Genomic DNA, 69,087 nt, shown 5'->3' with positions numbered 1-69,087 from the left:
TCCTATGTATGTACAGAGTGTGGAAAGGCCTTTATTTAATATCTCATGCTTTATTAAACAGAGAAGTCAAACCAGAGAGAGATCCTATGGATGTGGAAAATCCTTCAACTGCAATGGTCACCTCATTGTGCATTAAAAAAAAAATCACTCTGGGGCACCTGGCTGGCTCAGTTGTGAGAGCATGCAACTCTTGATCTTGGGTTGTAAGTTTGAGCCCCATGTTGGGTGTAGAGATTACTTAAAATCTTAAATCATTCTGGAGAGAAACACTATGAGTGTAAAGAGTGTGGGAAAACTTGCATTGAGAGCTCTTAGCCTCATTTGGTACCAGAGAATTCATTTTAGTGAGAAACCCTATGGCTGTAACCAGTGTCAAGAACTTCAGGAATATCACTGGTCTCATTCGGAATGAGAGGACTCATACTGGTGAGAAACCTTATGAGAATAATCAGTGTGGCAAAGCCTCTGGGACAGCTGATGTCTGTCCAAGCACTAGAAGATACATTCTCAGGAGACCTTGTACCAGTGGGTTTCAAGTGTGGGAAAAGTTTCCAGAATAGCTCTGCTTTTTTTTTTTTTTTTAATTTTATTTATTTATTTGGTAGAGAGAGACAGCGAGAGAGGGAACACAAGCAGAGGGAGTGGCAGAGGGAGAAGCAGGCTTCCTGCAGAGCAGGGAGCCCGATGCGGGGCTCGATCCCAGGACCCTGGGATCATGACCTGAGCCGAAGTCAGACGCTTAACAACTGAGCCACCCGGGTGCCCCTAGCTCTGCTTTTATTAGACTCCAGAGGTAGCATACTAGAGAGACACCTATGGGGATTCAGTGAATGTGACAGTGGCTCTGTCAGACTCTCTTTGCTTAGTGTCAGAGACTTCATATTGAAGAGTTCTTTGAAAATAATGGATTTTATCCTTTGCTCCTTGTAACAGAAAGTTTTTAGAGATTGTGTCTGTATAAGAAATTGGGAGAATTTTTTATTTTTAATTAACATATAATGTATTATTTGTTTCAGGGGTATAGGCCTGTGATTCATCAGTCTTACACAACACCCAGCACTCACCACAACACATACCCTCCCCAGTGTCCATCACCCAGCCACCCCATCCTCCCCCCTCCCTTCCAGCAACCCTCAGTTGTTTCCTAAGATTAAGAGTCTCTTATGGTTTGTCTCCCTCTCAGCTTTCATCTTGTTTCATTTTTTCCTCTCTTCCAAACTGGGAGAATTCTTTTGCTATGTTTCCTTTTAAGTTGGAATTCTTGCCTTTCCTTGTATCAGAAGATTGGGCTAATGTAACAAGTTTGAGGTTTTGGTAAGAACTCTTGCAAAAAACTCTTGAGTAAAAAGAATGAGTTTTTGGACTAGCCAATATACAGTGATGATATTGAAAAGTACTTTAAATTGATGCTAACCTTTATGTTATCAGCTCATACCTGAGACAGACAGCAAACATACTTTAGGTGGGAAAGCTTCCAGTTGGAGATCTGATCTTCCAGAGTAGCACTGTCTGATAGAAATACAATGTGAACCACATATATACGTTCACTTTTTTTTAGTGGCTACATTTTTGTAAAGATTTTTATTTATTGAGAGAGAGCATGAGTGGGAGGAGGGGCAGAGGGAGAGGGAGAAGCATACTCCCCACTGAGCAGGGAGCCCGATTCAGGACTTGATCCCAGGACCCCAGGACCATGACCTGAGCCGAAGGCAGATGCCCAACTGGTTGACTGAGCCACCCAGGCGCCCCCCATTGGCCACATTTTTATTTTATTTTATTTTTTTTAAGATTTTATTCATCCACTTGACATTTTTAAAAAGTAAAAATTACAGGTGAAATTAATGTCAATAGCATATTATTCTACCCACCTATATCTCAAATACTATCATTTAAACATATGGTGCTGCTACATTTTAGATTCTCTATAACTGCACATCTGGTGATTACTTCATTTGGGCAGCACAACTAGTGTGTCAGAGAATGAGTTCTGGAGAAACCCCCCCTTATAGGACATTTGTCCCATTACAAATCCACAATCAAGTTTTTTTTTTTTAAGATTTTATTTATTTATTTGACAGAGAGAAAGAGACAGTGAGAGAGGGAACATAAGCGGGGGTGGAGGGGGTGGGAGAGGGAGAGGCAGGCTTCCCGCGGAGCAGTTGAGCCCGATGCGGGGCTTGATCCCAGGACCCTGGGATCATGACCTGAGCCGAAGGCCGACGCTTAACGACTGAGCCACCCGGGCACCCCTCACAATCCAAGTTTTTAACACAACTGTAGAAAAAGTATGTGCCTGGAAGTTAGTCCTGACACCGAATCTGAAAGAGTCACTATATTTAATTTATTTTAATATACATGTTCTTTTCACATTTTGACATCTCAGATATCAGGGTAATCGATGGCATGCTATATTTTAATTGGCAGCCTTTTTTTTCTTAGTAGCATATAAGATGTTCGTCTTACCATTAATTGGTTCTCTGATTTGATAACAGTAATATCAGAAAGAAGAAGAACTGACTAGTGACATTTATCCATTTGAAGAAAGACTAGAACTTTTTTCAAGGAAATGGCTGTTACTGCAATAACATATTTGTGGGAGCAAAAGACAGCAACAAGGTCCCCCTTCCACACTACTGGATATTAAATGTCATCTGAATTCTTTCTTGTAGCCTGTAGGAGCTGTAATTCTATTTTATTGTAAGATTGAAAATTCCTATAATGTGGAGGGAACCAATATGCAAAAGTATGCATAGGCTCTTAATAGCTGGTTAAATGGAGAAATTTCTGCCTTCATAGGGCTTCCATTCTAGCTTACATATTGAAATACCCTTAATGTGCAGTATTGTGTGTATGCATGTGTGCACTTTGGGCATTTTATTTATAAAAGAAAACACTGCCTGACAGTAAATAGGTATTCATTTAAGTAGTAAATCCTTGGCTGCTCAGAAGGCCTGTACACGAAACCCAGTTATTAAAGAAAAATTGCATGAAATTGCATGAAACCATTGCACCAGGCCCATGTGAGTATTAGTGTCATGGGTAAGAGTGCATCTTTTTAGCAGGAGGGGGAGACTGAAGGGGGGAAATCGGAGGGCGAGGCGAACCATGAGAGACAATGGACTCTGAGAAACAAACTGAGGGTTCTAGAGGGGAGAGGGGGTGGGGGGATGGGTTAGCCCAGTAGTTGGTGTTAAGGAGGGCACGTTCTGCACGGAGCACTAGGTGTTATGCACAATGAATCATGGAACACTACATCAGAAACTAATGATGTAATGTATGGTGATTAACATAACAATAAAAAATTTAAAGGGAAAAAAAGAGTGCATCTTTTGACTTCAGTCAGACTTGGGTTTCTCATGGGTTTACATCTCAATAGCTGTGTGATCTTAGGTGAATTATTGAACTTCTCTGTTCCTTCCTTGTTTTTAAAATGTGGACAAGCCCTACCTCATTAGGATTAAGAGAAGTGAGGTGTGGAGAGTGCCTGTGTTCAGTGTGTAATTACTGGTGTAATTACAGCAGTAATGGTGTTCAGCGTGTCTCAGTTGCTCCCGGCCCTGTTGTTGCTATTAGCACTGCTGCTCTTGTTGTTGATGATGTTTTGTTGTTGTTGTTGCTTTTGCTGTTGTTGCTGTGAATGGTGATGACATTGATGTTACTCTCCTCTGACTCAGGAGACTGAAAGACAAGGGACACCAGCAGGCTCCAAAACTACTCTATCACAAGTAGTTCACAGATGGCATTGCTTCCTCACGCTAGTGTAAATGATTGGCTGAAGGCCTCCTAAAGCGGGCAGAGTTGAAGAAGCCGGCTGGGGGAGCGCAGGAGGACAAGAGGGTTAGAATCTCCAGGATGTCGGTGATGGTAGCTGGGGTGTGTATGAATACCTGACCCAAGTGGAGGCGGGCTCTAGGCACCAAGAAGACGAGGTCTTGGTAGGTTGGCCATTGAGTATGTGTGCCCCAGAGTAATGGCATATATTGGGATGAGAAGGAAGATGTTGCCCAGTGTTCGCTCCATTGTGGTACATCTCCATCCCACAGAGCCTGGAAAAGAACCTAGTCCTGTTTGGATAATTCCATGCTCATAAATTCAACAAGTTAGGTAAAGTGGCCCAATTTCTTGACAGTGAACTCACTCTACAAGTAAATAGGCCTATATCTATTGAAGTACTTGGGTTTTTTAAAAAGATTTTATTTATTTTGAGAGAGAGCAGGTGAGCATGAGCAAGGAGAAGGGGCAGAGAGAGAGGGAGAAGCAGACTCCCCTGCTGAGCAAGAAACCCAATGCAGGGCTCGATCCCAGGACCCCAGGATCATGTCCTGAGCCAAAGGCAGATGCTTAACTGACTGAGCCACTCAGGCACCCTGAAGTAGGTGATTTATTTTTATTTTTTTCAAAACATACTCAAGGCCCTGATAGTTTTGTTGAATTCTATCCAACACTCCAGGAAGAAATGATGCCACTTCCACACTTTGAGAAAATAATGGGAGGAAACACCTCCTGATTGATTTTATAAGGTCAGCATTACCTGGATACTAAAACCAGACAATGACAAGAGAACTGCAGAATGATAGCCTTCATGAATATAAACACAAATATTCTCAATAAAATGTCAGCAACTTGAATTCTGTAATATATAAGAGCAACAACGCAACATGACCAGGGGGTTTATCCTGGAAATGCAAGGCTGTTTCAATATCTGAAAACCAGTCATGGGGCACCTGGGTGGCTCAGTCAGTTAGGCATCTGCCTTTGGCTTAGGTCATGATCTCAGGGTCCTGGGATGGAGCCCTGTGTTGGGCTCCCTGCTCAGCAGGGAGCCTGCTTCTCCCTCTGTTCCTCCCCCCCAACACTGCTCATGTGCTCTCTCTCAAATAAATAAAATCTTGGGGCGCCTGGGTGGCTCAGTTGGTTAAGCGACTGCCTTCGGCTCAGGTCATGATCCTGGAGTCCCGGGATCGAGTCCCGCATCGGGCTCCCTGCTCAGCAGGGGGTCTGCTTCTCCCTCTGACCCTCTTCCCTCTCGTGCTCTCTGTCTCTCATTCTCTCTCTCTCAAATAAATAAATAAAATCTTAAAAAAAAATCAAATAAATAAAATCTTAAAAAAAAAAAGTCAATGTAACCCATCATATTAACAGCCTAAAGAAAAACTACATGCTCTTACAAATAGATGTAGACAGAGCATTTGACAAAATTCATTATCCTTTCATAATAACAATAGCAAACTAGGAATAAAGAGGAACTTTAATCTGAAAAGGGCTTATGTCAGTAATGTATAGCAAACATCATAATGGTGAACCACAGATGAGGATGACAGCGCTCCCTACTGGTGTTGGAATCATATTGGAAGTCCTAGCCAATGCAAGTAGGCAAGAAAAAAGTACAAAAAGTGTACAAAATGCAATTTTCATCAAACTCCCAGGAAGACATAGATAAGAGACATAAAATAAGAAATAAACTTGTAGACATAGACAAGCTTAGTCTAAAATTTATATGGGAAAGCACTTGACATAGAATAGAAAAAATTGTCCCAAAAATAATTTTTGAAAAAGAAGAAAGGTGACAGGAATAACTGATATTAAGACTTACTATTTAGCTGTAGTAACCAAGAGTTTGTGGTTTTAGCTGACACATAGGTCAATGGAACAGAATAGAAAACCCCCCCAAAAAAACCCCACAGAAACATGCTCATCTGATTTTTGACAAATGTGCAAAGCTATTCAGTGGGGGAAGGATAGCCTTTTTAATGAATGGTGTTGGAGCAGTTGGATCTCTGTCGTATAACAAAACAATATTTGGTCGTTGTCCCTCATTCCTGCAAGAAACCCCTAGAATTTTCTGAGTGATAGGAATGTCTTATTATTCATAAAACAGCCCCTTTTGAGTTTATGCTAATAAGATGACTTAGTTTGGGTCCCCTAGATAGCTTCAGGATGGGTCATGGTCACTAGAAGGAAGGTGGGAACTTTCAGCCCCACACCCTGACCTCAGGGAGGGAAGGGGGGCTGAAGATTTTTTTATAAGAACTTGTGGACAAGGAGAGTCAGAGAGCTTCTGGGCTGGTGAACACACTGATGTGCTGAGAGGGAGGCATTCCTAGAGAATGCAAAGGAGATTTGTTCATACCACCCCCTCCCAAATCTTGTCCTATATATCTCTTCCATTTGGCTGTTCCTTTTTTTTTAATTTTTTAAAAAATATTTTATTTGACAGAGAGAGACACAGCGAGAGAGGGAACACAAGCAGGAGGGGGAGTGGGAGAGGGAGAAGCAGGCTTCCCGCCAAGCAGGGAGCCCGATGCGGGGCTCGATCCCAGGACCCTGGGACCATGACCTGAGCTGAAGGCAGACACTTAACGACTGAGCCACCCAGGTGCCCCCCCATTTGGCTGTTCCTAAGTTATATCCTTTATTACTAAATTGGTAAACATAATAAAGTGTTTTCTTAAGTTCTGTGAGTCATTCTAGTGAATTCTCAAACCTGAGGTGGCGTCTGGGGCACCACTGAATTTGTAGTCAGCTGAGCAGAAGTGTGTGTAGTCTATGGCCGGCATCTGGAGTGGGAACAGTCTTGTGTGACTAAGCCCTTGAACTGTGGAGTTTGCCCTAATTTTGGATAGTCTCAGAACTGAATTGTTGGATATCCAGCTGGGTTGGAGAACTGGGTGGTGTTGAAAAAAACCTACATATTTAGTGTTAGAATTAGGGTCAGAAAAAAGATGCCCAACATACATCATACATACGGGGGGAAAAATGAACTTCAACATAAACTTCACCTCTTATATAAAAATTAAGTCAAAATTGATGATTGACTTAAATGTAAAAAGTAAAAGTATAAAACTTTTAGAAAAAATATAAGAGGAAATCCTTGGGGCTAAGCAGTATTCTTAAACTTGACACAAAAAACATGATCCATTAAAGGAAAAAGTGACAAATTGGACATCATCTCAGTTAAAATCCTTTGCTCTGCTAATGGCTTTGTTAAGGGAATAAAAAGACAAACTACAGACTGGGAGAAAACATTTGCAAACCATATATCTGACAAAGAGCATATCTAGTAGAATATATAAATATCTCTAAAAACTCAGGAACAGACGTTTCACTGCAGAGGATATACAGTTGGAGAATATGGATGTTCAACATTATTAATCATTAGGGAAATGCAAATTAAAAGGACAATGAGATGTCACTACACGTCTATCAGGATGGCTAAAATAAAAAAACACTGGGGCACCTGGCTGACTTGGTAGGTGGAGCATTCAGCTCTTGATCTTAGGGTTGTAAGTTGGAGCCCCATGTTGGACGCAGAGATTACTTTAAAAAATAAAAATAAACAAAAACAGGAACACCAAATGATAGTAAGAATGTGGTGAAACTGGGCGCCTGGGTGGCTCAGTTGGTTAAGCGACTGCCTTCGGCTCAGGTCATGATCCTGGAGTCCCGGGATCAAGTCCCACATCGGGCTTCCTGCTCAGCGGGGAGTCTGCTTCTCCCTCTGACCCTCTTCCCTCTCGTGCTTTCTATCTCTCGTTCTCTCTCTCTCTCAAATAAATAAATAAAATCTTTAAAAAAAAAAGAATGTGGTGAAACTTGTTCACAGATATATTGCTCCTGAGAATATAAAATGGTACTACTACTCTGGAAAAGAGCATGGCAGTATCTTACAACACTAAACATCTACTTGCCATATAACCAAGCAGTTGCATTCTTGGTCATTTATCCCAGAGAAATGAAGATTTAAGAAGGTTCACACACAAACATTTATACTAATGTTCATCACAGCTTTATTTGTAATAGCAAAATACTGGAAACAACCAAAACGTCCTTTAGTGGGTTTGAGCAAACTGTGGTATATCGAAACCATCGAAGGGTACTTGGCAATAAAAAGGAACAAACTATTTTTTTTTTTTAAGATTTTATTTGAGTGAGAAACAGCATGAGAGGGGAGAGGGTCAGAGGGATAAACACGCTTCCCGCTGAGCCGGGAACCCGATGTGGGACTTATCCCAAGACTCCCGGGTTCATGACCTGAGCTGAAGGCAGTTGCTTAACCAGCTGAGCCACCCAGGTGCCCCCAAAAGGAACAAATTATTGATACAACTCAAAGGGATTATGTTCAGTGAAAAAAAAGCAAATCTCAAAGGGCCGCCTGTTTTGAGATTCTGTTTATGTGGCATTCTGGAAAGTGCAGAACTGTAGCCATGGAAAATGGATCAGTGGTCCAACCCTCCAGGGTTGAGGGTGAGAGAGAGGAGCATCAGGAAGGAGTCTGTTGTACAGTGGATCTATTCTTTGTTTTGTTTTGGTAGTTATACAAGTTAAGATTCATAGAACTGAATGTCAAAAAATGTGAGTGTTGTATTTAAATAAAATACATAAAATGACCTGTTCACATAAACGTCTTAAAAAATCAGTTTTCACAGGAGTGCCTGGGTGGCTTCGCGGGTTAAGCTTGAACTCTTTGATTTCAGCTCAGGTCATGATCTCAAAATCCTGAGATGGAGGTCCTCAAGGGGTCCCCTCTGGGCCTGCTTATGATTCTCTCTTTCCCTCTTTGTCTGCCCCTCCCCCTCAAAAAAATCAGTTTGCCCCAAATATCGGTCTTACAAACTGTTATCTAGAAAGTTCTGGAATGGGAAGCCGCGCGCCCTAGCGCCCGCCCTGTTGGTCCAGTCTAGTGAAGTGATGGCTCCCGCCTTGCGCTTCTGAGCTCACCGCTCACCGCAGTGGCCTCTGCTCCGTGTCCCTCGGCTTCAGTGGCTCCTGAGCCCCCAGCAAGGCCAGTCTTCCAATCCTACCCGTTCCTGGATATGCAGAACCAACCTCCCCTCTTGGCGAATCGGCGCCCCTGGGCCTCCGTGCGTCTGCGTCTGCGTGTCCCCGCGGCTGTCGCTCAGGCTCTGGGTCTCTCCGTCGGTTCCCACGTGTCCACTTCTCACCGTTTCTGTCTCCCCCTCTGCTGCTGCTTGTGTCACGGCCTCCCGCCTTTGGGTCTCTCTCTCTGCTGCCCCCGCTGCGGGACTACCCACTTCTGCGTGTCCCTGGCCTTGTAGCCGCCTCCGGCTCTCTCCAGGTCTGAGCTGCGCCGTCCCGGGCCCTCCCCTTCTCGATCTTCCTTCCTTTCGCGGCGCTTCTGTGTGTCGGCCTCCCCTGGTCTCCTGCGCTCCTCTGTGAACCCCGCCATCCCCGACACCCTGAGACTTTGGTCTCCTTGCCCCTCGCTCTCTCCGTCTTAGGGCATGCAGGGCTCTGGGTTCTCCGCCGTCTCAGCGTCTTCTTGCCTGTCTCTGTCTCTCAGTGCCTCAGTCTCTCCGCGTCTCGGCCTCTCAGGGCGGTATTTTAGTTCCCCTCCACTAGTTTTACTGCGTTGCCATGGATCGAAAATGACGCAGGCACGCGGGAGGCTAGCTCTGCCTCTGATTGGCTGTCCATTCAGCCGTTGCATTTTTTTTTTCGCCCCGCCCTCGCCCTGGGGAGCGGCCCGCTGCATTCTGGGAGTCGTAGTCCGCGGCGCAGGTCCAGCGCGCACGCGCAGTTTGACCTGACGCCATCGCGCCGAGCTCCTGGCGGCTGGAACCGGCCTGGGACCACGACGCAAGAGGTAGGTCTGGCCGGCCGCCGGGGGCCGCTACGATGTGCCCTTCCCGAGCGGGTCGTGGCGGTCCCGCGAGTGTGCGCCGCGCAGCTGCATTCGGAGGGGACCTGTGGGGGCAGCGAGCGACCCCGAGTGGGGGAGGGGAGGAGGGGATTCTGCGGTGTGGGGCCGGGAGGGGGAGGGGAGGAGGCTGGGAGGCCCTGGGGTGGGAGTGAGGGGGGTGCGTGGGGCGGGCAGGACGGGGCTGGGAGACCGCAGCTCGCGGGGGGCCTGGCTTACCGCTCTTGGGCGTGGGAACGCGGAGCGCTTGAGGCCCCCCTCTTGCGGCCTGGGGGAGGGAGGGGACTGGACGGCCGAGGGTGTCCCTGGGGGGAGGAGCGGCAGTCTGTGGCGTCCTGCGGGAGCGGGGAGGGAGCGGAGCTGCGCCGAGCGGGCGTTCCGCTGAGCCGGGGCGGTGCGGAGGCGCTCGGGGGTGGGGCCGAGGTGGGGCCTGGATGAGGGCTAGTCTCTGCCGCCCTCGGACCGCCTGCCTCTGCCCAGGCGCCCGGGGGCGCATCGTCTGTTGCGGTGCGAGCAACAGCTGCATTGGGCCGGGAAGCCCAAGAGAAGGGCGGGAGGGGGTCTCCCTTTCCTGCTGCTGGAGGGGCCGGCAAGGGGGAGTGGGGACGACTGAGGGTACTGTTCAGACCTTTTGTTAAAAAAAATGTTCAGAGGGAAAGGTCTTAGAATTGCACGTCTTTTGGTCAGATTCACCTCTTAATATTTTGTACATTTGTACATTTCCCCCTCCTCCTCCCCCTCCTCCCCCTCCTCCCCTCCTCCTCCCCTCCCCCCTCCTCCTCCTCCCCCTCCTCTCCCTCCCCTCCCCCTCCTCCCCTTCCCCCTCCTCCCCCTCCCCTCCTCCCCACCCTCCTCCCCCATCCTCCCCCTCCTCCTCCCTCTCCTCCCCCTCCTCCTCCCCCCTCCTCCCCTCCTCCTCCCCCTCCCCCCCCTCCTCCCCCTCCTCCCCCTCCTCCTCCCTCTCCTCCCCGCTCCTCCTCCCCCCTCCCCCTCCTCCCCCACTCCTTTCTCCCGTCTTTTGTGTATCTTCGTTGACCCCGGGGAGGCTAAGCTGGACAGCCCCACCATCCTCTCTCCGTACCAGGGTTTGGTCGGTCCCCCATTGCCCCCAGCACCCCAACAATGTGCCGTACCTTTTCTGGTCCAGGGCCGTGTATGTGTTGTTCGTTGGGTCTGTGAATTCTTGACTTTGGAGTTCTGTCCTTGAGGCTTTTGGGAAGCCCAGGCCAGTTGTGCAGGGCATTTTTTAAATTTGGGTCTGGCTGTCCTCGGGAGTGGATCCAGAGTTTGCCCTCTTGGCAGGGACCATAGAAGACGACTGAGCTGTTAAGGATGATCCCTTGATCCACATTTTTTCATTCTAAGGGCACTTTTCCCCCCTTTGTAATGAGTAAGTAATTACTGGTTGAGGCCCAGAGACCCTGTGAATGAGATGGGCATATGTGGAGAGGGGGAAGTGGGGCAGGGCAGGCCTGGAGGTAGAGCTGAGGAGTTAGGAGCCAAGCTTGAGCTCTGCTTAGCCCAGTGTGAGAGGGATTTGCCTGCAGGAGGCCCACAGGGTTTGGGGACCTCTCAGCTCACCGGCCCTCCCCCCCACCCCCTCATGGCTTCTTCTGCATCCCAGGAGTTGTCTGGCGGGGTACAGGGGGAGCCTGGGCTCCAGGAAATTTCCATCCCCATCTGAGGCAAATCCCCAGTGGCCCCAAGGTGTGTGTGTGATGGGGGTGGGGGTAGGTAGCTCCTGGTCACTGAGCCAAGAGGAACTTGGGGGAATGGCTTCACTCAAGGAAGCTGAGGACAGGAAAGAGCTCTGGTGGTCCTTGCAGCAGCATGACCAGTTTGTGAGGCCCCGATGAAGGGAGATGAGACCTGTGCACGTACATATTTGCGAGTTCAAGGTAACTTTATGGAGACAGGCTCCCCACAGAACGATCATGCCTGTGGTATGTTAAGAAAATGAAAATTACTTTGTGTGTGACCACACATCTGCCCATATGCCGCGTAGAGCTCCATGGGTCTTGTGCCTGTTGCGATAAATGCGGCTGTGTCGGCTGGGTGGAGCTGGCAGTACTTCTCTTGCCGGGTGAGGCTCTAGATTAGTTAACGGCAGCAACATGGTTAAAAAAGCTAGAGTCTGGCAAGCCAGCCAGCACCCTGTTTTGTAACGCGGACAGCCAGGCCCAGAGCATACAGGTCCTCTGGCTGCTTTAGCCACAAGGCAGTCGAGTAGTCACAACTGAGACTGTCCTGCATTTGCCACTCGTGGCCCAGCAGAGTAAATGCAAGAGTGCATGCATTTCTAATCCTGAGGTAGGGAAGGAAGCGCTTTATAAACAAGTTATGGAACTCAGAAATTTATTTAGAGGAAAAAAAAGCAAATTTGGCAATAAACATTAGAACCTTATAGCCAAAAGAGCGTAAACTGAAAAGAAAGCCACGGGCTGGGACACTGGCAAAAGACCAAGCCAGAGAGACCACTTTAATTACTTAATAGAAAGGGAGCTAGAAAAAAAATGCCATCGAAAAACAAGCAGCTCACTGACAGAGTGCAAGGAGCAGATTTTGTGGTCTGAGGGTCCCCGGTGCAGAGGTGTGAGGAAGGAGCCCCCTGGTGAGCACCACTATAGTGGGTGGCAGGGGCTGGGTTGCCTCCTATGGGCTGCTGTGGGTCACAGCACATGCCCAGTGGTCCAGGTACCCCACTTCTACTTTTACCTTCCAAATACATCCCCAGCCTGAAACCAGATACACGGATTTGAGGGTAATGGCCGACAAAAATTAGGAATAGCCAGCATGCCTCTCAGTAGAGAACTGGAACCATTTAAAAATAATTTGTGCATGGGTGCCTGGGTGACTCGGTTGAGCATCCAACTCTTGATTTTGGCTCAGGTTGTGATCTCAGGGTCCTAGGATGGAGCCCCGTGTGGGTCGGTGCTTGGGGGAGTGTGCTTGAGATTCTCTCTCCCTCTGCCCCTCCACCCTCTTGTGCTCTTTCTCTCTCTAAAGTAAGTTGACAAAAAAAGTTTATGTAGTCAACAAATACTGAGCCGGGCTCTGCCCAGAGACCTCCTGTGAGTAATCTCTGCTCTCCTGGGGTTTACATTCCAGCGGGGGAGGCAGGTGGAAGGGAGTGAGGAGACGTGGTTGGAGGGAAGGTCTTCAGAGCCCAGACCTGTGTGGGTCCAGAAGAGTGCTGTAGGGAGCAGGGTGGGGTGAGGTAGGGGTGTGCAAGGGAAATGGAGGGGGAAGATGGGGGCTAATGATGGCGTGGCATAGCTGTGTCTTCCTTGACTGAAACGGAACTCTGCGTGGCATGTCTTCCGACCCTAGTCTAGCCTCCGAGAGGGGGGCAGTGGGCCCTGGGGCCTCTGCCAACCTTTTTTTTTTTTTTGCTCTCTGTTTTTAACAATGATTAACATTTATTATTGAGATATACTTGACATACCAAAGGAGTTCCTCTGCTTAACACGTGCATCTCATTGATTTTTCACATATTTGCAGAGTTGTACAACCAACACCATAGTTGATTTTAGAACAGTTTATCATTCCAGGAAAAAATGCTGGGCCCATTAGCAGTCACTCTGACTCTGACCCCCTCTGCCCTTGGCAGCCCCTGAGCAGTATACTTTCCATCTCTGTGGATTTGCCTGTTCTGGACACTCCATATAAATGGAATCAGACACCCCCACAGCGCCGACATCCTTGGGCCCCATGCCCCGGTGAAACGTCAGAGCAGATCTTCACTTTCCCTAGAGGTGGTCACTGATGCCTGGTCCCGCATTGCGGTTTTCTCTGTACGAGTGGTATTGCTGAGAAAACACCCTCACCACAGCTGTGATCACACACATTTTCTGTAATTTCTCAGATGGTTTGGAAGAAAACGTTGGTTTCTGTGATTCAGACAAGGAGAGCATTCCCACTGGGTTTGGGTGCAGCTTTTGTCTGGGATGTCTCCCTCCCAGTGGGGTCTGTGGATCTTCTGGTTACACAGGGAGAAGCGCAGACCTAGCAGGTTCTGGGAGGAGCTGGAGTTCACTCAGGGCCCTGTGTGCTCACAGCCAGTGAAAGCATCGGGAGCCTGAAGCCAATAGCTGGAGGCCTGGCCAGCTGTGGCCTGCTGGGTTCTGTCGTTCACCTTGCTCAGTGTTCGCCAACAGTTACAAACGAGATTTCACCTAAACATCCCAAATCTCGCTTCTCTCAGGATCATCAGGATCAGCTGGGGGTGGGGAGAGGGCCGAGCAGGACGTGAACTCCCAGGACCTAAACACCACAGTCTCTTCTCCCCCCACCATTGTACTCTGCTCCTGGCCAAGTTCTTACACCTCCCACCTGGTTCCGTGGGTGGGTCAGGCCGGGTCTGCAGTCCTGTGCCATTTCCAGAAATAGATACTGGTTATTCACTGATCTACAGTCGACCCTTGAACAAGTTGAAGGTTAGGGCGTTGTCAAAAATCTGCATATAACTTTTGACTTCCCAAACACTTAACTACCAGTAGTCTTCTGTTGACTGGAAGCCTTACTGATAATCAGTTGGTTAACACATTTTGTATATAACACGTTTTAAATACTCTATTTTTACAATAAGAGAAAAAAATGTTACAGTTGTAAAGAAGGATGATTTACAGTATTGTACTGTATTTATAAAAAAAAAAAATCAACCTTAAGTGGACCATGTGGTTCAAACCAGTATTCGAGGGTCAACTGTGTTTCAGATTTTTAGTTGTCTTAATAGGAGGAACAGTCATGATACCTGGCCCTTCCATAGGTGAAAGGAAGTCTGGGATACACCCAAATTTGGCATGATATCACATGCTTTGAGTATACATTGTTGGAATGAGTTTTGTAATGTTTTATGATTTTTACATTTTTGAAAGTGAGATCTTGTAACTTTTCTTTTAGCTGTGACTGACTTTTTTTTAAATTCCTGGTAACACCAGTCTTACAAAATGAGTTTCCACCTCCCACTTTTTATGTTAACTTTTGTCTATATAAGTGTGAAACCCTGCTGTTACTTCACAAGCAGATTGCTTGGAAATAATTCTGCATGGACTCTGGGTGTAGTGGGTGGGACTGGTGAGCTCCGGGGACCCTGCTTGTTCTCCTCTGGTATGGACCCCCCTGGCTCTCTTCTCACTGTGGGGGCATCTCTGTCTGTCCTGTGCAGGTCTGGATTCTGGCGGAGGTCCCAGAGCATCCCGCTCTCTCCCTTGCAGCTGCAGTTACGTGAACTCACCCTCCACAACACGTGCCCTGTCCTTGGCTAGTCACATTTCCCAGTGCAGGTTTGGAAAGATGTTGCCTTTGGAGAAGGCATTTGCCACCCCCAGGAGCTCCCTGATTCCCCCAGAACTGCCTATGCTAGGATCAGCAGCTGAGGACCAAGAGGAGGACCCCAAGACTGTCGTCGGGAAGGACCTTGAGTTCTCCCGCCAGCACTTCCGGAACTTCATCTACCAGGAAGCCGCCGGGCCCCACCAGGCCCTGACCCAGCTGTATGAGCTGTGCCGCCAGTGGCTGCGGCCCGAGGCGCACTCCAAGGAGCAGATGCTGGAGCTGCTGGTGCTGGAGCAGTTCCTGAGTGTCCTGCCTGACAAAGTACGGCCCTGGGTGGTGGCACAGCATCCTGAGAGCTGCACGAAGGCAGCCTCTCTGGTGAAGGACCTTACCAAGGCCCTAGAAGAGCCAGGTGAGGCAGCCACCCCAGAGGAGAGCAGACCATAGAAGAAATGGGAACTGGGGTGGTGAGCCCCGGAAGGAGTAAAATTGACAGCATAGAGCCCAAACCAGTCAGTGGCTTACCTGAGAGTTGAGCTCCACCGTGTATAAGAGGCACAGAGGTGAGCAGCCCTGAGCTGGTGGGGGATACAGCCTCGCCACCCTGCCCAGTGGCTTCATCCTCAGAGTTGCCTCATGGGCCAGAAAATCTGCTTGGGTTCCTGCCCTCACGTCTGCCTTCCAGATACAAAAAAGCAGAAGGGAACCAGCCCCTTAAAAACTAAGTAAATGTTCTGGGCATTTGTTTCTACTCCCTCAGTACGGTAAGAAGAGGCGCAGTGGGGCTGGGTGGGCCGAGCCTCTGCCACATCTGAGGGCAGAACCTGAGGGACTGGTGGTGATGGGGGCCTGGAGCCTTGGGCTCAGGGTCAGAAGCCTATGTTCATGCCCACCCCCTGCAGGTTTACTGTGTGATTGTTAGCACATCTCTCACTTTTGGGCTCACTTTCCCCTTGAGTATAAGCCGGGATGCTTTTGAGTCTCCCATGGGGCTCTCCACAGCTTTGAGGAAAGGGGAGTGTTGGGAAGCTTGCTGAGCCTTTGTTGTCTGTTATTACCAGGTGGGCCCGTGAGGGCCAGTGAAGACCTGGAATCCAGCGAGACCCAGGCATCCCCCGACACCTGTGAGTGACCAGCTAGCCCTTGGGCGGGTATGGGCCAAGGTTTGGTTGGGGAGGGTGGGAGGGAGTCGCCATGCAGGTTATCATGGGAGCCAAGGGAGGCCAGGTAACCGAGGTCTCCGAAGTCTGTGCTGACTTCTTTCTGTACACTCTGGTGAATGTGACAAGTATTTATAATTAAATTTGTTTTCAAAGATTATTACAAGTCATATGTGCTTTACTATTAACAGGGAAAGCCATTGAGATAGAAAAAAGTACTCTGTCCACCCCACATGCCCTCTAAAACTAAACCAAGTGGTGCCCCCTGGCTTGTGTACCTTCATGTGTTTCTGCACATCTCTTCCGTGCACACACGGCTCACCCAGGAGCTTGCTCAGAGGGTTTTGCGGCCATTTTCCCTGGAGGTGATGTATTTGTGCCTGAGCTCATGCTGTTTGCGTGGAGCAACATCTCACCCAGCGAGGCCCCTCCAGGCGGTGGACAGATAGCCAGTGCCAAATCCTTCTGACCTTCATGGCATTTCACAGGATCTGCCCTTCCTTGTCCTGGAGTTGGGATTTACTGCCATTAAGGTTTCTGCCTCTTCGTACAGATGTGCTGTAAAATGTCCTCAGGCTTGTACCTGGTGTGGGAGGTTTTGTTTGTGTAGGTGGGTTCCTCGGGATCACAGGACAAAGGACATTTCTGCGTGGTTTTGTGGAAGTTCCGTAGCACATATGGTGCCTGTGTACAAGGGTGTCCATGTCCCCACATCCGTGCCAGCGCTGTATGTCGTTGCTATTTAAGATTTCCACCAAGCTAATGGGTATGAAAGTGTTCTCTGCTTCGTGGCTTTAGTTCGAAAATCTGGGGCCACTGCTGTAGAAGGCCCCAAAGCTTCTTTTTGCTTTCTTCTTGGTTTGCTCTGCTCTGTCAGTTGAGGACAGTTGTGGGGGTCTCTTGGGACGTGCTGTGACATGGGCCTCCCTTTCTCGCAGTCTGAGAACTCTTCACTCTCTTTCTGGGGCCTATGCAGGGAGGCGGTGGGGTCTCCCTCACTGGTTTGGGCTGCCCAGCTGTGTAAAACCAGTCTCCTCAGCTTTGTCTCCCCTTCTCCCACAGCCTGTCCCACTCTAGACCCTGTGCTTCTGGAGCAGGGGAGCATCGGCGACGAGAAGGCTGAAGAGGCCAAGCCCGCAAAGGTTGAGCCGAAGGTGCGTGGGTTCTGCTTGTCCATAGGGCCTGTTCCCAAGGAGGAGGATCTGTCACCCTAGCTTGTGAGGTTCTCTCCCTCCCTGCATCGTTAACATGCGCCAGCTGCCCCAGGAGGAGCCGGGGTGGGCTGAGGTTCCAGGGCCGGACACCTAGCCTGCTGAATCCCCGGGACACCAAGAGAGGAGCCCGGCCGAGAGCGGGTGGGGGTGAGGCGAGGAAAGTTCTCTCTGGGATCAGAGCGAGGGGCCCGAGTGCTGCCGCCGCCCCCTTGGGAGCCCTGGACAGGCGCCCCCTTTTGGTCGGCTACCCACCAGCTCGGCGTGTGGCAGCTCCCTGGCCCGCGTCCCTCTGGCTGTGACCAGGACACTGTTCCTCTCTCCCGGGGCGCACCATCGCTGCTAGCCACAGCTCCTCTGCCCAGGACACACATCCTGCAGACCTTATGGACCCCGTGGCCTTTGTCACGGTGGCTGCTTTTCCTGAGAGCAGTGAGCGTGGCTGTCCTGGTGCCCTGGGTGCTGGCCTGGGGCCTGTGTGGTGTGCAGGGATGGAGGAGATAGACTTTGGGGCCTTCTGCAGCAGTGGTTCTCCGCCAGGGTGGTTTTGCCCCTCTGGGGGACGTTGGGTGATGCCTGGAGACGGCTTTGGTTGTCAGTACTTCTGTTGGGGAGGAGGTGCTGCTGACATCCAGAGGGAAGAGGTCAGGTAACACCCTGCAGTGCCCGGGACAGGCCCCGCCAAAACAAAGTCCATAGTTCTTGGGCGCCTGGGGGGCTCAGTCGGTTGGGTGTCTGCCTTTGGCTCGGGTCATGATCCTGGGGTCCTGGGATCGAGTCCTGCATTCGGGCTCCCTGCTCGACAGGGAGCCTGCATCTCCCGCTCCTGCTCCCCATGCTTATGTGCATGCTGGTGCGCGCTCTCGCTCTCTCTCTCTCATCAAATAAATAAATAAAATCTTAGGAATAAAAAAAAGAAAGTCCATAGTTCTGAGGCCAAGAGACCCTGCCTTTGCATTAACCCGGGATCCAGGACCTGCATGGTGGTCGGGGGGATTCCCCCAGGATAGTGCCACCCCCATTGTGCTCACTGGGATTGTGGGACCAAGGGTCCAGCCTTCCTCTGCACGGGAAGCCTCAGCCACGGTGGTGGTGCCGTTTCAGAAGTTGACATTTCCGGAGGTGCCTCTGTACCTGGGCGAGTGGGGCCACCTGGACCCGGCGGAGGAGAACCTGAAGGCCTTCCGGAAACTGCTCTTGTGGGGTGAGACCTGTCCCCACGGCCTCATGCTGTACCCTCCAGCCTCTTCCAAAAGCGGTGGCATAGGGGTTTCCGACTCCCGCATGGGGCTTTGGTTAAGGCCCCACAGTGTTTTAAATGTATTTGACTGTGAACGAGTTTGCCAGGGTCCCCACTTTGGCCCTGCCCTTCTCGATCTACACATTTGAGGCCTGCCAGAGCCTTTCGAGTTTGCAGCCCCTGCTCTAGGACCTGAAGCTTCTGAATGTGGAAAGGCCTCTGGCCCCAGTGTGTTTGTTGACTTTCCCATCCTCCTTGGTGCAGTTATGGAGCCTCTTGGCCTTCATGGGTGCTCCCTCTTGTGAGGACATCTTTGCCCACAATACAGGCCCTACCCAACACAGACTTCTGAGCTGTTTATGCTTGTAGTTTTATGGGCTTTTTCTGACTGCTCTCCCTTGAATTTCCCCACTTCTGTTGGCCTTTCCAGCTCTTCCTCTGTGGACCCTCTTCTTCACCCCTTTCCCAGTGTTCTGGGAGCCCCCAGCTCTCCAGGGCTCCAAGCAGTGCAGCTTTGGCGGGTGTCCCAGGGCAGAGGAAAGGATCAGGGCTGCAGTACCCACCCTGGCCAGCCTGTGGGACTTGAGGTGCATCGGTTGTTTCTAGTCTGGTTTCAGTGTCTCTTTGTTTTCGTTTTTTTGATCCCACTCAGGGTTTCAGCTTGCCCAGCCTGAGGATGCCTGCAGGCTGGAGACAGAGGAACTTCGGTTGGTTGAAACAGAACCACCAGAAGGCAGCTTCTCAGGTGAGAGCTGTGGTCAGGCCAGGGTGGAGGGTGTGTTTTTCTTTCAGAGGCTGATGGAAACTCCTCACAGCTCTGCTTGTCTTGGCAAAGACCTCAGCTTTGACCTCACTGTTCTCCCACCCTGTGTCCCCTACTTTTGCCACCCCACCCCAAATGTCAGAGCAGGAGGTAGGGAAGTCACTTGAATAACAGCAGTGTTGATTGTTACGATCCTGTGGATGGACTGAGATTGGCTGGGCCCCTGTTCTCCCTTTGGTGGCTGCTGGGCTGTGTACCATCCAGAGGCTTGACTAGGCTGGGATGTCCTGGGGGGTTTGACTCAACCAGTGGCAGTTAGTGCTGGCTCTTGATGGGGAGCTCAGCTGCAGCCATCAGCCTGGGCTCTCCACGTTGCCTCTCCAAGTGGCTAGCTTGAGCTTCTTCAAGTGTGGCAGCGAGGTTCATAGAGGGAGCATTCCAGGAGGGTAAGCACCATCATGTGGGTGCTTTGCGGGCCTTTGCTTGCGTCATGCATGCTTCATGTCCCATAGACCACAGTAGGTTACATCATCAAGCTAGTGTGCATGGTACACGGGTTGTATGTGTGAGAGTGTGTGTGTGTTTGGGGGGGGTTTCCCAAGGGCCTGAATCCCAGGAGGCATGCTTCATTGGGGGGGCCTCCATTGTAACACGTTAGTTTACCGCACAAGGTCTCATTTGGCTCTTCCTGGTGAGGATGTGGGCTCCTCCCAGCTCATGGCTCCCTTGCCAGTGGCTACTCACACACCGTTCAGGACGGCTGCTGCAGCTCACGTCGACAGCTGCAGGAAAGAGGAGACCCCCCCTTCCCCACACCTGATACTTGTACATACATCCCATTGGCCAGAACTCGGTCACATGGCCACTTCAGGGGCAAGACATGCTGGGAGTGACTGTCTTCAGGCAGGCAGTGGTGAGCTCAGGGACTGCAAAGAAGGGAAAACAGATGGGGGACACATGGCAGTCTTCTGAGTGATCTTGTTTGAATCCGTTGCCCCTGGGTTTGTGGAGGGAATTGGCCGATTGTGTGCATGCCAAGCACTCCTCATGTCCTCACCCGCTTCCCCCTTGCTCTGGCTTTCCATCCTGCCCTGTCTCACAGTGGCTGGCCTGTGCCTTTTGTTAGTTTTCCTGCCCACGTGGCAGGTTCCTTCTTAGTGCTGGGAGTTGGGGCTGCTCACGTCATGACCTTGTTCCAGGCGGCAGGAGGTGGCAGGAAGGTAAAGAGAACATGTGTGAGACGCTGATGGAGAGGATCACGAGGGAAATTCTCGTTTGCCCCCTAACGGGTGCTGCCCCAGAAGAGGAAGAGCAGCTGCAGAAGGCTCTGGAGCCTCAGGAGGGGGAACCAAGCCCTGTCACCATAGCCCACAGGCGGTCAGTCATCCGGGAGCCAGCCCAGGACAGGGGCACAGCTGGGGGGAGCCTTACTGTGCCTATAAGGCCAGCCACCCCACACCAAGGCCTTGGAAGAAAGAGACCCCGCCCAAAGGATGTGGGTGGGCAGGGCCCCGAGTGTGTCTCCAGTGTGAGCAACCACCCATTGTGCCACGTGAGGGAGCCTGATGCAGCTGGCCACAGCGCAGGGTCCCTGGCCAGGCAGGACCTGGATGGCTCTGCGGGAGGCTGCCCTGCTGCCGATGAGCCTGGGCTGTCCCGAGGGAAGCCCTACGCGTGTAGCGAGTGTGGGGAAACCTTTGCGTGGATCTCACATTTCATTGATCATCTCAGAAGCCACAGTGGCAGGAAGGTGTATGCGTGCCAGGGCTGCTGGAAGACCTTCCACTTCAGCCTAGCCCTGGCCGAGCACCAGAAGACCCACGAGAAGGAGAAAATCTACGCGTTGGGCAGGGCCCTGGGACCCCACCCTGCTGTGTGTGGAACCCACGCCAGTGAGAGGCTCAGTGGGCGCACGGGGTGCGTGGCGGGTGACGTTTTCCCTGTGCACTCTGAGGCGCAGAGATGAGCCACTTGCTCGAAGTGTCCCTAGAGGACAACTTCGCCTGCCCAGGATTCCAGACAAATGTGTCTGGCTCCTTTGAAACCCTTGTGTGGCTTCTTGCATTGTCTATGTGGACGTGAGTCTTGTCTGTTTTCTAAATGAGCTCGTGTGGCTAAAGCACTTAGAACCCAGGAAGGGCCCTCGAGAAGCCCTTGTCTCCTTGTAAACACACCCATGCAGATGCCCACACGCAAGCACGAGCTGTCAGGTGTGAAAGAAGATTTCCTCCTCTTCTGTAGCCATTTTAGCACCACCCGCGCATTGGAACGTTGTCATTGTGCAGAGTGTAGAGTTGCCTTAAAGTGTGTGATCGGCTAGCTCTTGCTGAAGTCAGCCTTGTCCCTGTTCCTCCTGTTCAAGCTCCCCAGGGCTTCTGCTCAGGCCGTTGGGTCCTTTCGTAAACACCTGATGTCAGGTTCACTTCTGAATCCTCACTAGCAAACTGTTTTCTAGTTCACGCACGTTGTCCACGTGTGTGGAGTGGCTTAACAAAGATCACAGAAATGCTTGGAGCCTAGTAACACGGTGTTTTCAAACTGTGCATCTCAGCCCATTAGTGAATTGTGAAATCAAATTAGTGGGTGGCCACCAGCATTACAACACAATGAAATTAGAATTAAATAGGTAAAAATTCATCATGTAGTAAAGGCAGATGATGTTTTGTGAAACTTTTCAGCCATATATCTATCTATGAGACCTGGTTGCAGTATAAGATGTATTTCTTACTCAGAGTGTGGAGGGTCATGATCATAGCAGGTTGAAAACACCAGTAGAGGTTGATGAGATGTGTCTGCCTGGGCAGGCGGAACTCCTTGGGCTACATAGGTGATCTTTTTATTTTTGCATTTAATCTCAGATTACAGCATTGTTTCTGTTGCCTGAGCATAAACTTCTAACTGCTTCTTGTAGATAAACTGGTGCCTCTTTCCGTCATGGTGTTTGAGCAGGCAGTCTGTTGTAACGATGCCTAAATCACATATGCTTAACACAATAAAGGATTTATTTCTCGCACTCACATGACAGTCTTGTGTTTGTTGCCGTTGCTTGTGTGTGGATGGGAGGGGCGCTCTGCTCCATGTAGTGATTTGGGGATCCAGGCTCTGTCCCTGTCGTGGCTGTGTTCTCCACTGGACTCCAGGAGCGCATGGGGAAAGCCACACTTGCTCAGCTGGGAGACGACACCTATCACTTCCACTCAAGTATCCTTGGAGAGCCATGATCTCGTGGCCCCAGTCACGTGTGAGGGTCTGGGACTGTCTTTACCCCCAACACCCCCATCTTAAGCTGGGTGTGGCTCTGGTAATTTTTTTTTTTTAAACCTGTATTTGCCCTCTGAACTTTTTTTTTCCCAGCCTAACCCATGAGCTTGCCTCTCCTGCCACAGAGGGAACACCTGAGGTGCTCCACTTTCAGCTTCAGGGCCACTGATGGGTCCTAAGTTATCAGAAAGCCTGGCTCTCCATCTGCCCGTTTCCCATCTGAGGTCTCTTTTAGTGCACAGCTAGATTGTGGTGCCTTTTTTATTTATATCTTTAAATTTTTATTTAGAAATAATTTCAAACTTAACAGAAAAATCAACCCCAACTATATGAACATTTTCCCCTGCTTGCCTATGATTCATGCCCCCCACACACACCTGGGAGTGCCTGAGGTCCACGTTACTACTGTTGGTGATGATTCCTTTGCTCAAAGTACTGTTCAATTTCTCCACCTTATGGTTACTTTTCCCTTAGCTAATAAGCAGTCTGTGGGGAGACACTTTAAGATGATGCAAATACACTGCTTCTCACCAAAACGCCCCTCCGTTTATCCTCCATTGATGGCTCTTGCCATGATGGTTGCAGAGTTGTGGTTACCTGATACCAGCTCTCCTTCCAGGCTCACCACCCAGCCCTGGGCATTCTGCTGCAAGCCAGCACCTCCTTTCTCTCCATTTTTGTGTTCTTAAAATCAGAACAGACTTACGGATTCCTGTGTTTTCAGTGGTTTTTCAAGTTTTATAACTTAGCACCACCCTTATTTTGGCACTCAAGTTGTCCCAGATGTGGTCAACGAGCATCCCTCCGAAAAGGCTCCTGCATCCCTGTGACATGCATCCACTTTTTGAACAATCCTTTTCTTTTTAGTATAATCTATTCCAAGCCCAAATTGTTTCTACCCTGAAATCAGCTATTTTCCAGTTCCAAAGAACTTGTTCCTTTTAGTGGGGATGCTGTGAGACCAAATCTGAGTGCCAGGTCTATTCATTGCTACTGGAGAGCTGGGAAATGCGTATATATGCACACAGCTACACAAAAAGGCCTATGTGTGCTCATATGCATGCATACACACATGCGTATACAGCAATACTTCCATTTGCATTCTACTACTTCCGTATTTTTTCTGTCAGTAGTGAGAACTCTAAAATCAGCATATTTACTAGTATGCTAAATTCTAAAATACCTCTCAGAATCATTTCAGAATTGGCTTTTCTCAAACCACTACAAAAACCAAACCCATTGAAAAGATGTCAGGATTTGTTTGCTCTTCCCCTGCCACGACCATCCTGACCAAGGCATGGTAGAACACACGAATGATTTGTTCTAGAGAGAAAATTTAGCCAGGTATTCCCACTTGTTAATCTCAGAGGACGCTGGGTTAGTTTAGGCATTAGAGGCACTGGGTTTGTGCGGAGGGTCTCCCATCCAAAGGGGTAGGGATGTTGCTCATTGAGAAAGATGTAGCAGGGGCACCTGGGTGGCTCAGTTGTTCAGCGTCTGCCTTCGGCTTGGGTCATGACCCTGGGGTCCTGGGATCGAGCCCCGCATTGGGCTCCCTGCTCCGCGGAAAGCCTGCTTCTCCCTCTCCCACTCCCTGCTTGTGTTCCCTCTCTCGCTGTCTCTCTCTCTGTCAAATAAATAAAATCTTAAAAAAAAAAAAAAAGATGCAGCAGATGGAAAGCACAAGAAGGTGGCCCTGGTCTCTCCAATGGAGTTGGGAGGGCTGGAAAGTGTACAGATCATGGAGCTCTGAGCCACGACTCAAAAAGGACATGGTATCTGGAGGGCAAGCGAGAGCCCCAGATGCACTGGCACAAAGAACGGAATGGAGTTCCTGGCTAGTTTCCACAGGGTGTCCGAGGATGACTTCAGAGTGGGCAGGGAAGGGCAAATCCCACAAATGGAAAACTGGCAAGATGGGAATAAATTTCAGTGTGAAGAAGATGCTTAAATACCCTCTGTTATAGACTGAATTGCCACCCCCCAAATTTATACACTGAAGCCCTGACCCCTTCATGTGACTATATTTGGAGATAGGGCCTACAGGGAAGTGATAGGGGTGGGGCCCTAATCCCAAAGCATTGATAGCCTTATAAGAGGCAGAGCAGAGATTGCTCTTTGTGTGCATGGAAGAAAGGCCATGCAAAGACACAGTGAGAAGGTGGCTATCCACAAACTGGGAAGAGTGGTCTCATTAGAAACCAACCCTGACAGCACCTTGGTCTTGGACTTCCAGCGAAGAACAACTCCAGAACTGTTAGAAAATTATTTACTGTGGTTTAAGCCCCCACCCTGTGGTACTCGGTTGTGGGAGCCTGAGCCGACTAATCAGGCCTTCCATTGTGATCTGGGTTGAGAGCTTTGTAAATCATTGTCAACCAGTGTGACTGCTTTGGAAAGCAAACAGCCCAATCACACTAGGAACCACTATGACATTTGTATACCTTGAGTCTTAAGTTTTAGCCATGATGAGTTTTCTTAAAAAATTAAAGCCAAGAGAAAAGCTACATAAAATGAGATGCTGAAATCCTTTCTGGCCCTAGGTGGGATATTAAAAGTATCAAGGAAACCGCACGGAGGCCTGGTGGCAGTTGGACTTCTTACGTGGTGTCTCAGGGTTCCAAACACAAGCATCCCAGTGAGCAAGGCGGAAACTGCATGGCCTCTTCTGAATCTCTATTTCACACCCTTCATTTTTCCTTGTTGGTCTTCAACTTTTGTGTCAATTGAGACATACCAGCAACTCTCCAAGTAAGTGAGGCCCTCTGGTAAGGAATGTGCTTGCCCCTGCCATTTTTCTGACACTGTGGGTTTAACTTCAACTTCTCTCCACTGGTGCGGCCCTGCTAGGGAGGGAATGCTCGTCTCCGAGGGTGGGGAGATGTGATACTGTGGGCACCTCCTCATGGTCCCCAACTCCGGGCTGTATTCCTGTGTGTGTCATTGTGGGGGCAGGACAACAGGAGCTTGTGTGACTCGATTTCTCAGTGATCTGGCATTTTCAAAGGACTGCAAGAGTGTGGTTGGGTTCCATTTTTACTCAGCTGAACTCGAATAGAGGAGCCCTAACATGTTTTCCAAATGCAGTGTTCTCCGATGAGAAGTATCATCCTAGAGAGTCTGAACTGTGCACAACTGGCATGACCTGTTTTCTACACTAGATTCAGGGGTAGGAGCCTGTCATGCCATTTACCTAAAAAAGCTCATCTTCTCAGTACATCTGGTTCCCTTGAGGACAAGACGCAACACAAGGATAGAAGCCCAAGGAAAAGGCTGACCAGAAGACCGAGGCTTTTGAGCCACCCAGTCCAGTCCAGTCCAGCCACTGGCTGGCTCCCTCTGGCAAATGAACACCGGAAAGGAGGCTACAGCAAACTGAGGTGTGCCGCAAACAACATATACGCTGGATTTCAAAGATGTACTATACAGAAAGGAAGCAAAATACCGTATCAGTGGCTTTTTAGAGTGACACGTTGAAATGGTAACATTTGGGATATATAGGGACAGATATTAATTTCACCTGTTTCTTCTTGCTTCTTAAATGGAACTATGACAATAGCTAAATTTACCAATGTGGCTTGCATTGTTTCTACCGGAGATGGCTGTTTTCTTAAGTGGCTTATAAATGAGTATGAGATTAATTCCAAAAAAGGGAGAGGAGGCATTGCACAAGCATATACTGGGGACGGTTGGAAGACTATCTGTAATGTCCTTCCCCCAAGGGAGAAATTTCAAGTTAACTGGAAACATATCCCAGCATTATGACTGGAAAACCAAGCCTGATATAACCCTGATGGTTGGTGACCAAATCCAGCCAATGTAATTTAAATATGGGTTCTAATGAGGATGGCAAGTCACCATTCAAGGGTCGTGGTTGTCAGAGTGACTGCTGTTAGTGGATTCAGGATTTAATGTAATACTATGGACCTTCAAGATAAATTATACAAAAACAAAAGCTTGTCTAAAAACCAGGAAGAAGAATCAATGAAAACAATCAAGAGAGGATTACCTTGTACATTTCTCAAAAGAGATAAACCTTGCAAAACATAAGGTTCCAGTGTGGAGGTGCTGTTGTTCATAAGATGGTGGCTTAACAAAGGATATCTTCCTTTTTGTGAAACAGCAACATCTGTGTTTCTAATGCCTGTGAGTCCTGTAGAAAAATTTATAGTCACCTTGCACCATTCATAAGCACCCCTCCCAAGAATGTCATGTGCAATAATGATAAATTCTGAGTGTATCTGGTTCTTGTATATAAAAAGCATCTGCTTTGAAAATCTCTAGTTTGGAATATCGTGAATCCTTGGACAGAAGCCATCTCCAGATCCGCTTTTTTTTTTTTTTCATTTCTCTTTCTTCTAGGTTCTATGATGTAGCATTAGTGGGCACTCATGACTGAAGGTCCTCAACACTGATTAACTCCACATTTCCCTACTACTGTCTGGATGATCTGATATCCAGGGATGGATGACCCAGAGTTCCACGTTCCCATAGTCATTTCCAGCACTTCTCTCTGAGGGTGTGTGGGGCATGTACTGTGTGCAAAGGCTTGCATATGCATAAACTTGTATTGTTTCCACTGAGAATGACTGGGTCAGGTCTAGTAAGGGAGGAGCTAGACTTAAGGCCTTCCCATGTCCCGGCGAGCGTGATGTGGGCCTACCCAGTATGAGTTCTCTGGTGCTTGGTAAGGGACGAGCTGTGTGTGAAGGCCTTCCCACAGTCCCTGCACTCGTAGGGCTTCTCTCCCGTGTGGATCCTCCGGTGCTGAGTGAGGTGCGTGCTCTGCCGGAAGGATTTCCCGCAATCCTGACACTCGTACGGCTTCTCCCCCGTGTGTGTCCGCTCGTGCTGGCTGAGCGATGAGCTGTGGCTGAAGGATTTCCCACACTCGTTGCACCCGTAGGGCTTTTCCTTGGTGTGAATCCTCTGGTGTTCTACGAGAAGGGAGCTCTGGCTGAAGGCTCTGCCACAGGCGTTGCACTCATAGGGCTTTTCTCCCGTGTGGGTCCTCTGGTGTTGAATGAGGGGGGCGAGCTGGCTGAAGGCTCTGCCACACGCGTTGCACTCGTACGGCTTCTCCCCCGTGTGGATTCGCTGGTGTTTGGTGAGGGACGAGCTGTGGCTGAAGGCCTTGCCGCAGTCGCCACACTCGTACGGCTTCTCCCCCGTGTGGGTCCTCCGGTGCTGAGTGAGGTGCGTGCTCTGCCGGAAGGCCTTCCCGCACTGCCTGCACTCGTATGGCTTCTCCCCCGTGTGGGTCCGCTCGTGCTGGCTGAGCGACGAGCTGTGGCTGAAGGTCTTCCCGCACTCGCGGCACCCGTACGGCTTCTCCCCGGTGTGGGTCCTCCGGTGCTCAGTCAGGAGCGTGCTCTGGCTGAAGGCCTTCCCGCACTCGCGGCACTCGTACGGCTTCTCCCCCGTGTGGGTCCGCTGGTGCTGAGTCAGCGGTGTGATCTGCGCGAAGGCCTTGCCGCACTCGCGGCACCCGTAGGGCTTCTCCCCCGTGTGGATCCGCAGGTGCTTGGTCAAGGAGGAGCTGTGGCTGAAGGCCTTGCCGCACTCGCGGCAGCCGTACGGCTTCTCCCCCGTGTGGATCCGCAGGTGCTGGCTGAGGTGGATGCTCTGCCGGAAGGCCTTGCCGCACTCGCCGCACTCGTACGGCTTCTCCCCGGTGTGAGTCCGCTCGTGCTGGCTGAAGGAGGACCTGAAGCTGAAGGCCTTGCCGCACTCGCCGCACTCGTACGGCTTCTCCCCGGTGTGAGTCCTCTGGTGCTGGATCAGTGGGGCGATCTGGTTGAAGGTTTTCCCACACTGAGTGCACTCGTAAGGTTTCTCACCGGTGTGGATTCTCTGGTGTTTGGTAAGTGCTGAGCTGTTTCGGAAGCCTTTTCCGCATTCGTGACACTCATAAGGTCTCTCTCCTGTGTGCGTTCGGTGGTGCTCAATAAGTGCCGAGCTGTGACTAAAGGCCTTTCCACATGCCTGACATTTGTAGGGCTTCTCCTTTGCATCTGCTTTCTGTTGAGCACTGAACTCTGGGTCTGGCTTGCCCCTCTTCCCGCGTGTCCCCAGCATGTGGAGGCCTTGTCTTTCAGGCGTCAGTGGCTGAGGTGGGAGACTGGGGTTCAGAATCAAGTTTTCCCCGAACCCATTCCCCTGCTGCTGCTGCTGCTGCTGCTGCTGCATGGGTGTCTTCACAGGCGTGAAGGCTACTCGCACCACATGGCTGTCTCGGCTCTCATGACTCTGTCCCCAGTGGCCCTCGGCATCGTCACCCTCAGGGTACCACAGACTATCCCACAGGAACCTTTCCACTAGGACACTGCTAGCTATTTTCTCAGTGATGTCTTGCTTTGGAGCTGACAGTCTGGTTTTGGGTTGAGTTTCCAAATCTAAAAGGAACAAAAATGGAGATGTTCCTTAATTTCAGTTTGGGGGGAAGAGTTTGTGGTGGGTGGGTGGCTAAAGACTAAAACTGATGGTTTTGAAAGGCTGAAGGCACAGGTGGCTTTGACCACTTAAAAATACAGCTTTGCAAATCAGGGAAGGAACAGGAGCAGGAGAGAAAGCACAGAGGTAGTCGGGGTGGGGGGCCTGGCATGGAGACACGAAGGGAGCTTGCAAGGGGAGCACACGGAATGAGGACAAGGGGAGATGTGGGGCAGACAGCGAGCATCTAGGGAAGCTGCCGACAGATGCCCCAGGCCCTGGCAAAAGCAGCCTCCAAGTGCCAGGTGATGATGGAGGAGAGCCGCCTCCTGGTGAAGGACCAGCCAGCCAGCCCTCCCACTGCTCAGGTCCAGTTTCTTCTTGGTGGTCTCTTGCTGCTGTTCCACGTCAGCCAGGTGCGAAGAAACCGCCAGCTCCCCCAGCCCGGAGACAGCTGAGATGTGTGTCGCCAGAAGCAGGGATAAATGACCTGAGGCGAACAAGAGGACTTGGGTCTGGTCTGCCGGGTCTGCCTCACCCACTGGGAGCTCCCTGAGGGCAGGGCTTCTGTCCACTGTGGTCACCGCTGCACCCCCGCCCACAGCAGAGGCCGGCAGACACGCTGAACGAACAAACAAACGCATCCCTTCCTCCTCCTTCCTGGCAGGACTGCCTTTTGGCCCTGGTACCCAGTCTGCCCTGCACAGCCATGGCCTCAGGGCATGCCGTCCCCACCCCAACACCAGACTGGCCTAAAGGTGTGAGGTGGGCACCCTGCCCGTTTACGTTATGCTCTAATGAAGTGTTCAGAAAAAAAAAAAAAAAAGGTCACACCAGGTGTGGCTGGCAAAACAGTGGCTCCCAAACATGTCCACGTTCTAATTCCCAGAACCAGTGAGGAAGGAAGGTTGCTAGTCCTCTGACATTAGCTAATCCTCTGCAGTTACCCTGGATTACCCGGGTGGGCCCAAGGCAATCACAAGAGTTCTCATCTGTGAAAGAGAGACATGTAGGAGGGCTGGGGCCAGAGTGACGGGAGACCTCAGGGCCACGCTCACTCGGAAGACGGACAAGGCTGTGAGTCGAGGAATGCGAGCACCGCTGGAAGCTGGAGAGTGAAAGGAAATGGGTTCTTGCCACGCCCTGCAGAAGGAACACTGCCTGCCGCCTCCTGCACCGCAGTGCAGTGACACCCCTTTTGGACTTCTGGCCTCTAGAACAGGAAGATAATTCGTGTTGCTTTAAGCCACCACGTTTGTGGTACTTTGTTAGAACAGTCATAAGAAGCTAGTGTCCTAGGTAAGGGCTGGTTACTCCTGGAGCTGGAGAGACTCAGTCGTGACCCCTCGCACACACTGGCCATTTCTCCTGGGCCCTGGTGATGGGCTGCTGCTTAAACTGGGTCAGGGCCTGACACCAGTGCCAGGAAGCCCCACCTCCTGCAGAGCTGGTACTGGTCTCAGGAGCTGGATGAGATGTACGAAGAACACAGCCCCCACGGGCACGTGGAAAAGCCCAGACTGGATCCACCGACCCACAGATACATGAGTTGTAAAAGGTTCTGTGGTTTAAACCACTGAGGCTGGAGTGTTTGTTACATAGGAAGAGCAGGCTGCTGCCCAACCCCAGTGCCTTTGCACTTGCTGTTCCTTCTGCCTGGAATTCTGTTCTGCCAGCTTGTTTCATGGTGGCACTGTTCTCATAACTCGTGGCTCACACGTCACCTCCCTGGAGAGGCTTGCCTCATCTCTGCTCAGGCCCTCCGCACAACCTGGCCTCTGCCTTGTGACCCGTGTTTGCTTCCTCAGCACGCATCATCCACCGTGAGCGTCTTGTGCAGCTATCATTCGACCTCTTTACCGCGTGCCCCTTCCCTCACCAAGAATGCGAATTCACTGAAGGTCTCCCTCACAGCAGAACAGGTGCTTGGTGCACGTTTACTGAAAGACTGAGTAGTCAATCTGCTCAGAAGAACGCCAGAGGAGATATGGAGACAGAATGCCCCCGGGGGGGGGGGAATGGGCTCCTCCCAGCCCTGCAGGGCTCTCCCCTCACCTGAGCATGTACCCCGGGGCACCCCCTCATCCCCCGCTCACAGCTCCTCCTCCTGCTCCAGCAGGCAGATGACATCCAGCTTGGGGAGCCAGCATCCTGCTCAAGGGGAGACCCACAGGTGCGCCTTTGTGTTCCAGGACCCTTCTCACCCCTCTGTCCGCTCCACTTTCCTTCCGGGACCCACCTGGCTGCAGTCCCCAGAGGCCACAGTTGTGGAAGAGGCCCTGGTGTCAGGCCCTGGAGGGACCCCAACCCTGGCTCTGGGGGGATGTGTGACCCAGCCCTGGCCAATCCAAGCTCTGCTGCCTCCCCCGCCCGCTAGCAACAATGACCAGCATGGAGGGGACCGGGCTGCCACACAAGATAACCCACAGGCCTTCCATGGGGGCCCAGGACACAGACCCTGTCTTTTTGGCTGGTCTCAGACACAGAAGAGGCACCGTGGCAGCTCTCCTCACCTCCAGGGGGCCCGTCTGTGAACGGAGGCAGAAAGAGGTGGCACTGTCAACACTCGGCCCTGGACCCAGAGGGAGGGGGTATGAAGAGAGGGGACTCCTGAAAGGCCACAGGAAAACTCAGGCCTGCCCTGGGATTCTGCAGCCACAGTACCCACTGTGGCCCTCTCGCCCCGTGATTTTCTGCTTCTGGCCTTTTCAGGTGGGATCTGTAACTTGCAACCAAACATCAGGAATCTAAGGCCCCAAACTCATCCCAGGTATTTGCTTTTAAGGCCTAGACCTGCCCCTACTTTTAACCCAGGAGAATTAGGATCTGTGCTGGGGGCAGACCATCGGGGGCTCAGGTGTGGCCTTACCCACAGAGACCAGGAGCCTGAAGGTCTCCAGCATCACATCGCGGTACAGGGTCCTCTGGGCAGGCTCTAGCTGCCCCCACTCCTCCTGGGTGAAGTCCACAACCACGTCCTCAAAGGTCACTTGCTCCTGAAACAAATGTCACATACAAACAGATGGCCTCACCTAGGCCAAGCCTGGCGATGGCTGCTAGTGGGAGCAGCTACTGGACAGCGACAGCCAAGCTGAGCAGGGGAGGGGTTTTCTCAGGTCTGAGGATTTGGGCCCGGTTTTCCTGGGGGGCCTGGGGGCTCTGCTGGAGGAAAGGGGGTCTTAGGATATGAGAGGACACCCCCCAGTCGTGCAAGCACCCCTGAGATGCCATCATGGCAGTGACCAAGGGGGGGGGACAGAAAACCTCCCACGCATCAGCTAGAATGTTCCCTGGTGTCCATACCTGCAGTCACCAAGCCGCAGACTCATGTACATCTGCGCTGTGCGTGACGATTCCTGAATACAACGTGGGGTGAAAGAGCCAGTGGAGTGGTGGGAACAAGCAGGTGAACCCAATGGGGGGGTCTCCAGTAACGGGACCTCTGGGAACCGTTTCCTAGTCTTTGATTTTGGACAGTTACATATTGGGGTAAAAACATGACCCCCAAGGAGAAAGGCTAACGGTGGCTCCTGGGTGATCCTGTCACTCCCACACCTGTGTTTTCTGAAATCCCACACAAGGCCCATTTCTTCCGTGCCTGGGTGGGGAATTTATGATTTTCTTAAAGGCACATGAGGGGCAGGGGCGGACATCCTCCACAAAGGCAGTTTCATCTCACCAAATGAAGTGCTGTAGATGGCAGGGGGAAGGGGTGTATGTGGGGAGCAGAGGCAAAGTCTCGGCCCTCACCCTGACGTTGGGTGTCAAAGACATAGGGTGCCTAAATACTGGGTCCTGGCCCAACGGGCAGCATCTGCCTCCGCTAACACTTCTCCCACCAGAGAAGGGGAGATGTGGGGCAGCAGAGGGTATGAACCAGGCACCTGGGGCGTGGCACTATCAAGACTCGGCCCTGGACCCAGATGATTGGGCTTCAAACTCCAGCCCCAGGTCCATCTTGTAAAGTGCTCTGCGCTTCCCTGCCCTCATCTGTGAGTCTGTGAGAACTCCCCGAGAAGGCTGTTGGGGAGGAGTAAGGGAATTCACGTGATGTGTGTGCCCAGGGCCTGGCACAGAGCGTGCGCTTTACCTCTGTGAGCCACCACTCAGGTAGGTGTGCTGGGGGGCTTGGGGAGGGTTTGTTTTCTTTCACCAATTTCCCCATTTCTGCTATATTTTCCAGACTCAGTAGGTCTTAGTGGTTATCTGCAGAGTCCTAGTGAGCGCAGGTCACGGTTCTGGGCACCACAGATGCCAGGGAAACAAGAGACACACGCCTGGCCACGTGGTGCTCGTGTGCTAGTTGCAGGGTCTGGGCGCTGACAAAAAATGAAATCCCAGGAGGGGTCAGCGCTCCAGAGAAAATGGGTGGGGCGCTGCTGGAACAGCCACGCAGAGGTCTGGCAGAAGAGCCGCGAAGGCAGTGGGATGTTTGCTGAGCGCTGGGGGTGCTGGTGGGCACACGTGGTCTGACCTGGGCCCAGGCGTCCTGAGGCTCAGGCCCGGCTCAGCCACTCTCAGCTGTGTGGCCTCAGGGCTGTGACGTGCCTCTGGGTCTTAGTTTCCTCCTTCCAACCTCATGGGGCTGATGTGGGGCAGGATAAGGTGAAGTGTGTTCAGCACTGACCTCAGGCTTTGGCACATTTCCACCCATTCACTGAGTGCCTACTGTGTTCTGGGCCTTTGCACGTCGCAGAGATGATCAGAACTGCTTCCCAAGGCCCCAGGCCCCCGGCAGTTGGCCTAGGAGACCTCGTTCTCAGTCTTCCTGTTACATGTGTGTGCTTGCCCCTTACGGAAAGTGCCCCGTTGGTTCCACCTCCAGGCCTTTGCTCATGGTATTCCCCCGGCCTGGAACGTTATTCCTGTGGGCCTTGATCTCACTGCCTACCCCCCTGCAGGTCTCTGTTTGGGGGCCGCTTCCTCAGGGAGGCCTTCTGGGCTCTATTGGCTAATGCCTAGTGCCCAAGCCCACCCTCTTCTGGGCCTCATTTCCCTGCACAACACTTGGCACATTGACATTCCTCGTAGGGACTGTAAGCCGCAGAGGGATGGTGATTTTTTGCTCGTCTGTTCCTGTACCTGCAGTTCCTACAGCAGTGCCTGGAAGGGCACCTGGTCAGTGGCAGGTGCTAAGTCCCTGTCGCCTAAGGGACTGGATGGAGAGAGTGAGCTGGGAGTACACACCAGAACCCTGTGTTGAGAAAGTGCCAGACACATCAGTGGAATGGTTGAGTGCTGTCTGCCAGGGTAGAACAAGGCAGGTGAAGGAATCAGGAAGATCCTCTCAAAGATGGTGAGGTGGGAGATCTGGAGGAAGATGGAGCTGGCCAAAGCACATTCCTGGCAGGAGGCAGAGTAAGGGTGAAGGCCCCGAGAGCAGAATGAGTCTGGTGGGGACCTGAGGAAGCCTGGGAGGCCTGATGGGAGGGTGGTGGTGTACTCACCGGCGCCCCGGCAGCGAGGAGCCCAGCAGTCATTCCCTCCTCCTCTGGCCTCTTACAGGAACAGCCAGCTCCTCTGTAGGCAGTTCTGGGGGTAAGGGGATGCGAGAGACTGGGCGAGTGCTTGTGGTGACCAGAAACCCCACACCCTGGAATCCGTGTGCAAGTAGGAGGGGCTGTAGCTGCTAGAGCCTGGAGCCCTGCACCCGGGCCAAACCCAACAGCACTGAAACCTCAGCTTGGCATTTTCCAAGCACCTGCTGTGTGCCCAGTACTACTCCAGGCATTGTTGACAGATTACCTTGAATTTCCCTACCCCATTTCACAAATAGGAAAACTGAGGGCCACGGGCGGGCAAGGGGCACACCCCCAGTTGTCTAGGTGGGTGATGACTATTTCTGTTACTATGACAGAAAGCTAGACGGTTATGGAGACGTTAGGCACTGCCTCAGTTTCCCCCTCCTATAGAATGAGAGTGGTGACCCAGCACAAAGATTATAGGAATTAGGGTGTGGCAAGGGCTGAATATGGAGCCTGGCACACAGCGGTACACACGTGAAGGCAGTCGGCGCTGGAAGAAAGCCTCTTGCTTCAGCGAGCATCTACTCGGCATCCACAACATGCAGGGCCCTCATCCCCGGCTGAGTGCCCCGGATGAAACTCAGGCCCAAGGTGGTCAGCGTTCCCCTCGTCTCTCTGCACCTCCCCCTGATGATGCTTCCTAGGCACCCAAGTCTGTCCCGTCCCACTTGCGTCCTGTTTGCACAGCAGTTTCCAGGATGGGAGTTACCTTGTTGGGTGATGTTGGGTGTTCCCTGACTCTCCTGGGGGCTCTGGGGTCCGAGACAATATTCGGGGCTCTTGGGTTTAGGACAGGGCCCGGCCCCCCGGACATATAAATACGTGCTTGCTGAATTAATGAAGGAGCCTGGACGGAACTCAATGACTAACATCACGAGTCTGGTTCCTGGGTCCTAGGCGGCGAGGAGTAAAGTGTTGCGCTTTGGTCTCCCTCACGATCACCCTGAGAAGCCGCTCAGTAAGATGAAGCTCCAGGGATGACTTCGCAGTGGGGCCTCGGCCCTCCCCACCCTCCAAATCCCGGACGTCCCACCAAAGCAGGGGAAGGATGCAGGTCAGGCTGGCTCCAGTCTCTGAAGGGTCGGACCGGCTGGCATCTCTGGGGCCCCGAAGCCGGAGGCTCCCACCCCGTTTGCCAACGCCGGGGCCCCACCCCGGCCCCAACTCCTCCTCTCGAACCCGGAGACACCCCCACCCCCAACCCGGGCCCCGCCCACCAGGCCCCGCCCCCACCGCCCCCACCGCCCCCGAAACAACCAGCCCCGGGCCCAAAGCAGCCAAGGGGACTCTACAGACGCACGCGGGAAGACCCCGGATGCCCGCCCGTCTCGGCCTCCCCCGTTCCGACCACCCGAGTCTCACTCACCAGCCGGACGGCAGGACAAAGGCCGCGGCCGCCACCAGCCGGGTCTGGGCCTGCGCAGGACGGCGCCCAACTACATCTCCCAGAGGGCGGCGCGCGCACTTCCGGTTGTTTCCGCGCTCGCCTCGCCCCCGCCCGGGGCAGTGGCTCGTGCGTTCGGAGTACGAGCTCGGCCTCGAGGACCCCCGCCGGCCTTAGCCTCCCCTCCCCGCCCCAAAACCCTTCCACGCCGCCTTCCCTTGTCTGATGGCCGGACGGAGGCCACGCCCGCGTTTGGCCGGGACTGCGCCTGCGCAGGCGGGCGCCGAACTACAACTTCCAGAGGCCCGCGCGCGGGTTCCGGGCACTTCTGCCCCAGCCGTCCGGTCGTGGGGGAATCGAGTTCGAGTTTCGACGACCGTGCTCGTGGCGTGGTCACGAGTGTCCGGTCCCCGCGGGCTGTGCCGTGGGTCCCGCGAACGTCGCCCCCGCGCTCTTACAGCGGTAACTGGCCGGGGACCAGTGTAGACAGAGCGGTCAGGGGGGTCGGGGAGGACGCTGAGCAGAGGCCGTGGGAAGATCCCGAGGAGCAGTGTCCGCGAGGGGGGCGCAGCCGGGCTGAGGCCGCGTGGGCAGGGCCTGTGAGTGAGGTGAGTCCTCTGGGAGCCACGACATACTGCTTTCGTATTGGAAACTGTGCCGTAAACTTTATTGTTGTAGAACAAACTTGTGTTTCCAAAAAACGACAAAAAGTGTGCAAGACACGAAAATGACACACAAAATTAGATACATTCGCTAAGATGCCAAACAACAAGAGCCGTTTACATTGTGCCACGCCGACCCGTCCTATTTAGGACGTGGTTGTAGAAACATCCCGCGGTAGACACGTTTTACATCACTGTCAGGTGTGTGCATTGGAACAGCAGCATAATATTCAAAGCTGATGTGTCCTCGTTGACTGAATTCGTCATTGGCCGAACATTGACCAGGGCTTGCCAGGCGCTGGGCCCAGGTTACGGCAGCCAACGGTGGACCAGGCGCCAGTGGACAAGGTGTGCGCCTCCGCCATTCACCCACTCAAGCCAGACTTCCTTTCACTGATGTGCATGGACCATCCCTAGAGCAGTGAGTGGAAAGAGTCTAACCAAGGCTGAGCCATGTGCACTTGCCCCATTAAGAAAGACTAATTGATTCAAGTCAGGGCTTGCATGCTGGATTTGAAGCTGAGAAAAAGTGTCAAGGCAAGGGCATTTTTTCTTTGACTGTAACAACAATTTGAAACAACTCTGACTCTGAAAACAGCAGAGAAGACAGTAGGAATTCTCACGTTAGGGAAAAACCTAGCTGGCTACCTTCTCTTTACACATAAAGACACTTAAAATATTAGGCTGGTTCTCAATGAGTAAAAGACTTTAAATTTCGTAAGCCCAACAGCGGTGGTTGTTAGGAAAAAATATGATGGATGGCTCAAAATCAGAATGCACTGATGTAAACAAGGCAAAGACAAGCTTAACGGCTTTTCTTTAAAGTGTTTTGTACATTCAAAGACATAAAGGCCCACATTTGTGATTGTCATACTGAAAGCCCACCTTCTCTTCTCTGTACTACAGTATGAAGGCTTTAAAATATATGTAAAATGCCAGTTATCAGTTCTTTCACCTGCAAACCAAAATGCAAAAAGAGACTTATTTTTTCTGTTAGTTTTTTCTTCCACAAAATGTGTACTCTTCCCCCACCCTCCTTTTACTGTATCAGAAGGCGTGTACACACTACTCATGATGAAATCTTTTCCCCAAAAGGTCTGCGCAGAGTCCTGGTAATGAGCTGTTGATTGTGGTGCCACACAGACTTGCCTGCTCATGGGGACATACCCCAGCCCTAATATTGAGCCAGGTTGCCCTGCTTAGCTCCCTTGGGACTTGCCCCTCTGTTACCTTCCTCTACCCTCCTAATCCTTGTTTATTTCCAACCAGCTTTCACAAACTCAAATGCCTGCGGGGGCTGGGCTCTAAAGGGATGGGTGCTGATGGTCTCAACCAACTGGTGCCATGTGAACAGGTAAGCCCAGTGTACCAGGTCTGTACTTCTCAAAAGAAGCCAAAGATTTGGATTTGTGTGTGAAATCTCTTGATTCACAGGAAATTCAAAGAGTTTAAAAACACTATCAATTAAACAAGATGATCTGAAGGCTAGCTCTGTGTTGCCTCCACCCCTCCAGACCATGTTGTAGCCAGTGGCTGGGCCCCACTTATGCCAATCTCAGCTTCCTCTAACCACAGGGGTCGCCTCCACCTGGTTGTGACAGGACCGCACCAGGAGCAGTTGCATTAGGAATCAGTGTAGGTTTCAAGGAATTCTATAATCATGTCATGGATAGCACAACTTCATTACACAATTTTTGTTAAATTGTTCGATATATACATTTAAATATATTACAGTGTTTAGCCTTGTATATATATTTCATCCTTTTTTAAAAAAAAAAAAATCATTTTGGGAGCCTCAAAGCCTAGCAGTGCCCAGGCCTCTGCTCCCAGAGGCCCTGACTGTGGTGGGGAGGAGGGTGGTATGTTTGCCTCTGGTTCTGGAGCGGGAGATGATGAGGACTTGCACTGCATCACAGCACCCAGTACCTGGCCCAGCAGATGCTCTGTGACAAGCGCTGGAGGACAGACAAGGAGGCTGAGGAGTGTCCCAGTGGGCAGGTGTTGGGGTCCTGCAGGGGACACTGGCAGACGAAAGCGGAGCGTGAGCCAAGCATGCATGGAGTGAGCAGAAAGAGAAGAGGGGGGCTGGTGGTCTACCTCACTACAGCTTGAGCAGCATCTTGGGACTAGGCAGGCTGGGCGGTTAACTCAATTTAGCAGCTTTGGTGAATCGGGATTCTGAGGAGTGACTCTTCAGGGCCAGGACCCTGGGCCAATCCGTGCCTGTGTCAGCCAAGGCAGAGAGTGTTGAGGGTGGCCTTCCGTGGTGCTTCCTGCCACCCCATCTCCTCAGAGGTCCAAGTAAGGTTCCTTGGCTGATCACTGAAGCCCTGAGGTGGGGTCTTGGCAGTGGCTGCAGCTCACTTACTCATGTGATTACCATTCACCCATTCTCACTCGCAAAGGGCTGCTCTGTGCTGGGCACTGGTAAAATGCTCCAGTGAAGACTGTTCTGGGCAGAGGAGGCAGCCCTTGAGGGGAGGAGGCCCAGCATGGGAGTCACTGTGGAGACAGGCAGGGGCAGAGTGGGTGCAGGAGGCCAGCCTACACCACCCCAGCGCTGGGGGCTACTGAAGCAGGAAGGGATTCGAGGGAACTGGTCGGCTGGGCTTTATGTCATCTCAGTGTGGCTGTTTCAGAGGGATCCTGGCGGCTGCTGGTATTGGATGGAATGGAGGGAAATGGGCTGGAGGCAGAGTTTGCTTAGAGGCAGCTGCAGACATTCAAAGATGTAAAAAAGAAGATAGAAGAAAGGGAGGCTGGGGCAGCTAAGTGCAGAGGAGAGGAGAGAACAGGGTGATCCTTGGGCCTTGGAGGGTGGAGGGATGGCATAGGGGAGGCAGTTGTTTTTCTTTCCATCAAGAGTTCTTTGGACAAGCTCAGATGGGGGACTGAGGGACATCAGGCAGATGTCTCTGGAGGGCAGTTGGTCTGCGGGATGCCCGGGCAGACATCTTCCGAGAACCCCATCTTTGGACCTGTTGGCGTGAGGATGGCTGGGGCCCATGGCAGTGAGGGGCCTGACTGACGTCTTGTGGGCAGCAGCCTCCACTCTCTCGTACAATCCTGCTTCAACCCAGAGAGCGGTGAATGTGCCTCTGGCTTAGGGGGAATTAGAATGAAAAATGCATTGGAATAAACCTCTGGCCCCCAACAAGTGGGGACACTGCGATTTCTTTGTCCACATGTCCTGTCATTTTAAACAAACCTGTCCGTCATGTGTGCTGTACCTGAAGAATCAGGGGCTGACTGTAGGGCCAAGACCCCTACCCTTGTCACCTGAGCTCCAAGGAAGAAACCCTGCCTCAGCAGGATGAGAAAGAAGGTGCTTAGGAAAGAGCTGGAGCCCACCAGAAATTAAGGCATGGAGTAGAGCCAGAAGCCCCCAGTGAGGACTTCAAGGATAAGCCAGGATGCTGGAGTGAGCCACAAGCAAGGTCTGGAGGCCCAGCTAGTGAGAATTCCAAGAAGGCAAGCACGGCGAAGGGTGCAAAGGCAGTGGAGGCATCTGCGTGGCCCAGGACGGAGCTAGGGGCCGGAGGCTACAAGTGGGGTGCAGGAGGCAGCGTGGTGGAGAAGCCGCAGTGGGCTGGGCAGGGCAGATCCAAGGGCTTTTCCAGTTGAAAGGCAACTTATGGATGATTTAAAGGAGGTCTCTGCTGACATGTGGTCAGAGTCAATCCAACACTATTTCCAAGTAAAGTTCAAAAAACAAAATAAAAGAACAAAAACACTTGTAAGGCTTTCATTTACATGGGGCAAGTGGTGCCCAGCGATGAAGAGCTGGGGATGGATGAAAAGCCGAATCCAGGTGCGCACACGCTGTCCCCAGAGGTGGTAGGGTAAACTGAGGTGCTTGGGAGACCCCACACCTGCTCTTGGGAAATCCAGGGTGACGATAATGCCAGATTTTTATGTGACATCTATGATTTGAAAAATGTTGGCATTTAGCTAAAAAAAAAAATCATTCTGTGAATCAAAATCACGTGCTGGTCAGATTTGGTTGGACCTAAAAACCCTGCCCGAAATCCATCCAGAAAGAAAGCAGATTAATAGGTGTCAGGGGCTGAGAGAGGGGAGATGGGGAGTGACTGCTAATGGGTATGGGGAACCCATTTTGGGAGTGATGAAAATATTCCAGAATTCCAGAATACAGGGTGGTGATGGTTGCACAACGTTATGCATGTACTTAATGCCACTGAATTGTGCATTTTAAGTAGTTAAAATGGCAAGTTTTATGTTGTGTGTACTTTGTCGTGAAAAAGGAATGGGGGGACAAAAAAAAAAAAAGAAGAAAAAAGAAAGTTCCACATAAAAGAACCCCACGCGTGTGCCAGGCTTCCAGGGGCTGGGCGGGCCGCAAGCCTCCCGCGGAGCGCGGGAGGGCGGCCAGGTCAAAGGCACCGAGGCCGACCTGGCGCCCCGGGGAAGGCTCCTGGAACCGGTGGCGCCGGCGAAACTCCTCTTCTGTAGCTTGCGGAGCACAGACGGCCGACCGCCGAGCTGAGCGCGGCGCTGGGGGTCGCTGTCACCCAAGGAACGCGGCCGGCGCGGCGACAGTCGGAGACGTGGCGGGTCCGGGTCGCCTGCAGGACGAGTCCGCCAGGGGTCGCTGTCACCCGGGCAACGCGGCGGCGGGGACGGCGGGTCCCGGGTCGCTCCGCGGGACGAGCCCTTCGGGGGTCACTGTCACCCGGGGTAAGCGCCAGGCGCGGCGACACCCGGGAGACGCGTCGGGGCCCGGGTCGCCCCGCAGGACGAGCCCTTCGGGGGTCACTGTCACCCGGGGAAAGCGCCAGGCGCAGCGACACCCGGGAGACGCGGCGGGGCCCGGGTCGCCTGCAGGACGAGTCCGCCAGGGGTCGCTGTCACCCGGGGAACGTGGCGGCGGGAGTGGCGGGGCCCGGTCGTTCCGCAGGACAAGCCCTTCGGGGGGTCGCTGTCACGGAGAACGCGGCGGGCGCGGCGAAACCCGGGAGACGCGGAGGGTCCCGGGTCGTCTGCAGGAAGAGCCCTTCGGGGGTCACTGTCACCCGGGGAACGCGGCGGCAGGGGTGACGGGTCCCGGGTCGCCCCCAAGGACGAGCCCTTCGGGGGTCGCTGTCACTCGGGGAACGCGGCAGGCACAGCGACACGGGGGAGACGCAGCGGGTCCCGGGGCCCTCCGCAGGACGAGCCCTTCGGAGGTCGCTGTCACCCGGGGTAAGCGCTAGGCGCGGCGACACCCCGAGACGCGGCGGGTCCGGGTCGCCTACAGGACGAGTCCGCCAGGGGTCGCTGTCATCTGGGGAACTCGGCAGCGGGGGTGGCGGGTCCCGGGTCGTTCCGCAGGACGAGCCCTTCGGGGGTCGCTGTCACTCGGGAACGCGGCGGGGGCGCGGAGACACCCGGGGAAGGCGGCGGGTCCCGGGTCGCCCCACAGGGGGAGTCTGCCGAGGGTCGCTGTCACCCGGGGTAAGTGGCAGGCGCGGCGACGCCCGGGAGACGCGGCAGGTCCCGGGTCGCCCCACAGGACGAGTCCGCCGGGGGTCGCTGTCACCGGGGGGGACGCGGCGGGGGTGGCGGGTCCCGGGTCGCCTGCAGGACGAGCCCTCCGAGGGTCGCTGTCGCCGGGGGGGGACGCGGCGGGGGTGGCGGGTCCCGGGTCGCCTGCAGGACGAGCCCTCCGAGGGTCGCTGTCACCGGGGGGGGGGGACGCGGCGGGGGTGGCGGGTCCCGGGTCGCCTGCAGGACGAGTCCGCCGGGGGTCGCTGTCACCCGGGGCCCGCGTCCGCTCACTGCGTGGCGTGCAGTTTCTGGTGGTCGAGGAGGTGGACCATCCAGGGGAAGGCCTTCCCGCAGACGCCGCACTCGAAGGGCCGCTCGCGGCCGGAGGGCTCCCCGCGCCGGTCTCCATCCGCATCCTGGGCGCGGGGGCCTCCATCCGCCGCTTCCAACGGGCCGGCCTCCCCTGGCCCCTCGCCCCCGCCCCGCCGGGGCCTCTTGCGCAGCGGCTGCAGCAGGTGGATCTTCCGATGCTCCTCCAGGACGGAGGCGTGCAGAAAGGCCTTGCCGCACTCGGGGCACGAGAAGGGCCCCTCTTCCAGGTGGCGCTTCTGGTGCTCGATGAAGTGGGTGACCCAGGTGAAGACCTCCCCGCACTCAGCACACGCGAAGGGCCGCGCCCCTGGGGGGACTTGGGTCGCCGCCGAGCGCCCCGAGGAGGGGGCAGCAGCCGGTTGAGCCGCCTCTTCAGGGGAGGCTTTGGTGTCTTTGAGTAAGGGCAGGTGGGCATCGCTGTCCGCAGGTCTCTTTGGGGGACCGCTGCTCTGAGCGCTTGGGAGGGTGGGGTCTGCAACCAGGCCGGGCTGCGGGCTCGGGTGCAGGGGCCCCTCGGGAGCAGGCCCTTGGCCTCCAGTGCCCTGAAGCACAGCGTCCCTGGGGGCAGCCCCTGCCTGCCAGGTACCCCCTTCTGCCTGGGGAGCGTCCTGGGCCAGCCTGGGGAGGGAGTGTCTGTTCCTCAGGGCTCTGTCCCCAACCTGCCCACAGGGAGGTTCATCCCAGATACTAGGCTTCAGAGGCGAGCAGCCCAGGCCTGGGGAGGGTGAGGGAAAAGGGTTAATTGTTAGCGAAGGAGCAGGGGCTGGAGGCCACACTCTGGGAACCTCCCTGCCCTCCTTCCCCGCCAGGGACTGCTGAGAAGAGCAGGCAGCCCGTAACCTGTACTCAGCAGGGCCTTAGTGCCCTCAGTCCTTTCCTTTCTTAAGATAAAGGGATAGGTGGGGTTGGGGGGCAGATCCCATGGCCCTGGGCCCCCTTGTCCTCACCTGGGCAGGCTGCTGAGGGCACCCCATGCTGCAGCATCTTCAGTCTGTCTGCCTTCATGCTAGGAGGCTGAAGCCCTGGTCAAGGGGTGGAAACGTTTGAGTGGCTGTTGTGGGGGCGGGGGTGGGGCGCGATATCAGTCCCCACTCCTGGTGTGCACAATTTCTGGGGGAAGGTATAGAGTTCATCACCAAAGCCCCCCAACACTGCCATCAGCATAGTCAAACCCTTGCCAGACTTTAAATCGGTTCCCAGCCCTCAGGATTGCCGTAGGACCCAAACACTCACCGAGTGAGCCCAGGGTGCAGGATGCCTCGGCCCCCGCCCTGGTGTGGGGACTCCGCTGGGGCTGGGCAGGCTGCAGCCACTCGCCCTCCTGGGGGAGCCCCAGCTCCGATGCCTGGAATGGCAAACACAGTCCTGCTCAGCAACTGCCCCATGCCGCCAGGGCTTGGAGCAGCCACCAGAGAGCCATCTGCCCAGTGCCACCACAGCAGAGGGACAGTATTGCCTCCTTTCAAAACCCCAAGAATAGTAAAACTAAAGCCACCGCTCCCTCCTCCCCAAAAAGGTGCCAAAAAAAAAAAAAAGCCACCAAACCAATAAACAGTATTTAGTAAGAGTTTATTGTGCAAATAAAAATAGTCTACGAACTGGGAGCTTTGAAATCCAAGACTGATATGAAGCCTGGAGGCTTGTACAGTGAAAATGAGGAGGTCGTTTAACCTTCTTGATGATGGTTATTACAAAGGGATTTCCAGACAGCAGGGGCTGGCTCAAAGGGATTATCTTATACCGTGTTTGGGAAGATGACAAGTTTCTTTACTGATCATCAGAGGTATTTGCACGAGGTGGCCCAGGTTATGTTTTGCTTGTTTTGCAGAACACACGAAATTAAGTCTCACTTATGCGGTAAGTGGTTTTGTCTGCTCATGGAATGTTCAAGTCTGTTCTCCATTTTGTATTTAATTTTAACACCCCAAACGCACATTCCCAGAGGACTGTTACTAGGACTGGAGACATAATTCGAGGGTCTCCCTGTGCAAAATGAAAACGCAAGGCCCCTTTGTGATGGTTAGTTCTAGGAGTCAATCAGCTAAGGGATGGCCCAATAGTTGGTAAAGTATCATTTCTCGTATCTGTGGGGGTGTCTCCAGGGAAGACTAGCTTTTGTACTGGCAGTCTGAATAAAGATCATCCTCACCAATGTGGGTGGGCATCACCCAAGCCGTTGAGGGCCCAAGTTGAACACAAAGGCAGAAGGGTGCATTTGTGCTCTCTGCTTGAGCTGGGACAGCCACCTTCAGCCCTAAGACATTGAACCCCTCCTCGATTCTTGGGCTTTGGACTCAGACTGAGACTCCTGTGGTCTTTAGACCTTTGGGCTTGAGATGAAGTTCCCTGCCCTGGAGATGGCTTTCTGGTGTCTCCAGCTTGCAGATAGCGAATCGGGGACTCCTTGGCCTCCATAATCGTGTGAGTTAGTTCCTTTTAATACATCTCTCTCTATGTCTATATAAATCCTACTGGTTTTGTTTCCGTGGAAAACCCCGAATAGTACACCCTCGCTTGAAAACCACTGATGTTCACGGCAACAGCATAGCATTAAACAGAGCACCCGGCCCTATGTGAGGACTGAGGTCAGTATCACCTGTGGGGTTCTGACCTGCCCCTAGTAGCTGCACTGTCCCTGAGAACAAGTCCCCCAGAGGGTGATGAGCAGCAATAGGACTCCGCGTCTCACCTGTCACCAAAGCATTCCTGTCACCCATCCCACCGACAGGCACACAAATCCCACACAAAGTGGGGTCTCAGAGCTTGCTGCTGAGGAGTGAGGATCTGAAATGTACGGCCCTGGCTTTGCATCCAGGCTAGCCCTACTTGCTGTGTGGCCCTGGGCAAGGGGCTTTCCCTCTCTGGGCCTGAAAGGGGATGTCTGCACAACGTGCTCAGAGCCAGGCACCTGGCAAGGGCTTGACCGGCCTCCACTGTGGTGGCTGGGTCATTCAGGGTTTGTGGCTAGAGGAAGAACACAATGACACCCCTCAATACAAATGGACAATATTCAAGTGTGCTGGGAAAACAAGAAGTGAGAGTCAACCAGGAGGTCAAGCGCATGTCAGAAAGGCCTGTCTTGGGTTGGTCTCTGCTTTCTGCTGCTGTCACCCACCTCGGATACAGGTGTGGGGATTTAGGGCCCCCCAAGGACCCAGGCTAGGACTGCTAGGCACTAGGGACTGAGGGAGGGAGGGAGCTGGGGATGGGGTGCCGTGGGAGAGAATTAAGGTATGAGATTCTTCACTTTCAGGCTGGGAATATGTGGTTGGTGTGTTTGGCTGAATTATTGATTTTCTGTTTCTTACTAAATACTAGTTTTCAGTGTCAAACAAACATCTACTGAATTCTCTAACAGTCACCAGAGGGGCCGCCATCTGCAAGGGGGTAGGCAGGAGTCCCTCTCTCTTTCTGGGACCTGACCACCTAAGACCTTCAGCTGCTGAGAGTCCCGCCTCCTCCTCAGTGGCCTGAGACCATGACCATGGATGATGAGGGGTTGAGAGAAGGCTCAGGACCTGTGTGTGTGTGTGTGTGTGTGTGTGTGTGTGTGTGTGTGTGTGTGTGTGTATGTGTGGGGGGAGCATGTTAGGGCATGTTAGTTCCCCTGACTTGGAAGTGTGGGCCACCATCCAGAGACCTGTGAAGACACTGACAAACACACATGGGCCACGCACAGAATACCAGGACATTTCTGAGCCTGCTCTATAGCTCCAAACACAAAAAATGTCCCCAGAGTCCTGTTGACCGGGGCTCTGATCATTCCACGGACAGTGAGGGGCAATGAGTGGGATGTGGGGCCCAAATCTGTTGTCTAAGCAGCCAAGAAAAAGAAAATAAGAACAATGGGAAATGTGAATGCCAACCAGCTATTTACTGCTGTTGAGGGATTACTGTTAATGGTTTTAGTTGAGGCAGTTGGAGCTGGGTGTATGTCTAAAAAAAGAAGAGTCTGGATGCTTTGCCAGGAGTGTGTGGGTGTGTGTGGGGGGGAATATAATAGATGAAGGGGGTCAAAAGGTACAAACTTCCAGTTTTAAAACAAGTAAGTCCTGGGCCCATAATGTACAGCATGGAGACTATAGTTAATAATACTGTATTGTATGTTTAAAAGTTGCTAAGAGAGCAAATCTTAAAAGTTCTCATCACAAGAAAAAATATTTGTAACTTTTTGTGGTGGTAGATGTTAAATTAGATTTACTGTAGCTGATCATTTCACAAAATATATGCATATCCAATCATTGCTGTACACATGATACTAACATAATATTATACATCATTTATATCTCAATACAAAACTAAAAAAGATATTATAGATTCAGTTGAGGAAAAAGAGTCCTTGAAGCCCAGGCCCTACTTGTAGGGAGTGTGGAGATGGGGTGTGAGCATGTCTGTGATTTCCCAGGGGAGAATCCAGGATGGAAAAGGGGTTTCCATCAACACATCTGGCCATGTGTCAGGCATTGTGGCCCATCTGGGGCTGACTTCTCCACCACGTGCCAGAAACAGCCCAGGGCCCATGAAACTTTTTGGAGAAACGAGTTTCTTGCAATATGTTTTAATGTCTTTTAAAATCAGTCAGAAAAAAAAAAAATGAATATAGTGACTACTCCAGCCTGGAATGTATTCATCTTTGTACCAAATGGTCGTAAAATATAACTTTTACTATTTTGTGGAAGCTCATGAGTATAACTTTGATATGACTCTTATCGGACAAAAATTCTTAGGGCCCACGTAAGTCCGAATACAACCCTGGGTCCATTACTCTATTCTCTCTACTTGGGTGTATGTAGTGTGTGTTCGTTTCCCATGGCTGCTGTAACAAACCATGACAAGCTTAGTGGCCGAAAACAACACAAATTTCTCTTACAGCTCTGAAGGCCAGAAGTCTGAAATCAGTTTCTCCGGGCTAAAGTTAGTGTCTGCCAAGGCTCATTTCTTCTGAAGCCTCCAGGGGAGAGTCTGTTTCCTGGCCTTTTCTCAGCTTCTAGACACGCACATTCTCTGCCTTGTGGACCTTACTCCATCTTCACTACCTCTGTGCTCAGGTCACGGTCCTGTCTTCTGTAGTTAAACCTCCCTCTGCCTCCCTCTTATAAGGACACTGGTGATTACATTTAGAATCCAATCAGATAATCCAGGGTAATCTCCTTTTCTCACGGTCCTACCTTAATGACACCTGCAAAAAGTCCCCTTTGCCACCTAGGGTAGCATTCCCAGGTTCCAGGGGATGGGGACATGGACATTTGGTGGGGCAAAAGGGGTTGGTGGAGGCATTTTTCAGCCTACCACATGGTGTGTGTTTGAAAAAGTTTTATAAGAAGATATTTCCTCCTGCAAGCCTAGAACAAGACAATTAAGAATAACTCCTTTCTTCTTCCCCAGCCATAGCAGGTCAGAGATAGAGATTCATGCAGGTGAATTCAAGGGTGGGGATGATCTGCTGCTGATGTCTACAGAGGTACACAGGTGTTTCTTTGGTGGGCTGAGCTCTTCTGCAGAGCACTGGGTGCATTATTCGTCTTTTGTCTCATGTTTTTGTTCAGATGTCTTTTTTCTGTTGTTACTAACTAAAGAATGAAAATGGTCTCCAGGCAGAACATAGGAGCCAGAGAAGAAACAAGATTCAGACTAGTGGGTCCTTCAAAAAACCAGGCATGCAAATCAAAAAACCTCAATATGATACTAGACCCCAGCATCATAAGAGGGGGTGGTCTCTGGGAACACAGAAAGGACTGGACTTTGGCTTAATGGGAAATATCATTTTTTAATGGTTCCTTTAACTTAATTTTTCTTAATTTTACTTCATAATATAAAATCCATTGTGTGTGTGTGTGTGTGTGTGTGTGTACATGTACAGGCCTGTTAATTTTAACACATATATAGATTCGTGAAACTACCACCACAATCACGACCAGAAGGTTCCACCACCCAGAGAAACCTCCCACATGCTACCCCTGCATAGTCACATTTTCCCTCCACCCAGAACTCCTGCCTGGCAACCACTGATCTGTTCTCTGTGGCTATCATTTTGTCTTTTCAAGAATGTCATATAAATGGGATTTCATAGTATGTACCTTTTGAGATTAACTGTTTTGACAGCATGGTGCCCTTCAGATCCATCCAAGTTGTGTGTGAATCAAGAGTTTCTTCCATTATATTGCTGGGTAGTTTTCCATGGTGTGCAGGATAAATGAATGTTTATCCAATCACATGCACATGTGGGTTGTTTCCAGTTTGGGGCTATTACAAACAAAGCTGCTGTGAATATTTGTGTCCAGGTTTTTGTAGGAACATAAGTTTTCGTTTCATCTGGCTAAACACCCAATCCCAGGAGGGGGATTGCTGGGTCATGTGTCACGTGTACACTTAACTTTGTAAGAAACAACCAAACCGTCTTCCAGATCGGTTTTACCCCTTCGCCTGCCTACCAGCAATGAAACAGTTCCAGGTGCTCCGCACCCTCGCCAGCACTTGCTGCTGCCCCTCTTTCTACTTTTAGCCATTCCAGTAGGTGTGTAGTGATACCTCATCATGGTTTTAATTTGCATTTCCCTGATGGCTAGTGATCTTCAGCATCTTTCCGTGTGCTCCTTGTAACATTCCCATTTTTAAAAGGGAAGCACATGACTCCTGTTCTTTTTCTCTCTGAGCGTGGACATAGAAGACGAAAGGAAGCCAAAGATTCTCTGAGGTTGCTTGTGAATGGCGTGGAGGGGCTTGGGAGGGGAGATGGTGGTATTGGTCGTGACTGAGGGAGGCCACACGACCCCCATAGGAGAGAGAGGTAGGGTGTCTCAAGGACACCCAGACTGACAGTCGTGTGCCGGGGATGCAGGTCCTGACAGGGCCTTGGCATTGGGGGTTAACATTTGAGAGAGTGGCAAATCAGTGGGAGACAGAAGGGCCTGTGGTCTGAAGAAGGGTGAGGTCACAGAGGCCACAGGAGGTGCGAGCAAGGTGCCGTGAATCTGCCTGACGCCCGAGGGAAGGGAATGTGGTCTGGTTTTTGTTTCTTTTGTGTTTTGCCTGTTATCAAATCGACATCGTCTGGCCCCCACTGTTTTACTCACTGTAGTGCCTGCTGGGGGCCTGTCCCCATCACTCCATGAGCTCCAGCCACACCAAGTTTCCCTTGGTCCCTGACATACACCATGGTCCCCTCCCACTTGGGGCCTTTGCAAGAATAGGTCTTGCTGTCGGGGATGCCCTCTTGGAGTCTTTCCCAGCCCCTCCAAGAATCCACAGGCTTCTCGGGTTCATACCCGACTACTACAGATACTATGGACGGCATCTGGGCGAGGGCACCCAAGCTCCTACGTGGCAGCACTTGGAGGGGCAGCACCAGAAATCTTTCAATATACCCAGCATGTAGTTGTGGATTATACACGAGGTTGGGGACCTCAGCATCTGGCTGGTGCCTGGTAAAGAACGAGCAGAGGGCCTGCCCCCCCAGTGGAGGGGGATGAAGATGGTCTGCAGCAGAGCACAACCTAGTAGCTGTATTTTGCCCAGCACTGAGCTACAGCAAGTTTTGGGATTTGTGGCACAGGTTAGAGGTGTGGAGTTCAGGCTTCCTGGGAGTGTTGGGACAGCCTTGCACAGAGCTTGGGTGGGATATCCTTCAGCCTGTCACAGCAGTGATGCTCATGGTGCCCCAGGAATGTAGGAGCATGGAGCCAGGGGCCCTGGGCTCACCTGGGATGGGTCTTTCTGGGACCTCGGGCTCTTCCCGTCTTCCTCCTCGCTGATGCTCTTATCCTGGTGGTCGTTGAGAGATACCAGAACTGGGCGGGAGAAAGGGATGGTGAGAGGCCTGCGTGACCCAGAGCCCCTAAATCCCCATATTTCCTGCACTGGGGGGGGGGGCAACCAATCCCATGAGCATCTCTGAAGACCCCAGGGAGGCCAGGGCAAGAGCAATATATGCCACTGCCTTTATCCTTCCAACAAGCTTCTACCTACAGCCCCACCCCCTGCTCCAGACCTTTCTAGGGCTGCCAGTCATGAGGCCCCAGTGACATGAGAAGCAGCTGAGGACGGGTCTTCTCACCCAACACTCCATGCCCATGTGTGCCCCTGAGAGGCCCATGAGGACATTTCCTGCAGTACTGACTAACATGGAAAGCCTGGACGGGGGCCTCATCCCACAACTGGAACCCTACTGAGGTAGAATGTAGTCAGGTAGCAAAGATAGTTGAAGCAGGGGCCCATGGATCTACCACAAAACACATTGTAGGGGGACAAAAACCAGGGCAGGATAACGGTTATGGAAGGACACCATTTATAGGTTTAGGACACGGGAAACAGAGCCATACACTGTTATGGATACAAAATAAGAAGAAGAAGTACAAACATGCACATGCAATGAGAAACTCAAGGCCTTGCCCCGCTCTGGGACAGCAGGGTGAGCGGGGCAAGAGGAATGTGGAGGAGACCTGCACTGTGGACCTAGTGAACTCCACAATGTGTCATTTCTTTAAATAACAACCTAAGCTGCCTTTCAGGAGGTTAGGCTCTGAGATGGCTTCATGGCCGTTACATGGGTGTTCACTATAGTACTTTTCATACAGTTTTGTAGGCTGAAAATGTGTTCTATAAAAAGCAAACAGTTGCTTTGGAAGGCAATTTGGCAGTTCCTCAAAAAGTTATACATAGAGTTACCATATGACCCCATACTTCCCCTCCTTAGGTGTGTTCCCAAGAGAAATGAAAACATGTCCACACAAATAGCTGTATGTGAATGTTCATAGCAGCATTGTTCATCATAGCCAAAAAGTAGAAACAACCCAAATGTCCATCAAATGATGAATGAAGAAACAGTGTATATCCATCCCATGGAATATTATTCAGCCATAAAAAGAATGAAGTACTGATATATTTTACAACATGGATGAACCCTGAAAACCTTATGCTAAGTAAAAGAAGCCAGACACAAAGGGCCACATATTATATGATTTCATTTATATGAAATGTACAGAACAGGCAAATCCATAAAGACAAAAAAGTAGATTAGTGATGGCCAGGGCCTGGGGGGAGAGAAGAATGGGGAGTGACTGCTAATGATCTGAGGTTTCCTTTTGGGGTGAATAAGATGTCCTGAAATTAGATGGTGATGATGGTTGCACAACTCTGTAAAAATACTCAAAATCACTGAATTGCATTTTTTTAAATGGGTGAATTATTTGGTATGGGAATTATGTTTCAATAACATTATTTTTAAAAAGCAAACAGAAAGTTTGCTTTGCCAAATGGCAAAGCATTGCCAAAACGTCGCAGAATAGGGAGCTCCCAAAATCAGTCCCTCCCCTGAAGCAACAATTAAGCCAGCAAAAGCTTTCAGAGTTAACTTTTTGGGAACTTGAATCTGATTTAAAACAAAACAAAACAAAACAAGGATGAGGGAATGCTTAATAGAAAGAAGCTATTAAATTTCAACTAGAAGGTGTTATGGCATTTTTACTTACCCGCCTACCAACCCCATGCTGCAGCTAGGAGGGGCTGTGTGAATGGCAGTCCATGTTATTGGTGTGGCTTCCTGAAGCCACAGGGGACAGGACAGATCTTGTTCCCAAAGCATTGCATTTGTATGTTTGTCTGGTGACCTGTCTGGTGACTCCCTGAAGGATTAGTTCAGGGGTTTACCTTCGTTATGCCCTCTCAGAACCCTCAGGACTGGAGTGGCCTCCTGAACAGCATTTGTCAAAAGCATTTGAAGGCATATACTAGCCACAGCCACCTGTAGCAGGGATGACAGATGGAGCAAACAGCAGAGAGACCAAAAAAGCCTGGGAAACTACAGGCTGGAGAAAAAGGTACATGTGGGAATAAAGGCTTTACCAGAGAGTCTAGCAGGCCATGCATATGATCAGGACTAAACACATGGTAGAAAACATGAGAAGATCCCAAGCCTTCATCTCTGATTGATCTTTAGGCCCCATGTAACCAGGAAGTCAAGGCTCAGGAGAGTTGTAAATGGAGAAACTAAGCATTGAAGGAGTACCTCAACTCAGAGCCTACCTACAAAAACCAGGAGGGTTTTGTTTTGTTAGCTCCTACAAAAACCAGGAGGGTTTTGTTTTGTTAGCTCCAGTCATTTAAGGAAATTTCTGTCACATTTCTGGCCAAACACTAAATTAACGAAACAGAAACTTTAGTGAGCACACACAATAAAGAATGTAGCATTTACAAAAATAGTCTAGAAAAGTTTCCAAAATAGGGCACCTGAGTGGCTCAGTCAGTCAAGGATTTGCCTTTGGCCCAAGTCATGATCCCAAGGTCCTGGGATTAAGCCCTGCATCAGGCTCCCAACACCTGGGGAGGGAAGAGAATCTGATCTCCAGAGTTATCACATTATATTATCAAATATTGAAAATGCCCAGTTCCCAACAACAAATTAAGAAGCATGCAAAGACCCAAGAAAGTATATCTCATTCACAGGAATAAAAAGAAATTAGCAGAAACTGTCCCTGAAGAAGCCCAGACATTGGACTTACTAGACAAAGATTTTAAATCAACTGTCTTAAATACCCTCAAAGAGCTAAAGGAATCCATGAACAAAGAACTATCAAAAATCAGGAGAATGATGTTCTCAGCAAATAAAGGATATCAATAAGGAGAAATTATATAAAGGAGCTGAACAGAAATTCTGGAGCAGAGAAGTACAATCACTAAAATGAAAAATTTGCTAGGGGGATTCAACCTCAGATTTAAGCTGGCAGAGAAAAGGACCAGTAAACTTGAAGATAGATCGATTAAAATTGTACAGTCTGAGGAGCAGAAGAAGAATGAACAGGGACTGAGGGACTCGTGGGACGCCATAAAACATACTAACAGACACATAACAGGAATCCTAGAGGAAGACAGAGAGACAAAATAGTTGAAAAAACAATGGCGGGAAACTTCCTAAAATAGATAAAATACTCGAATCTGTACATTCAAAGAAGCTGAACAAACTCCAAATAGGATAAACTCAAAGAGATCCACACTGAGACACACTATAATCAAACTGTTATGTGGTTCAATACATCAAAATCAAGCTATATAATGCACCATATTAGTAGACCACATGATCATCTCAGTTGATGCAGAAAAAGCATTTGATATAATCCAGTACCCTCTAATGATAAAAACATCGTAATTATGAGGGAATGAAAGCTTCCCCCCAATCAAGAACAAGGCAAGGATGTTTGCTGTTACCACTTCTATTCAACATTGTACTGGAAGTTCTAGCCAGAGCAATTAGGCAAGAAAAGGGGGGAAAAGTCATCTAAATTGGAAAGGAAGGGGCACCTGGCTGGCTCAGTCAATAGAGCATGCAACTCTTGATCTCAGGGTTGTGAGTTCAAGCCCCACATTGGGGGTAGAGATTACTTAAAAATAAAATCTCTTAGGGCACCTGGGTGGCTCAGTCATTAAGTGTCTGCCTTTGGCTCAGGTCATGATCCCAGGGTCCTGGGATCGAGCCCCACATCAGGCTCCCTGCTCAGCGGGAAGCCTGCTTCTCCCTCTCCCACTCCCCCTGCTTGTAATCCCTCTCTTGCTGTCTCTCTCTGTCAAATAAATAAAAAAATCTTAAAAAAATAAAAATAAAATAAAATCTCTTAAAAAATAAATACATTGGAAAGGAAGAAGAAAAACTATCTCTATTCACAGATGGCAAGAGCTAATAAGTGAATTCAGCAAAGTTACAGGATACAATATCAACATATAAAAATTAGTTGTTTCTATAAAACATCAATGAACAACCCAAAAAGGAAACTCAGAAGATTTCATGTGCAACAAAAAGAATCAATTCTACTTATAGAATCAAAAAGAATAAAATACTTAGGAATAAATTTAGCCTGGGAGATACAAGACTTCTACACTGAAAACTGGAAAACTACTACTGAAAGGAATTAAAGAAAATCTAAATAAGTAACATCATTATTAATTATTATTATTAATAAACACATGGATTGGAAGACTTAATACCGTTAAGATGGCAACACTACTTAGTGATCTACAGGTCCAATGCAATACCTATCAAAACCCCAACAGTCTTTTTTTCTTCTTTTTGCAGAAATGGAAAAGTTGCTTCTAAAATGTATATGAAATTCCGAGGGACCCAGAATAGCCAAAACGGTCCTAAAATAGGACAGTGTTGGAAGACACATATCTCCTGATTTCAAAAAAACTTACTACAGAGGTACAGTGCTGGCATAAAGTTGGACATAGAATTGAAAGGAATTGAGAGTCCAGAACTAAGCCCACATATCTTTGGCCAATTGGTTTTTCACAAATGTACCAGAACCATTCAGTAGGGGAAAGAAGAGTCTTTTCAACAGTGGTGCTGGGACAACTGGTAATCCACATGCAAAAGAACAAAGTTGGACCCTTACTTTGTACAGTATACCCAACAGTGCCTGCTACTTGCCAAATGCCCATCCTTGGTTCTTCCTGCTGTTTCTGTTCACCCGCACCTCCCCCTCCTGTATTGGCTTGCACCCACTAAGTGTCTGGTACTGTCCACTGTCCAGAAACCACCTGAAGGTGCATGCAGAGCCCTTGATCTCACGAAGCTCACATAAACTAGGACAGAGAACAGACACACAGGGAAAGGATAAACCCTATAAAGTCACAGAGAGGTGAGGACCCTTGAGAACATGAGTGAGGTCCTGCGTGGTAGCCTCTCAGAGGGATGGATGTCTGAGCCAGGCCTAGATGATGAGCTGGCTACCCCTGGATCCAGTGAGAGTCAAGGCTTCAGGGCTATTATAGGGAGGTGAGGCCCTAAAGGCAGATGATCAAGGCACACAGCCAGGACAGGGATCTGGGGTCAGCCCCACTGCCGGGCTGACATGGGAGGAGCTGATCACTCCCTCTGCTGCTGTGTGGACAGAGGGTAGGATGATGGGTGTGGGGAGAGCACGGAGCTGGGCCTGACATTAAACTTTTGATTGCTGAGGCATCCATTTCAGAGACCTCCATCTGGAATAAACATATTTGCAGCTGTATGACAAAGCTACTAGCAAAAAACCAGATAAGGAATTGGGCTGCCCCCACTCATGGAGGTCCCTCATTCAGAAGGCCTTGGGTGGTCTCGATAACTGACAGTTTGGGTGACTCACTTCCCCCTACTCACATCCTAATTCCCACTCTTCTGCTTTAAATTAGCCAGTAAAGACTATACCTCTGAGACCCTAGACAGCCTCCCCCCAATAAAGGCAGGGCCCCAGGTGCAGGCTCTCTCTCCCAATGCTCTCCTTCTTGTGCCCGAGAGCATCAATATCAATAAATAGGCTGTAATGGGCATGACACTCCTCTGCATCCAGGTGTACCGCTGGGCCAGAGGGAGGGATACACACCATGGACTAAGGTGGGGAGAGACTTGTTCTGTTATTTTTCCAGACACCAGCCATCAGGGACTTCACATGGAAATATTGAGTCTCTCTTCACCCTGCACTTGAACCACGGTGACTGGAGAGGGCCACCCACAGGAAAGAGGAGAGCCAGGCTCCTGCTGGATTCCATCTGGGCTTCAGGCACCCCACCCGCAGCCCTGCCCCAGCCAGCCCCTAGGCTCCCTTCCCTCAGTGCACATCTCATCCTGCCCCTTCTCATTCTACACCCGCTGCCGCGAGCTTCCTTTCCCAAGGAATAAAGCCCAATCTTGAGGCAGCAGCATGCAGATGCCTCCTGCCTGTGTCCCTGGGGACTTCCAGGCATTCACATGCAGGTAGAGATGCCTTATCAGGCCCGGCCACCTGCTACTCCAACTACCTCCCTGTCCATAGGACCACAACCTGGCCCCATGCAAAATATGTACGCGACCCCCTTGCTGAAAAATGATAGGGAACCTCAAGATGGTGACAGCAAAGCATTAACACCAGCCTGGGCCTCCTAAGCTTGAGGCCCTGGGGGCTGTATGGGTCCACCTAGGGCCAGACACAAAAGCTTTCTGGCCCCTTGGTTCCTGGAACAGTGAGTTCCAAGGGCCACTTTATCTGCCTTGCACGTCTTCATGACTCCACAGGAACCTGGGAACAAGACTCCATGACGCCAATCAGTGCCTTCCAACTTGGACCATGCTCTTGCCTCTGCAAAATGCGACATGCAAAACCTTCCCGAGCATGTTAGCCTGCTTCCTGCGGGCAGTGTGGAGACCTGGGAACCCTGTTTTCTGTAGATTTCAAGGTTTTTCTGAACCTAGGGCCTGAAGATACCCTGATCACAGCACCTGTGCCAGGCCCTGAGGGTTGACCGCCTCCAGATGTGATGGGGTCTGCACTTCTGTTGACATTACTAGGAAAGAGGGAGCCCCATTCCTCGGAACTGGGGCTTGGGAGGATGGCAATTCTACACAGGGTCACAGGGACAAAGCCCCTGCAGGGGAAAGGGGAGCTGAGGGAGAGAGGGGGTGTTCAGATTCATCTGCAGACCTTGCAGCTACCTGAGACCCCTCTGTCTGCTGAGCTCTTTCCAACACTCGTTCTGTGACAACTGTGGACCTAGGCGTCAGTCTCCATAACCAGCTGTTGGGCCTCTGGGACGGGTCTGCGCCCCATGGACTGGACGCAGGGGAGGACTAGTAACCTCCGGGACCCCCGGACAGGACTGGGGTAGGGGGTGGGGGGGCATGGTTCACAGCACCTCGTGTGAGCTGAGACCCGGGGTCCTCCTGAGGGAGAGCAGACAGATGCAAAGCCACAGGCCAGATGGACACATGGTAAAATGGAGAAATCCTCAATTACCGACTGAGCGAGAGAAGTGAGGCAGACAGAGGCGTGCAGCACAATGACATTTATGTAAAACAAAGAAAAACACAGGTGTGTGATAGGACAATGTGCACTGGCAGGACATGTGCAGGCAGGGGGTTTGCTCGGATGGCCTGGGGCGCTGCTGGTCGGGAGAGGGAACGGGACAGGAGCCGGTGGGGGGTGGGTGGGAGCAGTGCTGGGCGGATGCGACACTCTGAGTCCGAAAGGAAAAAGAAGCGCGATCCTTGGGCACCGGGCCACGGAGACATTGGCCAGAACCCAAACCCGGCACCTGCTCCCCCCGGCAGCCACTCGCTCTTAGGGATGAGGCCCGTCCCCTCACCTTCCTGCTGCGACATCTGTGTGAGGTCCTCCACCAGGGTAGCGGCCTCCCTGCAGGTTCGGGGACCCTGCGACTGCACCCAGGTCCTCATCTTGCTGGGCAGCGCGCCCAGGAACTGCTCCAGCACCAGCAGCTCCAGCATCTGCTCCTTGGAGTGCGCCTCGGGCCGCAGCCACTGACGGCACAGCATCCAGAGCTGACCCAGTGCACGGTGTGGCCCGCCTGCCACGCGGTACTGGAACTGTCGGAAACGCAGGCGCCAGGCCTCAGTATCCCCAGGGCTGGCCGGCTGAGGAGCCCCGTCCTGCTCCCCCAGGGCCGGGGTCTGGGGATTCCTGGGGGAGGCGAGGGCTTTGGCCAACGGGAGCATCTCTCCGGCCTCAGGGGGCAAGCAGGCTGGATCCCAGGACAGTCCCAGCAGCTCCAGACAAACCCAGGTGGCAGCAGGCGGATGCAGTCAGCAGTCGGGGGCCTGCAGAGAGGGGCAGGCGCAAAGTGGCCACATCAGAGGGTGGCCACCACCTTGCTCAGGACTCCCCTCACTCCCCCCCTCCTTGCCCTGACCTCTAGTTCCCAAGGAACTGACCTGAGCCCTCCCCATCTCATTCTGACCTAATCTCCTTCCATATGACCCTCATGGGTTACATCGTGTTGAAAACAAGGCACTGGTCACCCCAGGACCTTTGTACCTGCTGTTCCCACCCACACGACTCTCATGTTCATCCCAGCCCACCTGTCGCCACCGCAGGATGTCACCATGCGCTGGCTCACGCCATCACCCTTTTCTCATCTTCATTGTGCTGTCTTCACGAATCTTACCTCATTGTGAACATATCTCATTTCCTTAACTTAGCATACATCTGCCTCCTTCACTCATTTAGTCATTCAACACATGGTTTACTGAGCCTCTAGGAGAACTGGATTCCTGCCCTGGGAGTAGCCAGCACTGCCCCCCAGAACTTCCTGCGGGGTTGGAAATGGTCTCCATCTGTGCCATCCCGCATGGTAGCCACCAGCTAGTATGTGGCTCCTGAGCACTTGAAATAAGGAACTGGACTTTAAATTCCCTTTAAATGGAAACAGCCAGATATGCCATGTAATAGCACAACAGAGGCCTCCTGCCCTGCCTCTGCTGTCTTGCCTTTTGTACTAAGTTAAGGCTGAGGGAGGAGGCGGTGAGGAGGACAAGGGGGGAAAGAGACTTTAAAAACAGAGGGAAAGTGGGAAGGGCAGTGAAAAAATAGCATTTTGTGCATTTTCCAAGCTTCCCATAGTGAACATATAACTGAAGAAAACAAAGTTGTAAAAATAAAAATGAGATTTTTTTTTTTTTTTTAAACACTTGTCCCGTGTGCTGATCCAATGGTCAAAGTACAAACTGGCACGACCTTTCTGGAAAGCACTATGGCAGCTTGTATATCAAGACCATTCTGGAAGTTCGCATGCTGTGGAATTTATCTGAAATTGGGACAAAGATTTAGGCACCAAGAATCACAACAAAAGTGCCCAACAGTCCAGCCTGGTGAGATCAACTACCCTCCCATCACAGGGCGGAGAATTTACGACTGCAAAACGCACGGGAACATAACATGCTCAAGGGAAGCAGACGTGACATACAGATGATATGAGGTACAGGGGAAAGTGGGATGTAAAATGATGTATGAGGGTCCCAAAAAGGGCCGCTGGGAAAGGCCCAAGGGCGGCCAGCCAAATGCTATGTTCTTCATACTTCCTTAATCTCCCCCAAATGGTATATTGATGTTTGACCTTCATCATGAAGAAAAAAAAAAAAAGAACAAAAACATTTAGGAAGGATTTTTAATGACATGGGAAATGCTTATGACAAGTGAAAAGTGGAGGAGTATTCCATGTGACTTTTTCCTTCTTGATCCTCTGGAGCACTTTTCATGAGCACGTGTGTGGGTTTTACAATCAGGAAGGAGAGGTGTACAAACGCAGGGAGGGCGACTCACGAGGGCTGTGCCCTGCCAGCCGTCTTCGAGCCTGCTTCTTGCCGCCGCCGCAGCCTGACTGCGCGTTTACAACCTCCGTCACCCCTGCTGAGACCACAGGCAAAAACACTCTTATGCTGTAGTAACGCTTTCATATGTGTATTTTTGAAAAAGGAAAAGGGCCCGTCTCGCAGCTTCACAGGTTCAAGCAGTGCTTCTGCTCTGGGATCTCGGACCTTACCCTTCTCTCCGGTGGCAGGGAAGTGCGCCCCGGGCAGATTCTCCAGGGCGAAGAACCGCAGCCCCTCAGCACCCTCCAGGGTCCTGGGATGGAGTCTACGTAGGGAGAAGCGGAGTTGGTGGGGGATCGGGAGGGGGCAAAGCGGGGCTCCTCGCCGACAGCACCTAAGGCCTACGGGCGCGTGTCTGCGGCCCGTGGGGGGGGTGGTGACCTCACGCGGGGGTCTGGGACCAACGGGAGACCCGGGCTGAGCAGAGGCCCTGGAAGAAGCGGGGGTCTTACACTGATGTGGGGGCGGGGCTTGAGGTCTGCACGGGGAGTACCGCGGCCCTGGGGTCTTGGAGGTCCACTCTGAGGGTAACCTGGATTGATGCTAGGGGGTCTCCGAGTGTCACTCGCAGGGCTCAGAGCCACATGGACAGGCCAGGCTTACCTGCGGTGGGCACCGAGATCTGCCGCTGACAGTGTCAGCTTCTGGGCGGCTGGCTGGTGGGGGGAGGGAGGGCTTGGGCCGGGCCGAGTGGGGTCCGGAGTGGACAAACGCGGGTGGAGGGGCTCTCCGCCCCGGCTGATGGGGAGGGGAGACGCGACCTGGGCCGGGGCTGGGCGCAACGCTGCGCCCCGGCCCCCTGCCCACCTCCACCTCGCACCCCCCCCCCCCGCGTGGCCCGCGAGGCGCGCCCGTCTCCCTCATCCCCGGGGCCCCGCGACGGCTTCCCCGGCCCGGCTCGGCCCCGCCGCCGGCCTCGGGCTGCGCCTCCCGCCCGAGCTCGGACTCGTCTCCACCCGCGCTTCCTCTAACGCGACCCCGGCCAGCGCCCGCCGACTCCGGCCCCTTCCCGCGGGCAGGCAGCCCGGCGGGCGCACTGACGGACGAGGGACAGGCGGCGGGACGGCCGGACGGGCCGCGGCGGACTCACCGCGCGCGGGCTCCGCTCCGGCCAGGGCCGCTCCGTCATGGCGGCGCCTCGGCTTCCGAGCGAGCCGAGCCGCCGCCGCCGCGCGGACTACAACTCCCAGAACCCCGCGCGCCGCGGGCGGCCGCCATTGGCCCGGAGAGGCGCGCAGAGTCGTCCCCGAGCGTCCCCCGCCGCGGGACTCCCCGGCGGGGGACGGGGTAGTAACGCGCTGGGCTGCGCGGGCCAATCGGAAGCCGCCCGGAACGGGCTTCTTCGCCCCCGCGGTGCCCCAGAGTTACCCAGGACGTATCCGGTCGCCATGGCAACGGGGCACGCCGCGTCTGAGTGAGGTGAGGGCGGGGGGTGGGTAGGAGGATGGGCGGGGCTGCCTGAGCGAGGCGGTTAGGCGCTCTCACGGCGGTGTCCAGGCGGGACGGCGAGCCAGAGATTCCGTTTGATCAACGTGGTTTTTTGTTTGTTTGCTTTCCTATAGGAGTGTCTCACATTTAGTATGTTAAGATAGTTTTAGAAAATACAAGTCTGTTTTAGTAGAATATGTGCCAGTATAGGATTGCCAGATTTCGCAAAGAAGTAATACAGGAGGCACAGTTAGCCTCAAATGTCAGGTAACAACGAGGTTTTTAGTATTAGGGTTTCACTTTTAGTGTATTTTTAAAACCTAGAAATATATAGTAGTATACGGAATTTTCAGTGTAGCTATGTCCCACGGTAGGGTTGCCAGGTTTAGTAAATAAAAATGCAGGATGCCCACCTGAATTTAAATTCCAGGTAAACAATAAATACTTTTTTAGTATAAGTGTGTCCCATGTTTATTATATTTTAACATCTTTTTACTAATACTATATTTCGTATAACTAATTTTTGATTATGTCTGTGTCAGACTAGGACTGCCAAATTTAGCAAATAAAAATATAGGACAAGTCCTAGTTAAATTTGAATTTCAGATGAATAATTTTTTTATTTTTATTTTTTTTAATTTTTTATTTTTATTTAAAGATTTTATTTATTGGACAGAGAGACACAGCGAGAGAGGGAACACAAGCAGGGGGAGTGGGAGAGGGAGAAGCAGGCTTCCCGCGGAGCAGAGACCTTGACGCAGGGCTTGATCCCAGGACCCTCATGACCTGAGCGGAAGGCAGATGCTTAACGACTGAGCCACCCAGGCGCCCCAAATAATTTTTTAGTATAAAGAAGTCCCAATAGTATACTTTGGATATACTAAATACTAATAGTAAATACTATGTTAATTACGAACAGTGTTTCTTATTATTATTTGTTCCAATAGTATATTTGGGACATATATATATATTTTTTAAAGATTTTATTTATTGGACAGAGAGAGACACAGCGAGAGAGGGAACACAAGCAGGGGGAGCGGGAGAGGGAGAAGCAGGCTTCCCGCCGAGCAGGGACCCGGTGCGGGGTTCGTTCCTGGATTCATGACCTGAGCTGCGCCAAGGCAGACGCTTAACGACTGAGCCACCCAGGCACCCCTATTTGGGACATATTTAAACCAAATTCTAATACCAAGTACTCTTCTAAATACTAATGCTATATTTTGGTATAAGCACATTCCAGTAGTATTTTTGGAATATACTTATACTAAAAAGTTATTATTTATTTGAAATTCAGATTGGGGGAAGGTAGTGATTCAAGGGGGTTTCACAGCTCTGGGACTGGGCGCAGGGTGGCTGTCGCTGCCCAGTGCTGAGATGCAGTAGCGGGAGGATGTGAGTGGGATCCGGGACCTAACAAAGGAGATGGGAACCCCACCTCCAGGAGCTTTGGACTGAATGCCATTTATCCTCTGGACAGCGGTGCCTACCATGTGCTGTTTGGGTGGGGAGTGAGGGGAGCACATCAGGGAGCAGGACTGACGTGGCTTTGACCTTGGAGGGCCCCCAGTTTATGCCCCAGTAAACAGGGAAAGCAGAAGCCTGCTGGAAGTGTGAGTGCCTTAGAAAAAATAAAACTAGGCACGGAAATACAAAGTCTCAGGAGTGACAAGAGGGGCTACTTAGCTGTGTGGTCAGGGCTGTGCCTCTCTCTCATCTCCTGCTGGACGCTGGTCCCTGGAGTGTTGTATCCAAGCAGGTGCTTGCTGTGTGCAGAAGCCACAGATGGGACAATAAAATCCAAGTGCTGAGGGCTTATTATTCTCCTTCTTGCAAGTTATGCACTTATAGTGACATGAGTTCCCTGGCTCATTTTCTTGGTAGTTGAAATTGGCCTGAACCTTTGGACTTATCTATGCCCTTATAACTCTGCAACGCACCTCAGGAAATTGCCTGTGAGAGAACATTCACTTAGTTTGTTTCTAGAGCCAGAGTGAGAGGCATCATCATCATTAGGCAGCTTGAATGCTAGATCCACTGGGAGGCAGTCTGCTACCAGACACAGGTTTCCAAACATTTCTGTAAGCAGCAGAAACTTTTGTCCCAAATGACACTGAGGTACATCATTAAGTAAGTTAGCTAGAGGCTGTACTGTTGTGATCGCCAGGGGTTGGAAGGAGGAGGAGTGCAGAATGCAGCAATAGGCATGGGGTTTCTTTTTAGGGTAATGAAAATGTTCTGGAATTAGTGGTGATAGTTGCAAAACCCTGTGAATATACTAAAAAGCACTGAACTACACACTTTAAATGGTTGAGTTTTATGCTGTGTGAATTATTATACATCAATAAAAAATATCATTAAAAACAAGCAGAACTGTTTGGGTTGTAGGAAGATCTGGTGTGGCCATATCACACCCAAAAACCATCTCCAGATGAATCTGGGACTTGAAGCCAAACACAAAATATTAAAACTTTTTGTGGGAAATATTTGAGGGTATTTGAGTTTTGGAGAACATTTGGCATCTTCTAGTTCAGCTGACCATCTGCACACCCCGGGACTTAGCGTCTCCCAACTTAGGGATGCTCAGGCACCACTATCAGAAAAGCCAAACACGCATTGGAGAAGGAGGGGTGTGTTGTGCTCTATTCACATAGTGGGATATTCTACACCAGTGAAAAAACGTCATCTACAATAGAGGCCAGAACACTTTTTCTGCGAAGGGCCAAATAGTGAATATTTTTAGTTTTGTTGGCCATATGGTCTCTATCACAGCTACTCAGTTGTGCTGTTGTAGCACAAAAGCAGTCATAAACAATTTTCAGAAAGACAGGGTTGGCTGTGTTCCAGTAAAACTTTTTTTCTTTCTGTGGGATTGAACTCATGACCCTGAGATTGAGAGTTGCATGCTCTACTGACTGAGCCAGCCAGCCAGGCACCCCTCCAATAAAACATTATTTATCAAAGTAGGCCGTATTTTGCCTTCAGGATGTAGTTCATGGATCCGGAATCACAACATGGATGAGTCTTTGCCTTGTCTAGAACATCCTTCCCCCAAATGGCAGATGGGGCCTCCGCTCTAACATCAGCTCCTCAGAGAGGATTCCCTGACCACCTCAGCTAAAGCAGCCCCAGAGAGCTCTCTCAAGTCCCCTCTGCTTAGTTCTTCCTGGCACCTTTTACTTTTTAGATGATTTTTGTGTTGACTTGTTTTATTGACTTTTCTCTACACAAGGAAGTCTCTTGTGGAGGAGACCAGATCAAGGGCAAGTAAGGGTTGCATGGAGGGCCCAGAATACACAGGGAAACTGAATTCCTGGTGGGTTTTCCAGGTCACTCTCGGCTTTTGCCTTCAGGAGTTGATGGAGAAGGCGGCGTATTAGCTCAGCCACTGAGACCAGAGCACCTTTACATTAACACAGTCTGCTGTATTTATCACCTATTTTTTTAAAGATCTTATTTATCTATTTGACAGACAGCAAGAGAGGGAACAAAGCAGGGGGTGTGTGAGAGGAAGAAGCAGGCTTCCTGCCAAGCGGGGAGCCGGATGTCGGGCTTGATCCCAGGACCCTGGGATCATGACCCGAGCTGAAGGTACCCAGACACCCCTATCACCTGTTTTATTACTACCCTCTGGCAGAATGGAGAATGTTCTGTAAGTAGACAAGGAGCATTAAGGGCTTTCCTCCATCATGAACACCCAGGAGTGAGCGGCTGCGTTCTGTGCCCCAACCATGGGTCCAGAGAAAGCGCAGACACAAGCCCTGCAGCCCAACTCTCAAAAGGCACCTCTCGCTCACACCACATAATCAGGTGCCAGAGCATTGCCACCGCCAGTGAAGAATAATCTATCAGATCTGTCAGAGCCCAGGCTGGCCGAGAAACGGAAACATAAAACACAGAAGGAGGGGAGAAAAAAAGAGGGAGACAGAGGAATGAAGACAAAGTTCAGATGCTCCCTGGGTTTCATTCCAGGAGCCAAAAAAAGTATGGGTCTGAGCTTAACTGGCCCATGAAGTGCGCATAGGCTGGAGGGTCCCCCTGGGCATCCTGGTTGGGGACCTCCATAACTCTCAGCAACATTTAAAAGGTTTATAAAATGGGGCACCTGGGTGGCTCAGTCATTAAGCGTCTGCCTTCGGCTCAGGTCATGATCCCAGGGTCCTGGGATCGAGCCCCGCATTGGGCTCCCTGCTCTGTGGGAAGCCTGCTTCTCCCTCTCCTACTCCCCCTGCTTGTGTTCCCTCTCTCCTGCCTCTCTCCCTCTCTGTCAAATAAATAAAATCTTTAAAATAAATAAATAAATAAAAGGTTTATTAAAACATAACTCTCATACAAAGATGGAATGAACACATGGCAAGGATTTATGTACCTGGAGAGTGAGGCTGATTCAAGCATCACAGGTTTTTAATGATCCCATGGTGCCCCCAGTGCATAGACCTCGCCACGCAAAGTGCAGACCGAGAAACTTCATCACCCTGGGGGTGTTAGCCATGACCTCCCACCCCTGCACCTGTGCCTCCACGGGGTCCCCTGTTAACGTAAGAGGTGCTTTGGGCTCAGCACTTGGATGTTTCTTGATAGATTGTTACCAGAGCACCGGTTCGAAGTCAGGTCCCACTGCGTGCCACTCAAAAATCAATACTCCAAGACAAGTGATGCTGGGAAAGGAAAAGTTGCTTTATCCAGAAAGCCAGTAACCTGGGAAGATGGCAAACAGACGTCTCAAAGGCCATCTTCCCTGTCCAGGTGAAATGGAGAGTTTTAAAGGGTAAGTCATGGGACTGGGGGGTGGGGCACTATGTGCCTGAGAAGCTGGTGCCCATGGGGTTAGTCGGTTCCTTGTTTGGTGACATGATTCTGAACAAACTTGCTGGTTTCAGTGGCAGCTGTTTTTGAATGTGGTTTGGCCTCATCTTCTTGGAAAGTTTGGTCCTTCCCTTCTCGAGACCAGTGGTCTACAAATCTCAAGGAAAGTACATTAGTTCTGCTACAGAGCAAGGGACTTAGGTCAGCAAGCGAGAGGTGCATAAGCTTGAAGCAAGTTAACCCTTTAGACCAGGTGGAGTGCCATTACAAGGTGACCGTGTCCCAGACTTTGATAGGTAGGGGGCCTGCCACCCCGCCACTGGCCCAGGACTGAGGGTGTCCATGGAATGTGGCGGAGCTTGGGTGGGTCAGTCCCCGAGCTCTGTCCTGGCTCATGTAAACCCGAGAAGCAGCCTGTGCCCGAGCCCCCACTCCACGCTTCCCTCGTTCCCACTCCTTCCCTCCCTGCCCAGGTCAGTCACTTACACAGCCCTGCCAGCCTTGGCGACAAGACCCAGTTCCTGTCCTTCCTTCAGACCCCGGCCAGTGGCCTCATGTGCTCCCGCGGCCCAGCTAGAGGTCCACTTTGGGTGGCCCTGTGTGAACATCTTGGCCCAAGATGAGGAGTGCGGGAAGCCCGGCATCTCTCTGGCCAGCTGGGGCTAAGCCAGGCCAGCGTCTGTGCTGAGCCCTCTCCATGTCACTCCCAGTGAACACTAGGGAAGATGGAAGCCATCCTCTGGGAGACAGAGGGCCAAACACCCACTAACATAGTAGCCCTCCTGAGCGACTTACTCTGGGACCATGAAAGGCTCGCTAGGCCCAGCGAATTGGGACAGGTCGGGGTCAGCCTCCTACACCCGCGCCGCCCTCCACCAGGCCCTGGCTGATGTAGGAAAGACGTTAGGGTTCGAAGCTGACGGCCAAGAAAGAATTCTTGAGATGTCTTTGGTGCAAAAAGGTGGTTTTATGAAAGCATGGGGATAGGACCCGTGGGCAGAAAGAGCTGCACTGGGGTCGTGAGGAGTGGCTGATGATATACTTTGAAGTTGAAAGGGGGTTAGGGATAGTGTGAGTCTCTAAGGAACTTGGAAGCAAGGTTTCCAGGACCCTGAGGGGGCTAGCTGTTGTTGGGAAAGGGTCATTTATTACCGTCTAATAAAACCTGGGTCATGAGACCCTTCAGATGTATATCGGTGGGTCATATGCTTGGGGGATGATCGCCAAAGTGTATCTTGCGGGGTAGAGTAAAGGAAGTTTCCAAAGGAATTTTTGTACATTAAAGTAGACTTATGGGGTCCTGGGTGGGGCGGGGGGTCAGGCTAGGATTGCCTTTGGCCCTTAGCAAAGTATTAACCTCGAGGCAGTTGAGTCCCTAGAGGAATGTCACTCTGCCTGTTTCAAGGACTTGTCAGTGGGCTGTAGATAGTAAGGAAATTTAATAATTTTTCTTTTGCCTTTGTTTTCCACATCATTGGCCACCCCCAGTGATTCCCGGACCCTGCAGGGCTTGCTGGAACTGGTGGCCTGGGGCAGAGCCAGGGCTGGTCTGAGTCAGGCACCACACACCCCACACCATGCTGGACCAGGTGACCCCAGGAGTATCCAGAACCTCACCAGGCTTTCTGGGCCGGGTGGTCTGGGCCAGGTCCAGGGCAGGTCTAGGTCAGGACCCAGACACCCTGAGCCTGCAGGCCTAGGTCAGGCCCCACATCTCCCGGGCCCTGCAGGAATTGCTGGGCTGAGTGGCTGGGGCAGATCAGGGTCAGGCACCGCAGCCCAGTGCATGCTGGCCTCGGTCACCCCCAGATCGTGCAGGACCAGGTGGGCCCAGAGGCTGGAGACTGGTCCAGCTGAGGCCCCATACACTAACACTGTGCCAGCCCTCACCACCTCAGTGTCTTCTGGGGCCTGCAGGGCTGGCTGGGCCTGGAAAATGGGGGTAGGTCCAAGTCAGGCCCCACAGCACAGCATACTGGCCCTTTAGCTTCTCCTGGACCCTGCAGGGCTTGCTGGAGCTTATGGACTGAGGTCAGTCTGGGTCAGGCCCCACAAACCCAGCATCATGCCCACCCTGGTCCTCCAACATCTCCTGGAACCTTCAGCACTGGCTGGGTCTGGAGGCTCGGGGCTGGTCTGGGTAAGGACCCAAAGGGCCCACACCTGCAGGCCCTAGCCAGCCTGGCGTCTCCTGGAATCTGTGGGGCTTGCAGGGCCTGATGGCCTCAGGGCAGGTCCAGGTCGGGCCCCACGCACCGCACCCCACGCTGGCCCTAGCCATGCCCAAGGTCTCGAGGTACCTCCCAGATCTTGCAGGGCTTGCCAGGCCTGGTGGTCTGGGGCAGACCCTGTCAGCTGCAGTCACTGCGCCTCCTGCTGGCCTTGCAGGGTCCTCCTTCCACAGCTCAGCAGCCAGGCCCCGGTGTCCCTGAATTCTCTGCTCACCTGCACCCCATCTGTACCCTGTCCATCTGTTCTTGGAGTGGTCTGGGAGGCCACCATAGGGTACATGTGGCCCTGCAGGAGCCAGGGCCAGTGGGGAACAGCAGGGTGGCGGGCTAGTGGGGTTCTGCTCTGGAAACGGGAGTCTGAGGGGCCGGGAGCACCCCTTCTGGGAAGTGAGTACTGGGGACACGGCCCATGCCCTGCAGGGCACAGGGATGGAGTGCGTCACTTAACGCTGTGGCAGGTGACAGAGTCCATTGTGGACGATTTAGGGAAGGGCTGGGAGCAGGCCGCTCACTCTGCCCAAGGCTGGAAGGCAGGACGGAGACGGGGCTCTTCAGAGAGCACGGGCAAGAGCAGCCACATGGCTAGGGCAGAGGCAGCGTGGGGACGCAGGGTCGCAAGCTGGCGGAGGCCCGGCTGAGTACGTCCAGAGCGGTTTGGACTCCACTGGGGCTAATGAGGAGGCTGAGGAAGGGAGTGAACGGCCCCAGTTCCTGGCATCAGCTGCACTATGACTTCTGTGGGCCCTTTCCTCCTTTTAAAAAAAAAAAAAAATTATTTATTTTTAAAGATTTTCTTTATTTTTTTGAGAGAGAGAGAATGCGAGCATGAGCAGGGCGAGGGGCAAAGGGAGAGGGAGAAGCAGACTCCCCGCTGAGCAGGGAGCCCGATGCGGGGCTCGATCCCAGGACCCTGGGATCATGACCTGAGCCGAAGGCAGACGCTTAATGACTGAGCCACCCAGGCGCCCCCCTTCCCACGACTCTTGCCCAGAGATGGGAAGTGGGCTCAGGGAGTCAGACAATCCCTTTGCAAGTCCTGAGTAGACCCACTGGCTGTCCGAGGGGAGGTTGTGGAGGGGGAGGTGAGCA

The 69,087-nt window shown here is 51.8% G+C and overlaps 3 protein-coding genes and 1 long non-coding RNA gene across 5 annotated transcripts; 1 reads left to right on the top strand and 3 right to left on the bottom strand.

Moving 5' to 3' along the window:
* The first annotated feature begins 9,523 nt into the window (after positions 1-9,523).
* On the top strand, positions 9,524-26,811 carry ZSCAN18 (zinc finger and SCAN domain containing 18). Of its 2 annotated transcripts, XM_088027009.1 has the most exons (8): positions 9,524-9,604; positions 14,826-15,347; positions 15,997-16,059; positions 17,158-17,249; positions 18,411-18,510; positions 19,199-19,291; positions 25,114-25,321; positions 25,786-26,811. In XM_088027009.1, the coding sequence occupies exons 2-8, from the start codon at positions 14,954-14,956 to the stop codon at positions 26,045-26,047; spliced, it is 1,212 nt and encodes a 403-aa protein (XP_087883135.1). In that variant the 5' UTR covers positions 9,524-9,604; positions 14,826-14,953; the 3' UTR covers positions 26,048-26,811. The 2 variants fall into 2 exon arrangements, with proteins under 2 accessions (XP_087883135.1, XP_027949148.1); XM_028093347.2 differs by lacking the exons at positions 25,114-25,321; positions 25,786-26,811 and adding an exon at positions 20,509-22,328.
* Positions 26,458-36,036, bottom strand: ZNF135 (zinc finger protein 135). The gene is made up of 4 exons (XM_028093313.2): positions 35,894-36,036; positions 34,450-34,534; positions 31,872-31,998; positions 26,458-28,965 (listed from the first exon to the last, which is right to left on the bottom strand). Exons 2-4 carry the CDS (start codon positions 34,480-34,482, stop codon positions 27,230-27,232), a joined length of 1,896 nt encoding a protein of 631 aa, XP_027949114.1. The 5' UTR covers positions 34,483-34,534; positions 35,894-36,036; the 3' UTR covers positions 26,458-27,229.
* Positions 36,037-42,347: 6,311 nt separating this feature from the next.
* ZSCAN1 (zinc finger and SCAN domain containing 1) lies at positions 42,348-57,980 on the bottom strand. Its single transcript, XM_028093380.1, has 5 exons — positions 57,514-57,980; positions 50,131-50,219; positions 43,666-43,777; positions 43,380-43,454; positions 42,348-43,147 (listed from the first exon to the last, which is right to left on the bottom strand). Exons 1-5 carry the CDS (start codon positions 57,881-57,883, stop codon positions 42,348-42,350), a joined length of 1,446 nt encoding a protein of 481 aa, XP_027949181.1. The 5' UTR covers positions 57,884-57,980.
* Positions 57,981-59,313: 1,333 nt separating this feature from the next.
* LOC114200967 (uncharacterized) lies at positions 59,314-60,707 on the bottom strand. Its single transcript, XR_003607556.1, has 3 exons — positions 60,627-60,707; positions 59,707-59,801; positions 59,314-59,570 (listed from the first exon to the last, which is right to left on the bottom strand). It is a non-coding gene; the product is annotated as an uncharacterized LOC114200967 (long non-coding RNA).
* Between the last annotated feature and the right edge of the window lie 8,380 nt (positions 60,708-69,087).

This window comes from Eumetopias jubatus, unplaced genomic scaffold, assembly GCF_037043125.1.
Source record: "Eumetopias jubatus isolate StellerSeaLion01/CBP00866 unplaced genomic scaffold, mEumJub1_p1.0 scaffold_10, whole genome shotgun sequence".
NCBI lineage: Eukaryota > Metazoa > Chordata > Mammalia > Carnivora > Otariidae > Eumetopias > Eumetopias jubatus.
Note: the sequence above shows the minus strand (reverse complement) of the source record. Positions and strands in the feature narration are given on the sequence as shown.

Bases quoted from the DNA above. Each gene is read 5' to 3' on its own strand.
- ZSCAN18 (XM_028093347.2), top strand. From the start codon at position 14,954: ATGTTGCCTTTGGAGAAGGCATTTGCCACCCCCAGGAGCTCCCTGATT. The intron at 16,060-17,157 runs GTGAGTGACCAG...CTTCTCCCACAG, and splicing joins CCAGGCATCCCCCGACACCT to CCTGTCCCACTCTAGACCCT. The intron at 17,250-18,410 runs GTGCGTGGGTTC...GTGCCGTTTCAG, and splicing joins CCGCAAAGGTTGAGCCGAAG to AAGTTGACATTTCCGGAGGT.
- ZNF135 (XM_028093313.2), bottom strand. From the start codon at position 34,482: ATGACTGCTGGGCTCCTCGCTGCCGGGGCGCCG. The intron at 31,999-34,449 runs GTGAGTACACCA...CATTTGTTTCAG, and splicing joins TCCTCGCTGCCGGGGCGCCG to GAGCAAGTGACCTTTGAGGA. The intron at 28,966-31,871 runs GTAAGGCCACAC...TGTTCCTTTTAG, and splicing joins CAGGCTCCTGGTCTCTGTGG to ATTTGGAAACTCAACCCAAA.
- ZSCAN1 (XM_028093380.1), bottom strand. From the start codon at position 57,883: ATGCTCCCGTTGGCCAAAGCCCTCGCCTCCCCCAGGAATCCCCAGACC. The intron at 50,220-57,513 runs GTGAGGGGACGG...TCTCCCGCCCAG, and splicing joins ACAGATGTCGCAGCAGGAAG to TTCTGGTATCTCTCAACGAC. The intron at 43,455-43,665 runs GTGAGTGTTTGG...CCCCTTGACCAG, and splicing joins CTGCACCCTGGGCTCACTCG to GGCTTCAGCCTCCTAGCATG.